The sequence below is a fragment of the Mercurialis annua genome, linkage group LG1-X (assembly GCF_937616625.2).
Source record: "Mercurialis annua linkage group LG1-X, ddMerAnnu1.2, whole genome shotgun sequence".
In the NCBI taxonomy this organism is placed as follows: Eukaryota; Viridiplantae; Streptophyta; class Magnoliopsida; order Malpighiales; family Euphorbiaceae; genus Mercurialis; species Mercurialis annua.
In genome coordinates, this window is record NC_065570.1 from 1,235,461 (window position 1) to 1,305,748 (window position 70,288).

Sequence of the window (70,288 nt, forward strand, 5' to 3'; positions counted from 1 at the left end):
TATAAGAGTCTATCGAATAAAAATTAAATTTTTAAAAAGGACTAAATAAATAAAAATTTAAAAGTATATATAGGGATGTTTTGTCATTTTTTATATGGAAATTGTTAATCACCAGCAACAACCGAGTCACACGCTCACAATATCGGTCTACAAAATAACTCATTCGATAAAACTAAATAGTTTCTCAAATAAAAATTGAATAGTGATGAACCTATAATAAACTTTGAAAAGGGAATTGGTTAAATAGAAAAATAAATAAATAAGCCTTTTGATATTCCGTTTCAAATTGATAGACAGTTTAGGACAAACACAAGTATTAAGAAATTTAGTAAATATACGTAAAATGAGTAATTCTATGACAATATACTACACTTGCCCTTATTTAATGCAGCATTGACTTTGTCTCTTAGTTGTTTTTGCTCTATTTTAAATGTAATATACCATAATTAATGAAGGTTCATATGTAGTTTGATCATTTAAATAATAACGACTGTCTATAATTTGAAATAAAAAAAAATTAAAATAATACTATCAATTTGGGACGGAAGGAGTATGATTAATTAGTCTCCTAGTACTTTGCACTGTTTTGATGATAAAAAAAGGTTAATTGGTCATATATATTATGACTTTGTATTGTCCAAAGCTATCATCCGATGCTATTTTAATCTTTAAAACCGCTAAAACAAAATTGTTTTGCGGGAAAAAAAAGCACATAGATATCATAAAATGCCAAATGTTGAAATCGCTTAAAACGCGAAAAATGTGAATTTTATATGCAAATAATATTTAATTTTATTTAAATTAATAAATTTTATCAAAACCATGAATATTTGTCCTCTAAAAAAATTCAATACAAAATGTATGTTTTTATTTCATCAATCAATGTTCTGCATCAAATTAACGAATCTGATGTTGGACCATTTTTATTGATTTTTCAAACGTTAATAACTATTATGTCTCGATTCTTGTTGTAATATAATCTTCACTTTATATATTCCCCTTTTAGTTCAGATGATCGACGTAAAAAACTTTCTTTTAAAAGGGTATGTATAATAATTTGGTGGTCGCAATGATGTCTCTGCATAGATGTAAATGAAAAAGAAAGTGTATTAATTTTAATTAAGTCAAACTTATAATAAGACATCATTTATTCTGGTACAGTTTATGGAGAAATTATTAGGTAAACTTGGTGTATTACGTCATCCGTGAATTGAGTCAATCACGTTATTAAAATGATGTCAGTTTTGTAATTTTATGTGTTATTTTTTTACACTTTTTAATAGTGATATTATAATAATGATCATTTCATTTTAATGACGTGTTATAATATGATTGACTTAATGTACCAATGACGTGGTAGACTCCCACTTTTATATCTTCCTCTAGCTTAAAATTTTCAATACTTTTTATCAAAAAAAAAATTCAATACTTTCTCCGTTTTAAAATAGCAAGTCATTTAAAAAAAATATTTAGTTAAATTAATTAAATTACTTTTTTATTTGTTTTTTTAATTGTATCTTTTTATAATTATTAGGATATGTAGATAACATGTTAATGATTAATTTTTTTATTTGTGTATTTCATATCAAATAAAATATGCCAATTATATTAATTTATATTGGTACTGAAAAATAATTTTTTTATTGAACTTAATTTATTTAGGAATAACTGAATGCTAAATAAGACATTTAATTTTTAAATGTTAATTAAAAATATATGGTTGCCTATAACTTAAAAACTTTTTTCTCTATTGTATGTCATGGTAGATTATTTCTCTTTTTTTACTTATTTTTTTTTTCTTCAGAAACAATATATGTTTCTATAAATTAATTAATGAACAAAGGATCAATTTACCCCCTCAATTTGGCACGAAATATCAAATTAGTCATTTTGGACGATTTTAGGTCAAACTAACCCGCAACTTAACAAAACCGGATCATTTTAACCCACAACTTAGCAAAATCGATCAATTTCACTCTCCTGACACAAAAAAGGAGAGTGAGTTTTCTAATTAAAAAATTAAATTTTAACTAATCCTAATTAACACTAATTAAAATTATAAATTAAACACTAATTTAAAAAATTAACCCTTCTTCTTCCCTTCCACCTTCCACCCCTGCCGCCATCCACAGCCGGCCGCCGTCCACCCTTCCACCTTCCAGATCTGAAGAGGAGCAGATCTGCTCTCTGAGGAGCAGATCTGCTCCATCAAAACGTGGAGCAGAGCTCCTTTGAAAACGAGGAGCTCTGCTCCTATGAAACGAGGAGCTCTTCTCCTCGTTTTCCGGTGAGGAGCAACTCCTCACCGAGAAAACGAGGAGGAGCAGCTCCTCTGAAAACGAGGAGCTCTGCTCCTCGTTTTTTCCGGGGAGGAGCTGCTGCTCCTCGCCGGAAAAACGAGGAGCAGCAGCTCCTCTGAAAACGAGGAGCTCTGCTCCTCGTTTTTGTCGGCGAGGAGCTGCTGCTCCTCGCCGGCAAAACGAGGAGCAGCAGCTCCTCTGAAAACGAGGAGCTCTGCTCCTCGTTTTTTCCAGTGAGGACCTGCTGCTCCTCGCCGGAAAAACGAGGAGCCTGCTCCTCAGTTTTCCGGCAGCAGAAATTGGGTAGAAAAAAAGTAAAAAAGAGTCCCTGAATTTTAGTTTATAAAAAAAATTGATTTTTGAAATTTTGAATTATAGTGGGCAAAATTAAAATTTGAAGATGAAAAAGTAGAATGTATGTATATTACTCACCTTTGTTTGATATATTTTTTAACTTATGATTTCTTTTTATTCTAATTCAGATTAATAATTCAGTTCGGTTTTTGTTCAAATGTAATTAGGGATGCAAATGAACCAAGCAGCTCGTGAGCAGCTCAGTGTTCGGCTCGGTAAGAGTTCGGCTCGTGTACGTTTGTATTTCAAACGAACCGAGTTCGAGCTTGAATTTATATTCGTTAATTTAAACGAACCGAATATAAACATATTGCTGTTCGGCTGGTTTACGTTCACGTACTGCTCGATTAGTTGATCGTGAACGAGCTCGAATAAGAATTCTTGAACAAGTTCGTGGACAAGCTCGTTTAGAAATTCGATTAGGTGTTCGCGTTCTATTTAAATTAATTTATATAAATGTATTTTAAAGTTTTAAAATTACATGATTTAACAAAATCACGTAGTTTTGATATGAGAACCTTAAAACCTAATATCTTCGGACAATTAGTTGTTTTATTTGTCTTTAGAATTTTATGTTGCTTATATTTTTATTTATTTTATTTGGATAATCTTTTATTGGATTTGTCGGTTGTACTTTACTATGTGTTTGGAAAATTATTGTTAGGCATTGTTTTTTATAATTTATTTAGCTCGTATGTGTATTCGTTTAACGGCTAAACGAACCGAACTCGTTTTCGTTCGTTTAGCCGCTAAACGAACGAGTTCACGAACGGGCTCATAAACGAGCTCGTTTAGTACTTATCGAGCGCGTTCGCAAGCTTGTTTGTGAGCGAGCTCGTTTAGTACTTATCGAGCTCGTTCTCCAGCTTGTTTGTGAGCTCGTTTGTTTAGCGGTTAAACGAACGAACACGAACTGAACATGAACACTATAAAATATAAACGAACCGAACACGAACACCTCGTTTAAAGTTCGAACGAATATAAACCGAACATGAACACTTTGTTCGCCAAACGAGGCGAACATGTACATTACAGAACTCGACTCAGCTCGGTTGATTTACACCCCTAACGTTATTTTAATTTGCCCAAATGGTAATAAATCGTGGTAGTTTCTCATTAACTCCCCATTTGTTGTAAAAAATAAAATCGGTACCATATAAAGCATTCACATCCACCTAATGAATTAGATATTTTTAAATAACTCCATCCACTAATTAACCTTATTAATTGGCTGAGCACCTAAAATCCATGTTCGCAATCATTAACCAACTATATAGTTAAAATTATCAGATCATTTAACCCTCAAAATTATATATAAATGATATTATCTTTGATATATTTATGAAGCTTCACAAACTATATTGGCTTGTCACTTGGATGGAAATGTTGGTCAAATATCCAGCAGTTTTATTGTAATATATACCTTATATTATTATTGTATTTTTTATGTTTCTTGAATTTATATGTTTTTGATTAAATTTATCATAAAATTACTATATTATTAGTTTTTATTTCACTTAATTTTTAATAAATATTTTTTATATTTATGATCTTTTATGGACAGAATCCTAGAAAACACCATTATTTTAATTAATTAAACGATGGTGTTTCATGCTCAAAAGGACCACGTAAATACAAATTAAATAGTCAAAAAATAATTTAATTGTAAAATATATATTAAAGATATAGTAAGTATGCAGCCGTTTAAAATTTGAGGCAAGTGCTTTATTACCTATAAAATATTTATCCAGCTCTAATTAAAATTACGCTGAATATAAAAAAATTAAAATTGTCATTGTTAAAAACACCTCATTTACATATACCAAAGAATAAAAAAAGATGCTATTTGGAGGTGAGCTTGGGCCTCGTAGTTAATTGGGCTTTACGTCTACTGGATCTTGTAATCATTTCCATGAGTCCTTTTTTTTTTATAAATGCTTCATAAATCTTTAAAACTGTGATGGTGTTTATTTATTCAACTTAATTCACCTTTGACATCCTTCTTTAATTTTAACATTTAGCTCAATTAATGTTTTATCTTTTCTTTAAATGATAGGTGCTGTTAGGCCGTTTAAATTTATTTTTTATTTTAATTCTGTTAATTCTATTAGTATTATTTTAATTATTATATATGAATTTATAATTTATTTTAGAACAAATTATTTTAAGTCTCCCATATATATTATAATTCACACTTTAATCCCTCCTATTTAAAAATCAAACAATATTGCTCCTTATTTTTATTTCCGTCAACAATTTAATCTATCCGTCTATTTTTGGTGCTAGTCAAGTGTGTTAAAAAATTTGAGGGTAAATTAATTTTTCAAACATGAGAGACGAAATCGTTAACAAAAATAAAAGTGGGAGATCACATCATTTTTTTGGAATTAATTTTTGTAATTTAATCTGTTGACTTGGTTGACTAAACTAAAATTGGACGGAAAAGATTAAATAGTTGACGGAAATAAAAATAAGAGACTATATCGTTTGATTTTCAAACTGAAGGACAAAAGTGTGAATTATGACATAAGTGGAAGGCCTCACAATTATTTACTCTTTAATTTACACAAATGCCACTCATTATATAAAAATAAAACTAACTGTTTTTTCAAATAAATTACTAATTTAAAATTAATATTACTTTCTCCGTTCCGATAGAGTTGTCTACTTCATTTAGCAATTTATTTGAATCAAATAATTTTTTAAATTGTCTTTAAAACAAATTTATTAAAATATCATGAATTCTGTCGGTTATCTCACAAGTCAAATCTTAATCTAAGTAAAAGCCATTTCATTTATGTATATCTACTTTTAGACAAAATGTATTTATCATCTACCCACAACTAGCTCATTTGTTAAATATACTATAATTCCAAAAATTTATCAGTTTGATCCGTCATTTTTCGAATGTTGTAAATATATTTATGGTTAGATTATAGTTGACGTGCTGCACGTTATATATACCTAGTAAGCTCAATTTTGTACATGTACATATATACTATAGCTCTAAGCGGATCGTAGATATATTCAATAAAAGTTGAAATAAAAATCAATCAAACCGACAATTTTTAAAAGATGAAATTAGAGAAAAATATTTGATAGAAAAATTAGAGATATCGTATACACTTCACAATTATTTCTATAACAAAATAGTAGGTAAAATCGAATTCAAATACAAAAACACAACAGACAAAGTAATAATTTGCATACATTAAATTCAATAGGAAAATCATTTTCAACTATTTAAGTTATTACTCGCTTATGTTGAAACAAAAGCTCCTCCTTATAATTGCTTCGTTAAATTACAAATACATAGAGGCGAAACTGTATGTACCCACCAATTTGCCGCAGGTGGATTATTTGAGTAATATTTATTTTGTTACTAATAAATGAGACAAAAACATAAGTCTGAATGAATGACACAAATATATTTTTAGATCTATCTATTCAGCATCGATGATTATAACTCATTTGAAATATGCATATCATGATAAATGAGCTATAGCTCAAATAGTATAAGCGCTGGACAGCAAATCGCTAGGTCGTGGGTTCGATTTCTCCCACAAACGCTTCCCCTCTCCAAATTATCAAAAAATAATATGCATACCATGAATTGGCCTACCATTTTTTTCAGTGTTATTAAATATAGGCTTAATTACCAAAAAAAACCCACCTTTTAGCCCTTTCTCAGTTGCACCCTGACGTTACAATTTTATCAGCTGCACCCTAATTTGCACCTTTCGATTTCAATTCCACCCTCAAAATTAAATTGGACTCTCTTTCACTCGGATTCATAAAAACCCTTATAAAGTACTCGTTTGAACTTTTTTCCACACAAAAAGTTAAAAATTGATGACTTATTTTAACTTTTTCCAGATGGAGAAGAGATCAATTTAGTAGTTAAGGGTGAAATTGAAAACCAAAGGTGCGAATAAGGGTGCAACTGATAAAATTGCAACGTCAGAGTGCATTTGAAAAGGAGATAAAAGGTGGGAAGTTTTTTGGTGATTAAGCCTTAAATATACATATGTTCGTACTTTACAAATGACATGAAACAATGTTATACAATATAGGAGCATCCATAATGGTGCTCTTTATTTTAAAGAGCATCTTTAAATAAATAAAGAGCATAATCAATGATAAAGAGTGGAAATTTTATTTGTATCCGATGAACTCTTTAAATCTACTATTCTTTTTATTATTTATTTTTTTTAATTTTATTATTATCACTTTTTATCTTTCTTTGTCATTTGTCTATTATTGTTTTTTATCTGCATATGCATTTTTATTTCTGGATGAATTTTGCTTCATAATCCGTCACTCTATTTAGCCAAGTAGTTTCATCAGCTGATCCATAAATAGAAGTAGACATTTCTAATTAGCCTAGAATAATAACAAAACACTTGTTTAAGGTTTGATGGCAACTTTTCTCGAAGAATAAAACAAAACAACAAAAGGTTCAGTAATCTAATTTTTTCACAGTAATTGAATTGTGGCCATTTATTGTGCAGAAATTAGATATTAGACCCAGAAAAAATCTGCAGTGAAACAATGCTTGGAACATTATTGGCTATCGAAAATGAGACTGAGAAAAAAATCAGGGCTTTAAAAAATGACCTAGCATCAAATAATATTGCTCTTGCAAAAAGTATTTATGACCACAATATAAATACTGACTATATTTTTAAATATCCACACCATCATCAAATTACTTGAGGTAAAAAGAAACAATCTGAATGAAGATTGCTTTCTTTTCTTATTTTTTCTAAGAAAAGAAAAAGAAAAAAAATGGCTGAGTAGAAATTTGTTTTAACAGAAATGAGAAAAAAGTGGAGATAGAGGTGAAAGTGATAAGTCACGTTGTAATTTTAACAAATAAAGAGTTGGTTTGGCTCTCTACATGTGGAGAGCCAAACAAACTCTCTATTTTTATTTTTAAAAGTAGAGAATCCATTAGACCAATTTTTAGTAATTTTACTCGTTATAATAAAGAATTCTGGATTATAAAGAGCCCATTGTAGATGCTCTAAGTAGGATAACTTTTAACAAGGAGCAATTGTTGTCGATGAATAAATTGATTTTGTCTTTTAGATTTTTTAATATTATGATAGAAAGTTATAAATTAATTATTCATAAAAAAAAGTTATAAATTAATTGTAGAAAATGAAAAAAAAAGGTGCAAGTATGCAGCAGTGACTAAAATGATAGGTAATTGCATTTGTAGGCCTAAAATTAATTTTCTGGATCTAAATTATTGGACAAGTAATAAATTAATGAGCTTCAATGTATGAAAATGACTGCAATCGTTAGATATGGAATAGAGTATCGTCCAAAAGAAAACTACCAATTCTTAAAATGAGACAAAAAAAATTACTAACTTTTGGCCATCCGATTTTTAAGGCTTCACCCTGATTAATCCGAATTCGACCTGCGTCGCGCACCTGGCATGGTGGGTGAGTTTGCCAGCAAGAATTTTCTGCATTCACAACGCTCGAAATTGAGACTTTGTTTAAGCGATATCAATCCGCTTACCACTTGGACTAACATCATTAGAAAAAAAAATTCCTAATTCGTAATAATTTTATAATTCTTAAATTGAGACAATTTTTAGACGGTTGACTTTTATAGATGGTAGTTCAAGCCAAGGTTTTCGACTGCAAATTTGGACAAGCCTACCATAAAATTATGTATGACAGAGAAATTTTTAGGTAGACTCAGTCCACCACGTCATCTATAGACTAAGCCTATCACATTATGACACGTCATTAAAATAATGGCAATATCGTAATTTACTATTTAAAAGTGTAAATAAGTAATAAACAAAATTACGATAGTGCCATTATTTTAATGACGTGTCATAACATGATAGGCTAGTATACGGATGACGTGGTAGACCGAGTCTACCTAAGAATCTCTCATGTATGACAATATTAAACTCCAACCCCGCCATAAAATAGCAGATTTTTCCGAATTCGGGACCGGGCGAACTTGAGACAAAAAATTATTGTCTAGGTCCGGATCAACTAATTATAAGGGTGTATAGAGCAACTCGAAATTAAGTAAGAATGGATTCAAAAAATAAATAAATTAAATGTACTTCAAATTTGAACTACTCGAATTATCGAATTGAATTTAAGCATTAATATATTTGGTTCAGTAAGCTCACGAGCACGATCAAACTTTAATTAATTTAAATTTTTACCTTTTAAAACTATATAGATGTACACTAATATTTTTACTCTTATATTAAAATTAAAATTATAAATAATTATATCAATAATCAAAATCAAGATCTCATATCAATTACTTTATTGAGTTTAAGCTCATACTCAAACTCTTAAAATAAAACTCAATCGAGTCCGAATCGAGTGTTTGTGAGCTTAATACATTAGATTGGCTCTAAATTTTAATACAAATTCAAAATCTGGTCTTGGATTTACAAAATGACTCGGCCTTTTCTGCTACAACAAACAGAGAAATCTCACAATTAGTAAGAATTGTAGCTTCCATTTTAAACAAATTTAACAAGCTCGCTTTCCCATGCAACGTAGAATCTGTAGTAAAATTCAAAACCCCAAGAACAACAAAATCATGCAAGAAATTCGCATCTTCGAACAACAAATTGGCAAAAATAGTAACAGAACTATTTACATCGTACTTCTTTCGAGCACGAACTGTATCCGCAACAATCGGAGCTTCCCCGATCACCTTGTCTCTATAATTCACAAACACCGTACTATTACCGTACTTAAATCCTCCGTAATTTCTGTTATCGATCGTAATTCCGAAACCAAACGTCACGTTAAGAAATAGTTGTGGCCATTCTGCTTTAAAATTTTCCAATGTTACGGATCGTGTAAGAATTTTAGGTTCTTTAGGTTTAAAGATTGTGAAGTAGAGAATTACTAAAACTATTGCTGTTATGAGTATGAGAATAAATGTGACGAGGCAACATATTTTTAGGTTACGGTATGATTTTTTTTTGGTTTCGTAATTGGGTTCGGCTCGATCCATAATTGGATGATTGTGAGAACTGAGAAATGTGTTGGTTTAGGTTTGAGAAATTGTGGTGTGTATAATTATATAGTTATGTGTGGAGATTATTCCAATGTAGGTGTGATTGAAACAATTAGTTTTTTGATATGGGAGATGAAAGCAATGGAAGAAGATTTTGATTAAATAATTTAAGGACGGTTATACTTTTAGTTCAAATATTTGTTCATTATTTGTTTGATTTATTTTAGATTAAATTATATGTCGTTTCTCAAAAACAATTACAGCATCCTCTTTAAATAATTATTCAATATTCGGAAATCTCTAATATTTAAGAACTGGAATGGAATGACCGTATCTCGAATTTTGATGTAAAGTGATTTTATATATCTATAATTATAACTAAATTTAAATAAAGAATTTTTAAAATAACTTTACAATTTTATCTGTTAATTTTATAAATTAAAATTTAATTTTAAAAAATTCAGATATATTTTATAAATAAATAAATTAATTAAAGAGTAATTAATAGATTTTTACAACTTGCAACAGATATATGGATTTGTAAGGCCCAATTACAAAAAGTAATACAGCTACCAGAGCATCTTCCAGAGGAGGCTGCACTGACCTAAATAAGGCCCATCAGTTCATAGAAGCCCAAATAGTTAATATGGATCTTCTCCAGATTTAGAGAAATTTGCAGAAAATACTCCGTTTTTCAAAATATTTGTAAAAATACTCCGTTTTTTGAAAAATTATTTGTCTACCTTTTTTTTTCGAAAAAATTATTTTTTTACTCCGAAATTTATTTTTTTACTCTGAAAAAATTTGTAAAAATACTCCGTTTTTTTAAAACTGTTTGCAACTGTATTATAAACGGTTTCAAAGATGTCAAAGTTTTTTAAAAATACTCTGTTATAAACCATTTGAAACTCTATTAGAAACTGTATTTGAAACCGTTTGAAACTCTATTTTTATGAAACCGTTATAAACCGTTTGAAACTCTATTAGAAACTCTATTTGAAACCGTTTGAAACTCTATTAGAAACTCTATTTGAAACGTTTTTATAAAACAGTTTCAAATTGTGTTTTTTGAAACTGTATTTGAAACCGTTTGAAACTCTATTTTTATGAAACCGTTATAAACCGTTTGAAACTCTATTATAAATTGTATTTGAAACCGTTTGAAACTGTGGAGTAAAAAAATAAATATTTATTTTTTTTAGGTACACTTATAAACTTTCAGTTTTTGAGGTAAATTTACAAATATTTTAATTTTTTAGGTATTCTCCTAATTAGCCCCCAGATTTAACTTCAAAAGCTTTAGATATTTGAAATTTCATTTTTATTTATTTTGATATGCAAGTCTTCATAACTTTTTTATAATTAAAAATTTATCTATACTGAATGTATTATTTTCTGACGATAGAATTTAAACTGTGGAAGCAATGTTATGTTCCAACTAATAAAAAATATCCTCTCAATAAATATATTAAAACAATAATAATAACTAATGAACTATAACTCAAACAGTATAAACATTGAACTTACAGTTGAAAATACGATGTGGCCCCTTAATATCCAAAATAGTTATTGAATCCAATTTCGTTTAATTTGCAAAAATTTCAACTAACACAAAGATTGAGTTTGTTACAGAATTAGAAACAACAAAAGAATACCCCCTCCTTGACTAATAGTTTTGTTTCTTCATTTTCAAATTTGCCCCCTTTAAATAACTTAATTTCTTTCCTTGCATATATAAATGAATAATTACACTCTTTCACCATTTCCTGAAGTCATGCTCAAAATCCTATACTTACATTTTCGGTTTCATGAAATCCTGAGAAATTGCAGAACGCTCTCATAGACTCGGTTTAGCTAAGAATTTTTCAAAGCTATAATCATGTTCTTACAGAAGTTCCAGACTTGTAAGATTGTGTTGAGTCATGAGGTAATTTTAATACCAGAGATGATCTCGATGAGGAAGAAAATGATGTCGATTTCTTTTTTCTCTTAGGTTTTTTGGGAATGTTAGGAGGATCATTTGACGATGTGATAAGATTATCCAATGAAGTGGTTGACATTGGTCCACTTCCACTAGAGAGATCGAAATCTGTTGCAAGAACATAAAAATAATTAATTAAAAATAGTGTTAAAATGTATTAATGGGTCATGTTCGTGTCAATCAAATTTGTTGACACGATCAAGGTTTTTATAAATACGGTCTATTTAATAATCGTGTCAATAAAAATATGACATAAAAATTAAATGCATATATGTTTCAACTCATTTAATCGAGTGGACCGGTTATGATCATAGCACAACTCATTAACTAATTTATTAGAAATGGGTTTAATATATACCGTATCAACATGATTAATTTAAGGATTAATTGTAAATTAAATCACGAACTTTAACGTAATTTGCAATTACAATATCAACTTTGAAACTTGGGAATGTCAGTCACCAGTTTTTATTGTTTGGCAAATCAGAACATCAAACTAAAAAAAAACATGAACATTATAATACATAGCCACGTGTTGTTGCATGATTGGTCGGTGTTCTAATTTTTCAAAAAATGAAAGTTGATGATTGATATTGTCAAGTTTCAAAATTCATATTGTAATTGCAAATTACAGTAAAATTTGTGATTTAATGTGCAATTAACCCTTAATTTAATTTAACTATAAATAATTTGAATATAAATAATGTTAACATGATATGTTTAATTTATTTATCTAAATTGGATTGAATCTGCACGACACAAGATAACACATTTTTAAACTGTTGTTTGAGTTGAATGAGTTCGAATGTCGAACATGACATATTTTAACACATATTTAACCTCAACTATAATCCGTTATTTTTTGAGTTAGATGAGTCATGTTCGGGTGAACCATGATCCATTTCTACACTCCTATAAAATAGGAAGAAAGTAATTTGTAATAAGGCTAAATCCATTTTAGGGCCCCTAAACTATACTGTTTTGATTCATCAGTTGCTCAATTTCTATTTGGCGTCTTCAGGTCTTTAAACTTTCGTTTTTTAGTTCATTAGGTCCTTTAGGCCTTTAAACAGATATCCATTTAAGGACTAAATGAACCAAAAAATTCAGATTTAGGGACTCAATAAAAAAACAAAAAGTTAGGGATCCAATTAATAAAATAATAAAAATTTAGAAATTTAAAATAGTGAAATTGAAGTTGAGATACCTAATGAATCAAAATCATATAGATTTGGCCTTGTAATAATTATATATGCTGAGATGGGTATCAAAATAGGAAGAAATCAAATTGTAGCAGCTTGCAAAATTTTGGTTTTACAATAAGGTCAGAAATTAGAGATTCCCTCGTGACACAAGAGCCAAAATATGTGTGTTTTGAAGCAAACAAACTCATAAATTTGTTGTTGAATAAATTAAAATTGAATTGCCTAGCAATCTGACATGCACGTCTCCATTGTTGTCTCATTATGCAATGCTCCACATGGTCTCTATGACATTCAATTCCCAATAATATTGTTACTATATATGTTCCCATTATATTTCTCTCGATCCATTAAAACAAATGTTTGTTGCTACAATACATGTAAGACTCGCATAATATTAGGGATATTGTACTATATTTTATTTTATTTTATTTTATAGTAATATATAGTTGAACCGAAATAAATTTATCAATGCGGTTTAATAATTTAATTTGGTCTGGTTTTTGAATATTCCGACATAAGGTATGCTAAAACGACTTTTTCGATTGGAGGAATAAATATAGAATATGAATAATAATGGTTACCTTGAGAGGACCATGGGGAGAAATTAGTAAGAGAATTGGAGTCTCTTGAATTAGCAAATGTTGTTGAGGAGAAATCAGGAGGTGTTTTGAATTCATTCATCTGCAAATAATAATACACAATCAAAATCAATCAAAATATATATTTAAAGATGTTATATTACTATTAGAAAATAGCAAATTACTGATGAAAAAATATTAATTTATCAACGGATTTCAGCCTTTTACCGACAAAAAGCTTATTCAGCGACGGATTTCAGTCGCTTACCAACAGAAAAATTCGTTGTTAAAAATATATGATTTAATAATAGACATACCCAACTGGGTGCAGTACCAGAATTGCCATCCCACCCAATATGTGCCACATGCTTCACATCTGTTGGAAACCCAATTTCCAATTCCCTCTCTTTAACCACTGCCACAAAATAAATCAATTTAAATCAATCAAAATCATATTTTATTTTTCATATCAAATAGAATAGTTTTTTGTTGAAAAGTTGAACTTACCAAAAATTTGAGAGATGAACTTGAAGCCTTTATATATCCCTTTAATTTTGGTAGCCATTTGGAAAAATTAAACTAATTAAAAGACAATGACCCAAACAAGGAGATCGGAAAATAAAAATAAAAAACCTAAACAAACGTTGAGTGGAGAAATGATTATTTTCCCTGCAAGAAATTGAGAAAAAATGTAGTTAGATATTAGATTGTGAACTGAAGTCCATAATATTTAACACCAGAAAGACAAAATAAAAGATATGTAGCACGGATGCACGACACATACGGACACCGCGAAACAATATTATTTTGAAATTTTTATGTAAAAAATAAAATTTTGCATCCGAAACATTTTCAAAACGGAATAGAATGAATGTCGCGTGCTGCCTAGAATATGTGTTAATATTAAGAAATTAACGTAGATAAAAAAAAGGAAAAAATGTAGAAAAGTAACCTGTAATTAAGGAAGGAGATGCAATGAAATGGGAGGTTGATTCAAGAAAGAAACAATCTCTTGTATTTTCTTCTCATCCAAACAATATTGTTGGAAGGCTCTATTTACCATGTTAATTTCTTCAGCCAGTCTTGAATTAGTATACTGTAAGCATACACATAGTATTAAAACAAGGAGAATTAATGGGGTTTAGTAGGATTAATATGTGAAAAATGATCAGAAGATTAGGAGAGTTCTGTGAAGAAGAAAGAAAAGAAGTTGGGTAGGCATGAACATGGGAAAATATATATTAGAAAAGTGTAATGAAAGTGGTTGAAATAGGATTAAGTAGGTAAATAATGTGAGAATATGGAGACTTTATTTGTGGTTCGGATCTCAGGTTCTTTTATTTTTGGAATAATTGCATCTATAATATCTAGTATATTTTTCAGATATATTTGAGTTAAATTTTTTTATTAATTTTTTGAATTAGTACTATTTTAGTATAGTGTTTTTAACTAGTTTTATCAGAATCATAATTTGGATTCATGTGATAATTACAGCTTCTATAAGATATAATTGTCCTTTTAATTAATGATAAAATAACAAAGAAAGTATTAAAAATGTTTATTTTAGAGCCTTTTTTGTGGTGCTCTATATATTAAAAGCATCTTTTAGAAAATAAGAATCGTATGTAAATAAAATTTTAATTTAATTATAACAATTTATTAAATTTATAATTTTATATTGACTTAATAAATATTAATAAAAAGAATTTAATTACTTTTACTTATTATTATTTGTTGACAAATAAAAAACAATATTATTTTAAAAAAATCTATATATTTTGAAAAAGTGATGTCGTTTTTAAGTGGCTTTCTATGATTACACTATTTGTTTACAAAAGTAAAAATTACTTTGAATGAATACTTATTATTTTTATCTAATGATTAAATGAAAAAATATACTATTTAAATTGAAATAATTGTAGAATTCGTTTATTTCTATTTTTTTAATTATCCAGATATGAAGGGAAAAGGAGAAAAATCAATGAATATAGAGGGAAATTAAGTTAAAAAAAAAAGAGAAATAAAATAATGCTATATAATATATATAAAAAGCCAAAATAAAGTAGTAAAAATCAAAAAGTATGTTCGATTTAAATTAAAACTTTTATTTTTTATATTTGAACTGTTTTTTATTTTATAAAATATGATATTTGAAATAAAAAAATATCAATAGAGATTCTTTTAGTCATTTAACTTATGAACAAGAATAATTGATTAAAAAATATACTAAATAATTTCTAGTTATTTAAATTACCATAAAAATAGCCTAGATATTAAATTGATAGAGACAAAGGAGTTTAGATATAATAGGTATAATTATTTATTTTCTATTAAAGAAATTGAAAAATTAATCATCCACCTCTCCTAAAAGATGGGATATAAAGAAGATTAGATTGAGTTTGAGAGTAGAGAGAGACAAGAGATTAATTATTTATGTCGCTGCAATGTTTGTAGAGTTGGCTGTATTTGACTTGCGGTTGCTTGATTTTTTTTTTTCCGAAGGTTGCTCGAGTTGAGTATCCACCAACCAATAAACTCTCTATAATCTATAATATCAAAAATTAATTTAATAGTTAGATTAATTAATTTCAAATTCTGAAAATAAAAATATACTTAACATAATTGAAATTTACTATAAATTTTAATACACCAATAAAAAGTTAATAAATTGTTTATGAAATCTAAAAAATTAACGTTGTTAAAATGTCAAATATTTTTGATTTTTTATAAATTTATCTCAAATTTATAATAGCATCATAATTTTATTCATATTTTTTAAAAATTAGATTAATACAATACTCATTTATATATATATATATATATATATATATATATATATATATATATATATATATATTGAGCTTCAATATTTTTCAATGATTTTACTGTTGTATCTAATTATTTTAGATTATTAATTAAAAAAATGCAATTCTGAATTACAAACTTTAAATTTTCCGAAATTTTAAATAAAAATTAAAAAGTTTTTTTTTTTAACACCAGCAAACCAATCTAAAAGTATATTGAACTTTTAGAATTTTGCTATGTAACAAACTAACAATACTAAAAAGAAATCCACTATTTAGAATATTCATTTTTTAAAGTAGACAATCAACCACAAAGAGTTTTTATTTCAGAACAATTAACAAATGAACAATAATTTTAAACAAAACTCTAATTTTTTTTTTATCTATTTTTGCCCTAAACTATGTAACTGAAGCTCGTGAAATTTCATCTTAAGGAATGTAAACATTAAGTGCCTGACCTGATAATGTTAGTTATGAAATGTTCATAACATTTCATAACTGTCAAATATATTTTGTTGATATTTCGTGCCACCCACATGAAGAAATTTTCATACATTATTTTATTAAATTTGATGTACTTGTAGCTATTTTTGAGATTCTGATTTGATTAATTGTATGCTTCTGCCCTTTCATTCGGGTGTATGAGTATATATTGTCAACCTCTATTAATTTATTAATTATATAAATTAAAATTCCACTTGTAATGGTCTCATATTACTGAAAATTGTATGCTTCTCTGGCAAAATCTGCCAAATTGATGACATTTGTACAAATATTTGCAATGGTTGGAGCCACGATTTTGTAGAAGATGTTTCTTTCAAGGAAGCAAAATCTTTATAATTAAGTTAAGTAACCATTTAAAATTAAGACTACTCACCTTAATACCATGTTTATCTTTTCTTTTTATGGTAATTAAATCAAGATCTTGATTTTTTTTTTTTTTGCTTTTTTTGTTAAATTTTCCATTTTCCCACTTATTTATTATATTTTTGGTATGATTTTGGTTTATAGGATGTGGTTAGAGTATTAATGATTAGATCTAAGCATCTTATGTTATGATATCAACAAAAGTAATTTAATCAAAGTATAATGTTAATATTGACTCAGATTATCTATATATTTATCCTTTTAGTAATTCTAATTAATTTTATTAATCATTATTTAATTTGAAATTTGTATTTTGATTATAACTAAGTTTGTCCAATAAAAGACACATATTGAATAGTTGTCTACTTGTCTAAGTGTCGTCCACCTAATTATATCAAGAAATCAATATCACATAAGTAAAGTTATACTCAATTAATTTAATGGAACAATAAACTTGGGTACAATTGATTTTTTTAATAAGATCATAATTAATAAATTTTGAGTTTGAAATTGGCATAATTTAGAGAAAAAATATTGAGGCCTAGTATAGCTGGAAGAATATAAAACTAATGAAATAATATATTTGTTGCAACAAATAAGAAGTCAATGATGATTTAGTAATATAAAGTGAGAATTGCATACATCATCACATGAAAAATAAAAATTAAATTGAACGACTAAAAGAAAATATAATATTAAATTTTAGCAACTACTCAGAAATTAAGTCATGAGTGTCATAGAATATATTGCAATGATTATTAGATAACATTTGCATCAATTACAATTTCCTAATTCTAATTACCCCTCAATATATATAGATGTACAAAAAAAAATTCCTTTCTCAATTTAAAAGTAGAAAAGAGAAATATATTAATTAAAATGTATAGCCAGCATTTAAAAAACCAAATTTTTAAATATTTGTAATTTTAAACAAATATTTTTATATTATTTTACAATTTTAATAAATAATTTCTTTTGTCAGCCATAGTCATCTATATTCAACTGCATCACCACGGTCCTTGAAAACTCCTTTCATTGCCGGCTGGAATAGAATTTGAAAGATCGCTTAACAGCCTCAAGATCCGAACTAGCTATCATATCACAGTTTTAGAACGAGGCATCCAAGTTTTCATTATGGGCGGACCTATTTTTCAAGTATAAAATTTTGTCTTAATAAAGTTGTCCACTTCGCCTTTATCACACAGTTTAAGAAAACATAATTATTGTTATGAAACTTATAAATTTTTTTCTATTTTTTTTGTTATACTCTTATTTAATGTAGGGTCCACTTTCAATTTACTTTATTAGAGGAATTTAAATAGAGATAAAATAGGAAGATTGGTTTTGAAAATTGTTACTTTTTGAAAGTGGACAAGAATTTTGGGGGAAAAGAATTTCAAGTGGACAACTCTATTAGGACGGAGGGAGTATATGAATCAAATGATTTAATTATTTTTAAAATCCAAAATAAAATTGAACCAAAAATATATGATAATTTTATATTATATTAAATTTTTATATATTTTAAAATATTACGAGCTTATTAAAAACTGTGTATCAAATATGGAAAACGTATTTGAATCTTTTTTTCATTCCAATTTCTTTTTTAAATGGATACAATTGACTGAAATTGACAAATATGTAAAATTAATAATGTAAAAGTCTCAAATATATCCAAGTTAATTTTAAATATTCAATTGATCATAATTAGGAAGGATTTAGCCATTGGCTTTATTTGTCCAGTTTTGTGTTAGTTTTCAAATTAAGTAGATCATCTAATAAGATGGATTAAAAATTTATTAATTATTAAAATTGTTAATTTATTAAATATTACATAAAACATAATATTAAAATTGGTTTTCTAATATTTCATTAATTATTAAAATTATTAATTTATTAAATATTACTCCCTCCGTCCCGTTTAAGAAGTCCCATATTCCATTTTTGAATGTCCCATTTAAAAAGTCCCATTACTATTTTTAGAATATTTTTCCATTGAATACCCTATTTTACCCTTATTTTAGTCATCTTGAAAGAGTTCTATGAAAAATTCCACTATCATTAATAGAGGCAAAACATGAAAAAACATGAAAAGACAAGAATAATTAATGTTTTCTTAATCTGTGTGTAAAGTCAAATGGGACTTCTAAAATGGGACGGAGGGAGTACTTATTAGACAGACGATTGTATTAGAGTTAATTGACAGAAAGAATTTTAATGTCATTTAATTACATTGGAATCCAACCAAAAAGATCATTTCTTGTCTAGTAATGATCCTGCAATAACTTGATAACAAAGATATGCCAAAAGCTCATCAATAATACACAGTTTTTAGTTGCTTTTGGTCAATTTATTTTTCTTTTTAACCATTTTCTATAGTATTTCAGCACAACAATGTAAGCAAATACATATCTGAGGTTGAAAAAGAATACAATTCAGGGAAATATAATATTTATTCATCAAATTAATAACGTCATAATGAATAAATTAGCCATAATTGAGGCGAAAAATATCATTGTGCACAAACAGTCCTCCTTGTAGCGCAGGAATCAAATGAAACATCTGCAACAATAACAACATTACAATCATTTTCCACTATATCTTAATGCCACCTCATGCAATAAAAAGGGAGTAAGAAAAAAATTAAAAAAAATCCAACACAAAACAATTAAAGTTGCTACGAAAAATAAGTGAATAAAATAGTTTTTAAGATGTGATAAATTCAGCCGGATAAATATCTAAGAACATGGTATATTTAGATTTATGATATTAAATAGAAGAGGATTAAAATAAAACAAATGTGAAAAATATAAAAATAAATATTGAAGTTTTGGAGAAATTTGATGAAAATGTTATATTTTGGATAATTTGATCTCTTGACTGAAGTTTAGAAGCCAGATGACCATTTCTCCAATAGTTTTGATCCATGACGCTCCCAAATAAATGATAAAAGGTGCAAATTAATAATAATAAGAAAAAAAAAGCAAAATCTGAGTATGTAGGTGATCTAAGTAATAAATTTCAAGGACTTAAATTTATATTCTCCCGTAAATTAAAATTTCACTGGATACCATCTTCTGTTCATACACGTAAGGAGAGGGTTGAGCATATAACCTGACTAAATCTTAAAGGATGATCCTCTCCGCCCAATTGGAGGCTGCCGCTGACAAAGATTAGTATGCCACCAGTAAAAGACGACGGCTGTGTATCAATGGTGCTAACGACATGCTTGCATTGTTCAAACGGCAAGTTGTTTAGCTTACCGGATATATCATCGACCCCTAATATCTTCTGACCTTCAAAAGTAAGCATCGAGCTAGGCTGATAAAGCCCGGCAAGAGAAGAACGGTCGTTATCAAAGAGATGATAGTAATGGTTCACAAACGCGCTACCGATTGTTTCGACCTGTTCTTCCATATTGTCTTCTTAGTTCAGTATTCAAGTTCTCTCCTTCTCCACCACCAGCCCATGGTATTATATAGAACCTTACTTTTACAAAAGCATGACCATCATATCCTTGTACTATAAGGATATAGAAGTTGTTCAATTAAAAAGGGAAAGGGCAGTAGTGTAAAAGAAATTGAGAATCAGAACTGCTGTATTACAACGCAAAGTTGAGTTAAAGATGTTAGAAAAACAAAAAGGGATTGTTGGTGTCAGGCTTGAAGGTATCAATCAGATTTTACATCTATGGTGCTTTTTTGGCCGTCCACGTTAACTTTCTGAGTCAGATTTTTGTAAATTGTCAAGTATTTCTAACTTGGCCGAAGCCGAAAGCATGGAATATATGCTAAAATTTGATGCTATACTGTACTTATTTCCTTCCGAAGAAGGTATGCGATGACTCCTCTTGTGTTAATAATCTATTAAATAACCATTGTCCTGACTTGCAAGTTTTCAGAATTTTATGGGGCGAGATGTACGAGGAATTCGCAACAATGTACGAGGCTAACTAAAAGTCTCGAGTTGTCAGCAACATCTATAAGATAGAACAAGTTCAGCCTCACCAGGTATTTAGTGAGTGTTCTGGATGGGCATTACGCTCTAATTTCATACAATTTGATTTGCAATACCATAACCTAACATGTTATAAGAAATAAGAAAAGCTTATAGCAAAAGACCTTTTTGCCATAAAGGCATTACCGTAAGAGGCTTTACGCATCCATAAACTCTCTAATGTATAATAATCATTTCACTTCAGGTCTCGATCGTGGTCATATACTTATATGATGGAAGGGTGTCAATCAAGCTTCCTACTGGTGACAATTTCTCTATCACTAAGTTTACATAAGAGGGCAGGTTTACTAGAAGATAACAGAATCAGTACAAAAGATGAAATAAAATTCAAAACGGGACAATAAGGACCAAAAACACAGATTTTGAGTAAGGCATCGTCGAGTAATTGACATATGGGAAATTCATGATAAATTAATCTAATTCTTCTACCAAATCATATCCTAGATCAACAGGTAGCCGCATAAAGTGAGCCAAAGTTAGGAACAAAATGCATTTGATGATTACCAACAATGGACTTTCATCTATTAGATATCCGATAGGTTCCAACACAGTATTATACTTTCCCTACATAAGAGCTAGAAAGCATGGCTAGATTCTGGAATAATATACTCCAATGAACATCTTATAAATTTAAGACTTATTATATCATGTTCCCAATCCAATGAAACCCCAAATTTTACCATGGCATTCCGGCTTTAATCAACATTCCCATAACTATTTTACAGTTAAAAGTAAATCTACCAAGTGTAACTAATCCTTGCACAGTTTCATTGTCTGATCTGCATCCCTGCATTTCAGTCCCCAAAGTGTGACAGACAAAGTAATTCTTATGGTAAGTAACCGGTACAGGATAGAAAATGTCCAGTGTCGGCCACTGCCAACTTAACAACTCTAGGAGGAATTCAAAGAACCAGATTCATAAGTGCCTAAAAACTTTCTCCATGCATTCACAAAACAACATGCACGAAGTAGCTACTAGTAGGAGGAAACCATTCATAAAATCCGTAAGCATGCAAACGACTTCTTCATGCTATCAATTTAGTAATGTTAAAGTTCACTACTATCAAATCATCAGAAAACTAAGCATATTTCACATTTCCAGCTAAAACACAAAATGCTTCAAATGTAAGCATTTGTTTAGCAGAAAACATACTGAACCTGAAATACAGCTATGCTAAACAAAAGTTTAACAATAAAACAACAAAGTCTTACACCAATAAAGTTTCACTAAAGCAAAAATGTCACCTCTTTCACTTCATGAAAATCACCCATCCTCGCCTCACTTCCAACTCGAAGGCCAGAAAGTATGAACTCCATAACCAGTCTTCCAATTATCCAAGAAAATAACCTTATTAACCGCCCAAAATGAAACCACAAGCGAAACGACCATAACCAATCTCTGAACAGTCACATTCTTAGCCAAAACAAGCACATGAGTCATAAACGCCAACAACAACCCAACAACGGTATACAAAAATCCAACAGCAAACCCTTCCGCTCCAAGCTGCATACCCGACCCTTGATAAAAGAAAACCAACTTATTCGGATCATTCCTATCCGCCAAAAACATCGGCATTTTCCGAATAATATTATGCATAGCACCCGAAACACTAAAGAAATACACAAACACAGCGCCACACAACCAAATTCTCCAATCATGAAGCAATGTCTGACCAGTCAACAACTTCTTGATCATAAACGGAGTCCAAATCAACAACACAAGAATCAAAAAAGCTAACTGATTCTTCGAAATAGGCGGCGGCCGATGAATCGGGCCGACGCTCAATTTCGCTTTCGACTGGATAAAATCCGACATGGATTCCGCCATCCGCGAAAAATCCCCCTGATCCATAGCTTCGGAATCTTTAGGGTTTTTGACATTAGGGTTAATTAAACGGATATGAGGCAGTGAGTTAACGCCGAATAAATTAAACGAAGACTGCGATTCTTTAAATTCAATGTCGCAGAAGAATAGTTTACCGTAACCCGCGGCGGATTTGTCGGGATTGTTCGTGATGAATGACGTGGCGAGAATTGAAAATTCTTGGTAGAGGTCAGTGAGGTGGAGCTCGGCTTTGTCGTGGAGCTGCTTGGCGTCGAAGAACACGAGGAGGGAGTATGGTCGGGGGGTTTTGGTTGAGGTTATGAAACGGGAGATTGTGTGGTCGTTTAGGTGGATTACTCCTGAGCTGGACTGTGATTGGAGGGTTAGGAGTTCGTTTACGAGCTCTTCCGGGTCGGATATTGAGGTTGAGAGGGAGATGAGGAGGGTAATGAGAGTTGTTAAGAGGATGGATCGGGTCGGGTTTGATGAGATCGCCATTGTTAGTGGTTGCTAGTTTCAGGAGGAGGAGGGCGTGAACTATGAAGTCGTTAGAAATTGAAGACTTTTTGAGTTTCTTGAGTTTTCGTGGTGTAACCAATTACAAATTGACATGTAAGCACTGCATTGAGTACTATTTGATGCAATCAGTCAAAACGACAGAGTTTTACTAGCAGCATGGGCATTTGTGGAGAAATATTGAAGTTTGCGAAATCTGACACATCAGCAAAGTTAAAATATCCATAATACCTTAAAAAGTTAAAACATACAAAATACCCCTAGAACTATTAAAATTTTAATTAAAAACACTGAAAAAACCCAAAAATGTAGTCAATTAGCTATCCTCAAATGGAGTGATTAGTAGTAGAAAGTTAGCAAAGTTAAAATATCCAAAATACCTTAAAAAGTTAAAACATACAAAATACCCCTAGAACTATTAAAATTTTAATTAAAAAAACTGAAAAAACCCAAAAACGTAGTCAATTAGCTATCCACAAATCGAGTGATTAGTAGTAGAAAGTTTAAATCGAAACGCAACGCCGTCAATTTTTTTTTTCAAATGACAGCCGCAAAACAAAAACAGCATTAGGGATATTTAAGTCCATAAGTGCCGTAAATGAGCGCCTAAAATCCAGGAATTTACTAATCGTTTTTGAAAGTCAGGAGATTTACTGATAGGTTTGCTAAAATTCAGAGTTTATGGAGGATTATTAGCCTCTTTTCGGTAAATAAGAGGATATGTGAACAATGTGGCACATGTTTTGAGTAGACTCTTGTTCTATGTGGAATCTGTAGTAATTGTTTGATCATTTTCATGTATTCTTTACAAATGCCTCTATGTTTAGCAGAAAACATAACGAACTTGAAGTCCAGCTATGCTAAACAAACGTTCAACATTAAAACAACAAAATCTTGCACCAAAAATGTTTTACTAAAGCAAAAATTGTCACCTCTTTTACTTCATGAATATCACCCATCATCGTCTCAGTTCCAACTCGAAGGCCAAAAAGTATGAACGCCATAGCCAGTCTTCCAATTATCCAAGAAAATAACCTCATTAACAGCCCAAAACGAAAACACAAGCGAAACAACCATAACCAATCTCTGAACAGTCACATTCTTAGCCAAAACAAGCACATGAGTCATAAACGCCAATAACAACCCAACAACGGTATACAAAAACCCGATAGCAAACCCTTCCGCTCCAAGCTGCATCCCCGAGCCTTGATAAAAGAAAATCAACTTATTCGGATCATTCCTATCCCCCAAAAACATCGGCATTTTCCGAATAATATTAAACATAGCACCCGAAACACTAAAAAAGTACACAAACACAGCGCCACACAACCAAATTTTCCAATCCTGAAGCAATGTCTGACCAGTCGACAACTTCTTAATCATAAACGGAATCCAAATCAACAACACAACAATCAGAAAAGCATACTGATTCTTCGAAATAGGCGGCGGCCGATGTATCGGGCCGACGCTCAATTTCGCCCTCGACAGGATAAAATCCGAAATGGATTCCGCCATCCTGGAGAGATCTCCCTGATCCATAGCTTCAGAATCTTTAGGATTTTTAACATTAGGATTAACTAAACGGAGAAGGGGCAGTGAATCAACGCCGAATAAAATAAACGAAGATTGCGAATCTTTAAATTCAATGTCGCAGAAGAATAATTTACCGTACGATGCGGATGAGTTGTCAGGATGGTTCGTGATGAATGACGTGGCGAGAATTTTAAATTCATAGTAGAGTTCGGCGAGGTGGAGCTCGGCTTTGTCGTGGTGCTCCTTGGCGTCGAAGAATACGAGGAGGGAGTATGGTCGGGGGGTTTTTGTTGAGACTATAAAACGGGAGACTGTTTGGTCGTTTAGGTGGATTATTCCGGCGGTGGACTGTGATTGGAGGGTTAGGAGTTCGGTTAGGAGCTTTTCCGGGTCGGATACTGAGGTTGAGAGGGAGATGATGAGGGAAATGAGGGTGGTTAGGAGGATGAGACGGGTCGGGTTTGGAGAAATCGCCATTGTTGGTGGTTGTTAGTTTCAGGAGGAGGTGGTTATGAAGTCGTTGGAACCAATGGAAAATTGACATGTAAGCACTGCATTTTAGTACTTCTTTGATGCTATTAGACCAAAACGACGGAGTTTTAGTTACAGTATGTTGAATTTTTCTTGCATAGAATAGATGTCAATTGATCTATGAAACTAGTGTTTTGTAGCAAATTGGTTTTGGTTTTAACTGTTTATTACTACACTTGTGGATAGCTAATTGACTACAATATTTATTCATATGTTTAAGATAATTCAATAAATACAATACAATCTACTTTTCAAATTTTTAATGTACTAAATATTTTACAATTATTTAAAAATGAGGGAGCGGGTATCCCCTTCTCCGGCAAAATGGCTAAAGATAGATGTTGACGTAATGGTGTTTCACGAGAAGCATGAAATGGGGGGTTGCGTATGCAGTTAGAAATGATCAAGCCATGCTAATTCAAGATAGAACATCAACGTACACCAAGTCCTATTCACCTGGAAGTGCCAACATTATGGCATTCCGAGAAACTTTAAACTGGTTAAAGTGTAGCACGATCATAGTAATTGAATTCGATGTTTTGGAAGTTGTATCTGATATTAGACAGCCTCTTGAGTCTGGTATCGACATCTTCATTGATAATTGTATTTTGCTATCTAAACAGTTTAGTAATTATTTTAATTATCTAAGATGATTTACGCACAGTCGAAACATATTTTTACGTAAGCATCCCATTTTATAACAGGTCTGCATGAACAGTTCAATCTCTAAATTAATAATGGAATGAGGCCCTTTCAACTGTTAGAAAATGTCTCCTCATATAAAATTTATATTGTTATTTGCCCCCTTATACAATAATTAGTCACTAATTCTATCATTTTCATGTGTTCCTTACAAATGAAACAGCTTGTGATAAGAACTAATAGACATCAATTTTCTCTAAGAAAAATGTAATAGAAGTATATAACATGGCATGAGAATTGCATCTAAGATACAAAATTTGCGATTTCAGCTATTGATTGAATTCCGATATCAATCTTTTGTATGTTTGTTTATCAGGTTTAAGACCCATATTCAACATTTCATCATGAAGCTTCATTGCCTTCCTCAGTTCTTTTGCACGGCAGAGTCCACGGATTATAATTCCGAAACCTGAACTGTCTGCTAATTCGAGTCCTTTCATATAATCAAACACTCTAATGGAATCTTCAACCCTGCCTCCCTTAACTAAACAATCAAGGAGTAGATTATATGTTGTTATATCCATTCTGCCTTGCAATTTCTCCAACTTGTTATTCAATTCAAGTGCTTTATCAATCTGCCTGTTGCTGCAATAATGCCTGATTAGCGCGCAACAGCATGCAGAATCCGGCAATAAGCCTCTCTCTAGAACCACATTCAACAGCTCCTCCGCTTCTCTCCATCTTCGTTTATTACACAGAGACGAGATAAATTTAGATAAACTAGATGTACAAGGATTAAATCCTTTTTTTACTATATCCATAAGTATATCATATCCCTCTGCATATGGATCTTCCTCGAGCAAACGATTTACGAAAGCAATATAAGCACTATTCTTAATCAAAATACGCTTTTCCAATATCACTCGGTAAAGACCAATAGCTTCATCCAGCGTTTGTTCTTTAGAAAACGCTCTAAGCATACACCCATAAGTCGCATCTTTCAATCCTATTTTCTCATCCAAACCTCTCTTGTAAAACATTTTCGCAGCATTCGTCTTCCCCAAATCACAAAGCTTCTGGACAATCAAATCACAATCGAATAAATCGTTCTTCGGAAGCAATCCCCTCTCTATCATCACTCCCATTACTCTCTCAATCATTTCGACATTTCCGTGTCTACAAGCTCCATCGAGTAAGGAGCTAAAAGTACTAAAACCCGGCTCAATTTTTCTACTTTCCATCTCATTTAACCGATGAAACGCAGCATCAAACTCCCCCTTTTTACTATAACAATTAACAACCGCATTATACATAACTGAATTACAAATACCCATCTCAAGCAACTTAACAATTCTCTCAAAGTTCTCATCTTTACTAAGAATACTCGCAACCAAGGACCAAGTAACCTTATCTAAACAAACCCCAACTCGAATCATGGAACTATATAAACACCAAGCTAATTTAATCTCATTTTCTCTTAACAAAACATCAAGAAGTTTATTACAAGCATGAACACAAGGAGTTAAACCAATAATTCTCATTTTTTTAAACACTTCTAAACCCTCCAGAAATAAACCCTTGAGTGCATAAAATTCAAGAACAAAGCTTAAAGTTTTACCTCTACAAACTTGAACCATGGAGTCAAGAATTATATTTGGAGGGTGAGATTGAACTACAGAATCCAAGATTGTCTTTGCGGGTTGAGAAAGATCCGACCCGAGAGCGAGGTTGATGACATAGCATTGGAGTTTGAGGTCTGGGTTGAGTTTGAGATTGGTGACTGCCCAGTTGAAGAAGCTGAGAGAAGTTTGAGGGTGTGTTTGGGTTTTGTGGAGAATTTGAAGGAGGAGAAGTGGAGTTAGTTTTGAGGAGAGGTTGAGATTTTGGACAAGAGGGATCCAGTTTTTTCTTTGTAAGAGAAGTGATGAGATTTGGGAAACTAGTTGGTTTTGTTTGATTTGGTTTCTCCAGTTGAGTTTCGAAGTTGCAGTTGAGAATGTTCTGTGCAGAAGCATGGCAATGGCCTGAGGAAAATAACAAAATTGTAATGTGAAGAGAAGTTGTGGAGTTTTGTACGGAACTAGGAAACGACGACATTTTCTGGTATGAAATGGAATGTCGTTGGATTGATACGACGTCGTTGTAGAAAGTATTGACAAAAAAATGACAGCTGTGGGATTTGAACCCACGCCCTTTCGGACCAGAGCCTAAATCTGGCGCCTTAGACCACTCGGCCAAACTGTCGTATGAGTTTAATGGTACTTATTAAATCTAATGTAAAGAAAAGTTAGAACCGACATAAACTGCTGTTTCATGTGACTGATGCTTGCTTGCATGTGACTAATGAACCAGTAATAGTTTGTGTATATACCAGTTGTTTATTGTTGCACATGTAATGATGCTCACCAATTTTCACTAAAAGAGTTTAATCTTTCAGTAAATGTTCAATCTCATCTGTTAATTTGTGATTCAGGAATCAGGATGAAGTAATTTACTTTCAACTATCTTGATAAGTTAAAAACGATATTTTTAATTTTCAAGCCAATTGACAATAAAATCCTCTATGTTTAGATCAATTAAAAACCCCGGGTCATTTCGGTTGGTAAACTTATTCGTTTTATTCTTAATTGAACTAAAAATAGAAACTATTATCGCTAGTAAAATGTTACTGATAGTCATAAATTTAAAGACCGGATTGAAATTGGCTCTTCGATCTTAAACCAGTTATGGTCAATATTCAATAGGGTAAAGTAGCTATTTTTTTTCTTTGAATTATATCCACAAACCATGTAAAACCATAAGTGCAATGTAATAATTCGTAATGAAACATTGAATTCAAACAATCACAATCAACCCATTTACTAAGCTTCACTATAATGCAAATTGTGTAGGACCTTTTGTTTCATCAATAGTACGTAGTTAACTGGCAAATAATGGAAGTGGACCTCAATTTTTTTACTAATCAAGCGGCTATTAATTAATAGCTCTCCATCAAAACTAGATTTTATGATCAAGAAACTGTACAATCAACTGTTTTGCATTTAATAGAAGATCAAAAACTTGTTTATTTCTTGGCGATTGTGATTAGCATGTCGGTCTTGTTATTACCAAGAAAGTTGGCTCTTATTCCTCCTAGTAAAAGCTACTTTAAATCAAACATTTTAAAAGTCCGAAAAGTTATATAAATTACGTTTACCACATCGTATTTAAACTGTAACACATAACTAAAGGCTATTTTAACATAAAATATGCTGCATTATTGCAAACTAAAGTTGTGTAATCCAAGAACTTTGTGTAGAGGTGGTCATGGGCCCGGTCATCCCGTAAACCGGTCCGGAATCGGCCCGGTCAAACCCGGCCCGGAACCGGTCAAACCCAGAACTGGACTAAAACCGGCCCGGAACCGTACAAAGGGCGGTTCCATATTTATTAAATCGTGAACCGGCGGTTCCGGGTCGGAACCGGCAGTTTAAAGATCGAACCGGTTAATAAAAAAATATATATTGTATACTAAAAATATATATTATATCTTTATCATATAAGATATTTACTTTTGCAATAAAATATATGTTATATTTGTGTTTTAGTTAAAGTTTTGGTTAATATTTTGATTTTTTTAAAAAAATTATTTTCTTATAATACTATCTCTGTGAGTTATTTTATTGTTAAATTATATTTTTTAGTAATTAAATTTTAATTTTGTTTTAATTTTTTTTTCTAAACCGTCCTAAACCGGAACCGTCCGGTTTCGAACTGTCATGGAACCGTCTTTTAGGCGGTTCCGGGCCGGTTCCACTTTTTCTTGAACCGTGACCCGGCGGTTCCGAACTGGAACCGCCGGGTTATGAACCGTGGCCACCTTATATGCTCAAATCAAATTTCACAACATATCATATGGACCCATCTATATTTTATTTACATTCTGTATACCCATTGGATTGCAGCCTGGCTTTACCTCATTCCTCTATGATTTATTTCATCAAATTCCTAAAATATCCATTTCTCAAATCCAAATCTATAATTCATTCTCTTCATCAGCTACCTTTTATGGGTAAATTTGTACATGTAATCATAACTAAATAATTTAAAAATGCCTACTTAAATTCCAGTTCTACCCTTCTTCATTTTTAAATTGCACACTGCATTTCATCTTGAATAAGACTGAAAAAAGCTCATTTCAAAAAACTTGGGAGCTAAAAAAATGGAGAGAAGAGTTTCTAAAATGACACATTTTCTCTTCATTACAGCTCTAATGGCGGCGAGTTTTTGCATATCATCAGAAGCAGCTGTTTCTAAAGGATCATTTGAAGATAACTTCAGTATAATGTGGTCTGAGAATCACTTCAAAACATCTGAAGATGGACAGATCTGGTACCTCTCTCTGGACAACGACACAGGTATATACTTCATTCAATCAACGTGTCTCGTTTCAGAAACATGTCAGACACAAAACTTCATTTTTTATATAGAAAACTTTAAAATAAAACTATTTCGCCGTTTTCATATCCTAGTGTCCCGCTTTTTCATGTCCGCGCTACCTGGATCAAGATTTGTTCTAATTATTTTTGTTGGTTAAATTAGGTTGTGGATTCAAAACAAAGCAAAGATACAGATTTGGTTGGTTTAGTATGAAGCTGAAATTAGTTGGAGGTGACTCAGCTGGTGTAGTCACAGCTTATTATGTAAATATTTCTTGAATCTTACTAATTTATATACTTCATTAATGGTGATTATATAGTATGATATATTTTTGAAATGATGAGATAATTAAATGAAATGAAATGCAGATGTGTACAGAGAATGGAGCTGGACCGACGAGGGATGAGTTAGATTTTGAGTTCTTGGGGAACAGAACAGGGGAACCTTATTTGATACAGACCAATATTTACAAGAATGGAACCGGTAACCGTGAGATGAGACACATGCTTTGGTTCGATCCTACTGAGGATTTTCATACATATTCAATCTTGTGGAATAATCATCACATTGTGTAAGTTTTCTCAGTCTCAGATTTAATTATTTAAACTTGTAGTAGTGATAATTAAAAGGCTTAATTCCTTAAAAAAAACCCACCTTGTACTTTTTTTTCGTTTATACCCTGACCTTGTAAAAACACCATTTGTACCCAGTTTTTTGTTTTTATGTTTCATCCCTAACCAAAAGCATTAAATTGTACTCTTTTCATTTGGAAAAGAGTTCAAAACATACTTTTTTCTATTTTAAAAAATACAAATAAATCCTTAAACTTAAAAAATAATCAAATACATCCAAATAATTAATTAATTTTTTTAATTTTATAAAATAATAAAAAAATTAAAAAAAATTATTATTATTTTTAATTTTTTGTCGGAAATATTTTTAAATACAATTAAAAAATTTAAAAAAAGTCGAAAATATTTTTTAAAAAAATTATTATTTTTTTTAATTTTTTTTAAGATGGTATTTTTGTATTATTAATAACATTAATATCTAATTAGTATATAAGTTAAAAATGAAGGATTGTTTTAAACTCTTTTTCAAATGAAAAGAGTACAATTTAATGTTTTTGGGTAGAGATGAAACATAAAAACTCAAAATTGGGTACAAATGGTGTTTTTACAAGGTCAGGGTATAAACGAAAAAAAATACAAGGTGGGGTGTTTTTAAGGAATTAAGCCTAATTAAAATATGAGAGAAGGGTGGTTTTTGGTCCGTAAACTTGTGTAGCGTAATCAAATAGATTTAATTAGATCAATTAAAGTTAAATACATCCAAAAAAATATTAAATTTAGATCAAATAAGTTTAAATCTAGATAGAATGATAAAAAGAACTCGAGCTAAGGGTCATTTCAATTCTTGAATTTGTGGACCAGATTCATATAAATTAAACTAAGCTTATTATGACAATTTAGTCCTTTTTTTATAAATACAATTTAATCCTTAACTTCCGAAAAGACCAATCAAATCCATACTCTTGTGTTTTTAAGAGTGTACTGACGCGTTATAGAAACACGTTACTGAATTTCATTGATCATGTTTTAGAATTACAGACTAAAATATTAAAATAGAATAATTTTGATTTTTCTGAAGTTGGTGTATAAGTTCAAGGACCATGTTGATCATTTGTTCAAAACTATACGTTTGATTTGAATTTTTATCTTTTAGTTTTAAGTCTATTTTGCTTTCAAAAAGGTTCATTATATATCTGAACTTGGTAAAAAATTAGTTAAAGCTAAGTTTAGGACTTTGGAAAATAAACACCATAAACTGGATATTTTAACTTGTTTTGTCCTTTCAGCTCCAAATTATACAATAATTTTTACCACATCAGCTCCAATATGTATAAATTACTCTTATCATTTTTGACACCATATCTAAAGGGTAAAACAAGTTAAAATGCCAAACTCGTAGTGTTTTTTTTCTAAATCCATAAATTCGTTCTTAATTGATCTTTTATGTTAAATTCAGGGAGCAAAATGAATATTTGTTAATTTAGCTTTTATAAATAAAAGTGGACATAATTGATGTTATAAACTTATAATAGAAATTTATTGACAAAATGATATTGCTGACACATATTTTGCACCCAAAAACAGGTATTTTATAGACAAAGTACCAATAAGAGTATTCAAAAACAATGGCAAAGAAAACAATTTCTTCCCAAATGAGAAGCCAATGTATCTATTCTCAAGCATTTGGAATGCAGATGATTGGGCCACAAGAGGTGGATTAGAGAAAACAAATTGGAAAAAAGCTCCATTTGTGTCATCATACAAGGATTTTAGTGTGGATGGGTGCCAATGGGAAGACCCATACCCAGCTTGTGTATCCACTACAACAAAGAATTGGTGGGATCAAAGTGATGCTTGGCACCTTTCTGATTCCCAAAAATTGGACTATGCTTGGGTTCAGAGAAATCTTGTTATTTATGATTATTGTAAAGATACTGAAAGGTTCCCAACTTTGCCTGTGGAATGCTCATTGAGCCCATGGGAATGACTAGGATGGGATTAATTTCTTAATTTTTTAATTCATGATTGTAATTCTTTTTTATATCTTAAGATGAGTGTATAATGTTTATTTCCCCCATATTTGAATTGCATTACTATTGGATATCTTTTTAGTTTATGGAATTTTTTCACCTTAAATTTATTTTGAACAAAGTGTCAACGCGCCTTTAGAATTTATGATACGGAATTATTTAACTAATTTATACTTTTTTGAATAACTAACCCCAAAACTCTTCATTTGTGGGTCACATTACCCGATAAATTATATTTTTATTGCAAAAAATAGGTTTAGGATAAGTTTATCGCAACAATTATGGAACTCTCTAATTTATTTTTCGCATCCTTCACTTTCGATTTGTATTTTACGCGTTTTAAAAATATAATTATGGGATAATTTAATCTAAAAATGAAGAGTTTTGGATTATTTGCTCAAAAAAGTATAAATGAGTTCAATAACTTGTGTTGACCCTCTTTGTTCAATTTCTTTTTCCTTCCACTTTATTCCAAAAACAGGGAGTACCTGATATAATGATAGAGGCAAGAACACTTTTCGGTTATAATCGAATTGAAATGAGTTTTCTGAATATATAACATTCATAAAATAAAATGAAAACTTTGTGCTAACAATTTTAAAATTTAAAACTCTAAAAGAGAAATATACTATCCATTCTATATTAATATTTAAAACTTATCATTTATTTAATTTAATTTAGTATTAAAAATTTATTTTATGTATAAAAATAAACTTATTTACTAAATTTCTTTTGTCCTAATTAAATTATGAAAAAAAATTAAAAAAATATATATAATTATAATTATTAAAAATGTTATAAAATTAACTTCCACACCATTGAATTTTAATTTAATTTAGTTTAATTTGATATATGCTCTTGAGTGATGATTTTACTAGTATTTTTTTAGAGAAAAAATAGTATCCTTTTTATAAAACTGAGGGATTTTAATTGAACTTTACCTTTCTCCTTTAGGAAAAGGAAGAGAAAAGCGACCCACCGACACAGCCCTAGGCAGAAATTATATAATTAGAGTGAGGATATATTAGTCAATTAGCGGTAAAAGAAAACTACAAAAAAAAAAAATCCCTCTCTTGAACCAAAGAACTCAAATTAGGGTTTTCAATTTCGCGAGAAGGACAACAATCCAACATCAACAATGGTGTGCGACAAGTGTAAGTTTCTTTAATTCTGTTATTAAATTGTATTGCCTTTAATTAACCAAACAATTAATTAATTAATTGTTTAAAACCTTTTCTAAATCGCTTCTGATTTATCTTTTGTGATTAATTGAACTAAATAAGATTAATTTTTCAAATTACAGGTGAAAAGAAGTTATCCAAGGTAATTGTGCCAGATAAATGGAAGGAAGGAGCCAGTAATACCACCGAAGGCGGTGGCCGGAAGATTAACGAGAACAAGCTCCTGTCTAAGAAAAGCAGGTGCTATATTTTATTTAATTTGTTATTTAATTGTTAAATAGTTGTTTTAGTTAGATATATTACGATGTTGTGATCTTCGAGAAGCAGTTAAATTTCACATTATGCTATTTGATTTGATTTAGTGAAACTAGAGAGTAATTAAGCTAAGAGATGAAACGTAATCAGATACGGCGTCTGAAGTTTATGGTGTTGATCTCGTATATTATTAGTGTTTTTTCTGGTAATAAATTTTGCATTCGTGAAGCTGATCGTGTGAATCTTATCATATTTGTATGAATTTTCCTTAGGTGGACTCCGTATGGAAAGACCAAGTGCATGATTTGTAAACAGCAGGTTCATCAAGATGGGAAGTACTGTCACACCTGTGCTTATACGAAAGGTATTTTTAATTGATGTGCTGCTAATTATTATTTCTGATTGGGGTTCTTGCAGTGTAATTGTGGTTTTGCTTTAGATTTTGACGTTTGTTGTGAATTTTTCAGGTGTTTGTGCAATGTGTGGGAAGCAAGTACTCGACACGAAGTTATACAAACAAAGTAATGTGTAATGTTGTCTTAGATTCGCGGATTCTCGACTTCGACTGTCATTCAAGCACAATTAACCAGTAGCATTAGCTTGAGAATACGGAATGGAGACTGTAAAGATAATTAATGGTTGTGGATTCTACTAGCATGGGTCGATGGTTTCTTTCTTTTTGATGTAGTCGTTACCTTTATGTACATTGATAATTTTTAGGCTAAATGTGCCTTCCCCGTCTGTTAGTAGAGCCTGTTGTATTTTGTGTGCAGCTGCTTCGTTCTTCCTGGAAGTGCATGTTTTTATCCACAAACTAATCCTTATTTTCTGAAGGTGATACTTATTTAATAGAATTCCTGTTATTGGTTTGAACCATCTTCATTCATTAGTGACACAGTTCTTATTTAATCAACTTCCAAGGTGTATTTTTTTCATTAAAGTCAAAAACAGAATCCTAAAATTGGAGATTTACAGTACATAGATAGTAAAATAATGTCAATGGCATTGCTCAGCTTGATCGTGGCCAGCACGGCAACACAAAATCATGATGCTCATTGTCAGTCTTCATTATAGATAAAGGACATCCGTAAAGCGATATCATAATCACCCGACGGAAATTTAATCATTAAGTTGTGATAAATTTTTGGCTATGGAGATTGCATATGTGAATGACTTTCTTGTTGCCTGCATGGCTAGTAATCTTATTTACAACTTAAACAAGCTGCTAACCATTATCTTTCTCTCAGAATTGAACAAAAATAGAACCTTTAGCATTAGCTCAGTATCTGTTCGATGTAAATTTGATACGAACTAAAATTGCAGATAGTAGCTTATTTGCAACAATTTTATAATACAATATATTAATAATCCAAGCTGATAAAAAAGATTCATTGTACAACTTGGTAGAAAATCACTTGTATGTCTAACAGTATGATACAAAATTACAAAGACAAAGCAACAGCTTTGAAAACAATTTACAATAGAGAAACAACAAAGGTTCATAATATATGAATGTATTAATACTTCAATATAGCATCAGCATCAGTCACGCACAGGTAAGTTCTGTCGCTGTTGCTCAGAATCCATGAATCTTGATGTGCTCTTTCTTTACTACACCTGCCTGTTTGCAATCCAATATAGCAGAACGATGCTTAGAGAACCTGAAAACCGGTATACAGAAGTATGAAAAACGCACAACGCTAAAGTTAAAATACCTGAATGAGGAAGGTGGAAACGTTCTTCCTTTGATCACCTTGCAGCTGAATTACCTGATTTATACAACAATTTGTTGCATTACAAGCCCACAAATGGCAACAGCACGAAGAATGACGTAAAAGAAAAACCTGTCCGAGTTCTGGATCTTGGACGACAGTACCATTGCAGCAAAACTCTTTCTTAAGGTCCTTGAGAATCTTGTTATAGCTAAACTCTTTCATTAAACCTTGGACGGTTGTCAGGCTCTTTCTACCATTTCTCTGTTGCGTGCGTATGTGCACATATTCCTTGGAACCAGCTCCTGAATCTGCAGCATTTGCCTCAGCGAATGGATCTGACAAAAACATTAAAACACACGCAGAGAAGGATAGTCATGAGCTTGTCTCTTATAGCAATAGGACCCAGATGCTAGGGTTATAAATCGTGAAGAAAGGGCATATACCAAAGGCAGCAGGAATTTGGATGTCGAGTTCAGACATGAACCTCGGTTCTGATCGTTTGAGTCGAAGTAACAAGTATCTCGCCTGTTTCTAGAAAACATATTATTAGCACAAACCAATTTGATAAAAGAACATAATAATGACCTTCATATGACTTGTAAATGGCAATCTACGCCATAATGAATCAAAATCACACATGATAATTCACATACTATGTTCTACATGCTCATTTCTGACCCAACCATGATTTGTCTATCAATAAAATAAGTAATATCAAAAATTACAGCATCCGATTCACCATTTTTTGCTACATAAATTAAGGTTCATTATATATCATGTTTTTTTCTGAAAGACAAGAAAATATTACTTGATGGCTGGCCAATCTGTATTTCCGATTTATCCTACAAAATACGGTTTTGAACCATTTGCATATCACACACAAACACGACAAAAAAAACATAAAAAGATAAGAAATTACCCGATTTCTAAAGAGATGCGTGAGAGGATTAAGCAATTATAAAAAGAAGAGAATAATTAGAGAGAAATGGAGTAGATAACAGAAAGAAAAAAAATTAAAAAGTGAAGATGGCCCTTTGTCTATTTTTATAATGTAGATAAATTCTCTTCGCCACAGATAAGTCCGGCCTTCCTCACCTAACGCAATTTTAAAATCAAGCTTATAGGTCGATCTTTCATTGCTTATAAGTTGCATTATATAAAGATCGTTAGAAATTTTACCCACTTTCATGGTTTCTCTTAGATTTTGCCATCAGATTTTCCCTATATTCTTCTCCAATATGATTTTGGCATGGGTTATATAATGGAAAACATAATACTTTATAAATAAACCAAATTTTAGAACAGAAAAATACTTCTTTAGAAAATGAAAAACATTATTCACAGGCCTAAACAAAGGCCAGACACACATTACAATTACCAAGTAAAGACGCCCATTAGGCTCTCACAGAAACTAAAAAACAAACACATCTTAAAGATTAAAAACCACAATCAGATCAATTCCCGCATTCAGAATCCACCACGCAGACGAAGAACAAGGTGAAGAGTTGACTCCTTTTGGATATTATAATCCGCCAAAGTCCTCCCATCTTCAAGCTGCTTCCCGGCGAAAATCAACCGCTGCTGATCAGGAGGAATCCCCTCCTTATCCTGAATCTTCGCCTTCACATTATCAATCGTATCACTGCTCTCCACCTCCAAAGTAATCGTCTTCCCGGTCAGAGTCTTCACAAAAATCTGCATACCACCGCGGAGACGGAGCACAAGGTGAAGGGTAGACTCCTTCTGAATGTTATAATCAGCCAAAGTCCGGCCGTCTTCCAGCTGCTTCCCGGCGAAGATCAACCTCTGCTGATCCGGTGGGATCCCTTCCTTGTCTTGGATTTTCGCCTTAACATTGTCAATAGTGTCACTGCTCTCTACCTCCAAGGTGATGGTTTTTCCTGTCAAGGTCTTGACGAAGATTTGCATGCCACCACGAAGACGGAGCACAAGGTGGAGGGTCGACTCCTTCTGGATGTTATAGTCAGCCAAAGTCCGGCCATCTTCAAGCTGTTTCCCGGCGAAGATCAACCTCTGCTGATCTGGTGGGATACCTTCCTTGTCCTGGATTTTTGCCTTCACGTTATCGATTGTGTCGCTGCTCTCTACCTCCAAGGTGATGGTTTTTCCGGTCAAGGTTTTCACGAAGATTTGCATTCCACCGCGAAGACGGAGGACAAGGTGGAGGGTGGACTCCTTCTGGATGTTATAATCAGCCAAAGTGCGGCCGTCCTCGAGTTGTTTCCCGGCAAAGATGAGACGCTGCTGATCAGGTGGGATTCCCTCCTTATCTTGAATCTTTGCCTTGACGTTATCAATTGTGTCACTGCTCTCAACTTCGAGAGTGATCGTCTTTCCGGTCAGGGTCTTGACAAAGATTTGCATGCCTCCTCGGAGTCGGAGAACAAGGTGGAGAGTTGATTCTTTTTGGATGTTGTAGTCGGCTAAAGTTCGGCCGTCTTCCAGTTGTTTTCCGGCGAAGATGAGACGTTGTTGGTCCGGTGGAATTCCTTCCTTGTCTTGAATTTTGGCTTTGACGTTGTCAATGGTGTCGCTGCTCTCGACTTCGAGAGTGATTGTCTTTCCGGTGAGGGTCTTAACGAAGATCTGCATCTGCAAGTCAAGAAAATCAAACCCTAATTAGCAAATCAAGAATTGAAACTAAACTACAAAAAAAATTGAATCTTTGAAACAGAATTAAACTATAAAAATACAATCGTAAATCAAAAAAATCACAAACCCTAATTTAGCAAATTAAGAACTGGTATTAAAATTAATACACCAAAATTGAGATCTTTGAAACAAAATTTAACTATAAAAATCCAATCTTTAGAAACCCTAAAGATAATCAAGATTGAATTACAATCTTGAAAAGATCTAACAATTTAAGAACTTAAAAACCCCAAATTTAACAATTAAAGAACTTGAAAAAACCCCTAATTTAACAATTACAGACCCTGAGAAACCCCTAATTACACAATTAAAGAACTTGCAAAACACTAATCTGACAATTAAAGAGCTTGAAAACCCCTAATTTAATAATTAAAGAGCTTGAAAAACCATAAATTACCTTGAATCGGTTTTCGAAGGCAATAAACGAGAGAAAAGATTGAGAATTGGAATCTGATAAACAGAGATGGAATGAGAAATTAAAGAGGTTTAGGGTTTAATTTATAGAAGAGGAGAATCCGAATGCCTTGCGGTGAAGAAGAAAACCAGGCAATGGGGGATCGGACACGTGTACTAATGACGTGTCATGCGCTACTTGACACGGAAAAGTATAAAGATAGAGTCAAGTTGCCGTTTGGAATCCGAAGTTAACGCCGTGTTGGGGAGCGGTTTGTATAGGACCCTATTTGTTGACTGTGTTCAGGCTGACAAGATATAACGTCGTTAATAAAGTAACGGACACTGATTGAGGATTTTTTTTTCAGTGCTTTCTAGAACTTTATGGCTAAATTTATTACTATCCGAATGTACATAATAAAAAATTATTTAAATTTAAATGTTTTACTGAGGATTAAATAAAGAAAATTATGGCTAAATTAAATTTAATATTTGATTTTAATTAATAAAATATAAAGTTTTGAATTTTAAAAATGAATTTTATTGTAGAATAATTTTTAAATTAAATATATTTATAAAAATTAAAAATTTTGATCGTAATTGATAAAAGATTCAAAAATTTGAATTTAAAAAAAATGATTTGATCTTATAAAAATGATTAATTTTAATCTTTTTGTTTAAAGTGTGCTATTTTTTAGAGGTAATATTTTTTTTATAATTCTTTTAATTTTATAAAAAAATATGATTTATATACATATATATTTTATTTTATTAATTTTAGTCATATAAAAGTTCAATTAAAGCTATGCCTAAATTAATTATATCTGGAAAATTGTGCTGAAATTATTCTAAATTGCAAGTGGCAAGGTTAGGTTTTGTAGGTGGTGGGGTTGCCAAAGAACAAAATTAAAAATGCCACGAGTTGGTAAGGCGTTTTTTTAATTTAAGTGAAGTTATGGATTTGAATCGTACTCATGTATGCAGCCGTTTAAAATTTAAGGTCATAGTTTTATCTTCTGCAAAAGACCTACCCAGCTCGAGCGGAGATTAGTTTAAATATGAAAAATTTAAAGGTATCTTTTTATAGTTGGAATTCGTTCAAGACAACTCATAATCAGATAAGAAAAACAAAATTAAAAAAAATATGGACTTCCAAATTCTAGTTCGCAAGTCTCTTTCCTTTTTAAAGAAGTATTGTTAATTTGTTGAACAGTTCCTTTCTAGAAACTTAATTATTTGTTCATTTCTTATAAAATAATTTAATGTATAAATTAAAATAATATGAAAATTAAAATTTTATCTCATTCCATTTGGTATTATCATACCGACTACATACTGTAGTTTGATTCTACCATAATACCATTCACTCCATAATCATACACAAAAAAATCGTAGTCCTAACACCAATAATATTAATATCATGATTCTTATAATAATTACAAATTGCATTTTTTGTTGCAATAAAAGCTAAAATTGGTAGCCAAACTTGTAATAAAAAAATGAACAAAGGGTCAACGCGCCCCCTAAACTCGTGACATGGGGTCATCTAGCCTAATTTATACTTTTTTAAGCAACTAACCCCAAAACTCTTCATTTTTGGGTCAAATAACCCATAATTTATATTTTTTGTTTCAAAAAATAGGTTTAGAATAATTATATCGCAATAATTAGAGAAGTATCTAATTAATTTTTTGCATCCCTCACCTCCGATTTGTATTTTACAGCATTTTAAAAATACAATTATTGGGTTATTTGACCCAAAAATGAAGAGTTTTAGGATTAGTTACTCAAAAAAGTATAAATTGGGTTAGATGACCCCGTGTCACAAGTTTAGGGGGCGCGTTGACCCTTTGTTTATAAAAAAATCTAAATTTAGCTATTATTGTAAGAAAAAAATAAAATTTATTATAAAAATTGAATGATTTGATTTAAATTGTAACAAGTCGTAAAGATTTGGCTTTTTCACCATTAAACCATCCTAATTCCAATGATACTTAGTCTTAATCTTTTACATAAATTGTAATTCTAATTGCAGTAATACTTAGCCATAATCTTTTACATAAATGGTAATCCTAATTCCAATAATACAAAGCCATGATTTCTTAATTAATCATTATACCCATAAATATACTACTATTACCAGTACCAATTCCATAATCTCTTGAAGATCTATCATTATCAAGAAAATGTTCGGAATTATCCAAACCATATTTTTCCTTGAGATCCTGCTTCACATTCTTGATTAACATAGCCTCATGTATTATGTTATATTCGCGAAATTGTCCGTACATCAGAATCTCAGACGAACGAAAAAGTCTGATAGAGTCATCTCCAATTTCGTAAAACTGCAGTGATCTTGTATTTTCCAATTCTCGTCCCTAAACCAGGTTTTGCATCTTTGTTGGAATATTAATACGTGTTCCAATTAGCGTTTTCAGATATAGAACTGTTGCTCCATCAGAACAATATTGAAATTCATATATAAATGTTGTTTTCATATAATATCCTGAAAGCCCTTCTCTGCCATGTAAATGCTTCAGAAATTAATAATGAATTATTCTAAAAATTTACAAATTCAAATAGTTTAACTGATTGGAAAATGTATAACTTACCACATAGAGATCGATTATGCTACCCTCTTTAATTTCATAATAATCTTTAAGGTAGACATAATTTTTCAATTCGATTCCATCAAAAACGAGTTGTTGCTTTTCTACCGGAACAAAAAGCATATCGGCGATTTTCAGTTTCATGTCGTGAAAATTTGCATTTTCTGAAAGCTCCAAATCATTTATTTCATTTTCGTAGTCTATGCGGACCATCATCTACAAAAATACATATAGATGGAAATATTATATAATAAAATTTATCTTGAATTAATAATAGTTCTATATATTCGAGTAGAGAATAAATTTTGTTGACTTCTACATTAATTAAATTTATATATGCAGAGAAGAAAACATATTTTCTTAAAAAGTGTGATCATGGATTAAGAATAATAATTTTTCAATGTTATTTGAATGTCATTTCTGGTCCAATAGAATAGGAGAAATTTTTAGACTCAGTCCACCACGTCATCCGTTGACTAATCCAATCACATTATGACACGTCATTAAAATAGTGGCACTATCTTAATTTTACTATTTAAATGTGTAAAAGAATAATAAACAAAATTACGATGGTACCACTATTTTAATAATATGTGCTAATATAATAGACTAGTTCATGTATGACGTGGTAGACTGAGTCTATCTAAGAATTTTTCGGCAGAATAAATGTGAAATTGACTGTTGGATTCTCATATACATTTGTTCTGTACTAAAAAGTTACCATGTGCAATACCAGCAAAATATGATGTTCTTTCAAAGATTTACCATCACAAAGGAATTAATTTTTACATTTTATTTTATCAAATCAATAAATTAATTTGCCTCAAGTAATTACTTTTTTGTCAGACATATTTAGTTCAGATGGAATTTGGGTTAAATACTTTTTAGATCACTGAACTATAACTTTTATACAAAACATTAAGAAATTATAAAAAGTTATAAAAGGATCACCAAACTATAGTTTTTTTATGAAATGGTTACTGAGCTATAAAAGATTGTAAAATGGTTACCGAACTATTGTTTTTCAACAAAAATGTTACCTTACTACACGTTTTTCCTTGTACACATCATAAGATGGTAAATCCTTTTGTAAAAAAAAAATATATTTTAATAACCATTTTGTAATTTTTTTAATTCAGTAACCATTTTATAAAAATACTATAGTTTGGTGACCTTAAAAATGTTTAAATTCATTAGAGTACAATATTATTTCAGAATTTGAGCTATAAAATTTTGAACAAGATTGTTTCAATCGTAATTTGTATATTATATTGATTTGGTAAAAAAAGTTGTGACTTGACTGTTCAAATCATGCATATTTGTTCATGTACTATATGGTTTAGCAAAAGAATTGTGAATTGTCAGTCCATAATGTGATGTCAATACATATGTGTTACAGTACTATAACTATACAATAACCAAAAATATTTACAATATTTTCATTTCTTTTCTTGAAATCAAATTATTCTTGAAATGAAATTATTTTTGGCCGACTGAATCAATTATTATTAGTAGTAGTAGTAGTATTACTCTGTATCATCTCAAAATTTAGGAGTCGTTTGGTTCGCCACAAAAGGGAGAATGAGAATGAAAATGGGAATGATTTCCATTGTTTATTTTTGTTTTGTCAAATTGTACTAGGAAATGGGAATGTGATTACCCCTTCAATGGGAATCACTCATTCCCCCCTTACTCCATGGGAATGGACTTTTGGGAATGAGAGTCAAAATTTTAAAAAATATTTTAATAATAAATAATAAATATATAATTATTAAAAAATTATTTTTAAATATTTATTTTAGAAAATATACTTAAAATAATAAAAAAACTTTTTTAATATTTTTTTTTAAAATAATTTTTTATTTTTTTAAATTTTTTTGAATTTTTCAAATAATTTTTTTAATTTTTTCGAAAATAATTTTTTAATTTTTGCAAAAATAATTTTTTCGAAAATAATATTTTTAATTTTTTTAAAATAATTTTATTTTTTATATAAAAAAATTATTTAAAAAAAATAAAAAAAATATTTTTAATAAATAATAAATAATTTTTTTATTAAACTTTACCCATTCTCATTCCTACACTAGTTTTGAACCAAACAAAAAATGAAAACAATCATTCCCATTCCCATTCCTTCTCATTCCGATTCGCATTTCAATTCCCATTCCCAACCTTGAACCAAACGGTCCCTTAGTATTACTTTGTATCATCTCTTCAAATTTGCCTTTTAGGGTCAATATTTATTGTCGGATTTGATCTGTGTTACAGCAAATGCTAATCATAATCAGTTCTGTTTATTGAATAATTAATAGAGTCTCAGCTTTGATTAAATAACCAAACCACATAACAAAGTGCATTTGATATGTATTCTGTAATGAACGAGAATTATAAATGCATTATTAATATATACCTACCCAATTGTTTCGAATTGGTTGCACATATCAATCCAATCACAAACCACTCACAACAATCGGTATTATAACTTCAAACATTAGTGTCAATGTTACAACAACTATCGTTTCACCGTGTAAGAGTTTTACATTCACTACTAAAATGCTGACAATGTCGTCTTTATGATACGTCGTTTCGTTTCCGACTATTCCTAAAACGACATTGTTTTTAACCATTCCGCATTTTTGTGCAACTATGTAAGCCAAGCTCTGTCAAATATCAGCAATACAAACCAATTAGATCTCAAATAATATAAACTTAGGTAGTGGGTTCTATTCTCCCACAAGCACTCTCCTTTTCGATTATCAACAAAATACCAGCAATACAATAGAGAAACTCAGAATGCTAAATCAAAATAAGACTAATTAAGCTGATTTAGTACACTAATTGAAAACAAATGAAGCAAATTACCCATAAAAATGAAATTGAAATGAATTAAGATCCACCAGTTACACTGCCATTAAAGATCTCAATAGTATCACCTTGATTAACATGGTGCCAACGAAACGACCGATCATCGTCCATTACATTCTGTTTATATATGAAAAAATACCCTTCTTGCGGCAGATGAAAATGCAGCCTCTGGTGCAACTTCTGAACCTCTTTTCGCAACTCCCCAACGTTATCCGACGGATTCATTTCCACCGGAATCTTCTTCCCACACTTGCTCAACACCAACAATTTCATCTTCCTCGTTCCTGCCCCCGTAGCCGCCCCACCTGATCCCGTCCCTGAACCCGCCGGGGATGGCTTTATAATCACATTAACCTCACTATTATCCAACAACTCGTACTCTTTTAACGTCCGATTATCCGATAATTCTCCATTGTTGAACTGCAGAATCAACCTGTTGGCCGCCACGGATTCCATTTCTTGAATCTTTTCTTTTAAACGTAAAACATTATCGTTTAATTCCATTTCTATCGGAACATGCACGTTCGAAGACGGGATTTTTACATTGATTTGAATTTTCTTGGTGGGTGATTCTTCAGTCTTGATTTTCTGATGAGTCTTTGAATTATCGGTATTGTCAGGGGTTATAACGAGTTGGATATGAGAGTTATTGAGGATACCGCAGTGTTCGATATCGCGTTCGTCTTGAAGAACTTGGCCGTTGAAAACTAGGGTTTGTTTGGTGATGGGTATGGACTGGTATTTTTGAATCTTTTCTTTGATTTCTAGGATTGTATCGAAGTAACCCAATTCAATGGAGAATGGTTTGGTTTTTTGGGTTTCAAAGAAAACATCCATTGAAGAAGATGGTGCAGTGTACGTGACTGGTACAGAAAAAGAAGAGAAGGGTTTTTGTGTGAGTGTGGAGTATTTGTAACTAATTCCAATATTTTCTAACTGTGAACCGATGTCAATGGTGATTGGTGACTGATGGATATTAGTAGGAGTGTGCGGAAATCGAACCGAACCGAAAATAGTACGTTCGGTTTATTTATTGTAAAATTTAAAATTTTGTTTGTTTGGTTTGGTTTCAATCTTAAAAAAAAAAAACAGAACTGCATTTATCAATCTAAAGAATAACATTATTTTTTATGTATTCAGATGATTAAAATGTACGATTACGGTATATTATAATTTAGTTTAGATTTGATTAATAAATTTAATATATATGATTTTTTTATCTTTAAAATAAAAAAATCAAGTTACTGTTATTTCCGTTTATTCTTATATTTTGGTTACACCAAAAACCAAACCGAACAAGATTTACTCTTAATTAGATTTAGTTTTATTTTCTTTAAAAATCGAATAATTTTTAAATTTACTGTTGAACCAACTGATGCACGCCCCTAGATATTATATATAACCGTTTCTATTTTCTTTTTTGGATACTCAAACTTTTTAAAAAGGAGATAAAATCTCTTTAAATACATAATCAGAAAAAAAAAGTTAAAGATTCATCCCTCCTGCTGCCCATTGAGAATGTGTTACCTATTTGTTATGAAATCTAAAAGTATCAGATAATCTTCTTCTTTTTTGCAGTAATTTATCTGGTTTCAGATTTCTTATCCTTTTTATTTAAATCTGGTTTTAATTACTGTTTTAAAAGAAAATTCCCCTCTTTTGACATTAGCATCTGAATCTACCCTCTGTTTTTACTTTTTAGCAAGTAAAACTTGCATCCTCATCAAAAGAAATCCATTTTATATTAGCCCTGCTGAAGTGAATTTGGTAAACTGCATTATTGATATCTGACTTTTATTTCATTTGATTTTGTTCTTTTTCGCTTTGGTTACTAAATACAAATTTTGAATTGATATAACTAGCAGTATAACGAGAGTGGTGACCGATTTATCATGAAGTCCTCCTTTTACGAAGAGTAATTTGCAGTTTAATTTCTCTGTCTTAATTAAATCTAAATCGAACCCATGAAAGATGCATTAAACCTTAAACCGAGCAGCAACCTTAGGTTAGCTTTCTAAAACAAGGAAAGCGGAGTTCTATTCTTTTTTTAAACAACGTGGGCGGACATAAATCACTCATTAGTCACTGATACTACAATTATACAAATTCGAGAGTCGACGATCCTCAGGAAGTGTAAAGCTGCACAGACCTAGGCCAAACTTGGCCATAAACATCCTTCTTGCTATATTGCCGGTCCCAAGACCATGGAACATCTGCAAGTAATATAAGAACAGTTCAGACAAAATGCAGCAAATGAAAAATACGAACCAAGAGAAAAACGAGCCTTCACCTTCCGATGAATATGGTTGAGGAGGTAGCTCGTAAGGCACTGGTAGCCGAACAACTTCAGATGACGGATCTACAGGTCCTCGCCACATCAATGTCACTAGTTGGGTTTTTACTGCTTCAAAATCTTCAGATAATCCACATTTATCCTGAAACTCGAACAAAGTTGGCTATTTTCTTCCTTGCATTATATGTTAACTGAAAACCTACTGAACAAACGAAAAAAATCAGATAACTATTTAAATGGCCATATGCAATTGCTACCTCTGATTTAACTCTCGGATTTGTGCACGAAAAGCTGTTTCCACGCTTTTTATAGAAAGATGGCAAGAAGAGCACCCCCAGCTGAGACGAATATGGAGACAGTAAAGCGAGGGGTCAATGCTTCCACAGGAGCAAATTGTAGGATAAAACTCAACTAGATTTGGAAAGCATATACATACCTCGTAGGAACGAATCATCAACTGAGAGTTATTCTTTTGCAAAGCCCCCCAGGCTGCTTTGCTTAGATTTGCTGAAGTTAGCAATAACCAACTGTATAGAAGATATAATATCAGGTTTAATAATAATCAAGATAGATCCGACTTCTTGAAGTAAATTTGGTTCTTTGTTATGCTTAAAAATATATAACAAGAAATCTTAAAAGATAAAATACCCATAGAAAGAAATTAAAATCCTCTGAAAGTGACACTTACGCAAGATTCTGACCATTATAGCGAGTAAATGTCTTTATATGTGGCATGGCACGGCTGAATAAAATGCAGAGAGTAAGGTTTAAACCCAGGCATGTGAGCTAGTGTATCTATAAAGAAGCACAAAATAATTTCTAAAACAAATTCCACCGATGCGTACCAGCGGCCAGTGTGGGTAGCCTTCCATTTCGACCAATACTTCTTTAAAAAATCTTTCTCCACGTTCTTTGATGGACTTGGAATGGCATTTCCAGCTGCATAACCCTGGATGAAAGAGTAAAATACAAAATCAGAAATCATTTCGTAGCAAGTACAAAGTTAAATGATGGTTGAACTATTCATCGTCGTCTCTTGTTTATTATAGAAGTTGATGAAAGCTAATACAAGGACCTAAATTCCTATCTAATCCTAAGAGCATCTCCAAGAATACATATTAAAGAACATCTTTTTATAATTGAAAGAATATTTTACATATAAATAATGAAAATGTAGTTTAAGTTCAATGGACTTTATAGTTTGCAACCTTTTATTTTTAATCTTTTCCATAAGCATTAAATAGTGTTACTTTATTTTCCCGCTTCATTTTTTTAACTTAATCTTCCTCCCATTCTTTTGTTAACCTACTTATAGTGGAAAAAGGCTCAAAGTAATGACCTGCTTGTTAGTACCTCTAAAGAGCATCTGACATTCTCCACAGTAGGCCATATTATTCTTGGCTCTCCAAGACCAAGAGGTGTTTTATCTTGTGTGAGTCCAGATGATAATGAGGTAGCCAGCTCACTCAACCACTTTGCGTCCAAAGAACCAAGGGAAGAGAACTGGAATAAAGTAAGAGTACAGCATGATTTAGCTAAAAAAGTTCTTAAAATGGTAATAACATCAGCAAAAATCGATAAAGAGAAAAGCATACGCAACGATATCAAATTTATAATCGTTCTTCCTTAAAAATGGGAAACTATATGAATGAAGATGATTCATTAGTCCATGTTACTACCTGCTCATCAACAACATTAAGCATGTCACCGGTAACAAAACCTAAGAGAATTCAATGTATCCATACATACCTGAAAAGCAAGAGGAGAATTTTTGAATTCCTTTGCAAAGATGCATTCCTCAAGAATAGTTCGTAATTTCATATGTCCCCACTTTTTCAGGTTGGCACCAGAATGATATCCAGGAACAGATGCAATTAATCTAACCTGAGAATTATGAAATCTTTCTCTAAGTAACCTCTTGAAAGCACACTAGAGGTTAGCATAGTATAGAAGAGAGGAGACTACTCTGAGCCCGAGAGATTAGCATATATTCACAAAGAAATACAACAAGAAGAAAGCAAAAACATACTGTTGCATTGCCATAATCAAACTTCTTGAAAAATGACGGGTTGATAGTGACATTGCCAAGTTCTGGTAACTTAACAGTGAATCCTGGCCACTATAAACATTCAATTAGAAGTAAAAGATTATCAGACAATAAATCTTTATGAAGAATTCCCCTTTCTTATTCCATCTTGCTCATACAAGTCGCATGCGGTAGTACCTTTAATGCATTGAGATAATCAATTAAGTCATTTTCAAAAGCACATCCTTTGGCTTGACTCTTTTCATCCTTCCATGGAAAATCTTGCATCCACAATCCTTGACTTTTGTTGTTCCAATCAACAAAAATCAAATTAGCTGTATGTATAATAATTCTCACTCCTCGTGGATAAATAAGAAACATTGCCTTAGAGTGATGTGTCCCGAATGAAATGGGCAGCGGGGGTTTATGAAGAATCCAATTTGCAGGCTTGCTTCTCTAGAAACAGTCAGAGCTAACAAAATCAGTATCCGGACTCACAAATGAATATTTAAAAGACACGCGAGTAAAGATTGGTACAAACAGTAGAGTCCAATGAAAACCTTCAAAAGTTCAAGTGAACCATCACCCTCCCCATGAAGGACCAAAACATGAGGCACTTTTGTAAGTATTGGACATGCTGCAATAAGAAGAGCAGCAAAAAGAAATATAAAGACCCTAAAAGCAACAATACCGAGCAACATAGAATCACCAATTAGCTCATTTATACCCGAAAAAAATGCATCAGCATATGCATATTACACTATATTATATGAAATAATTATCTTATACTTATTATTATAAATATGTAAATCTAATAAACAAAAATACTCACCAGAAATCAACCAAGGAATATCTACCATATAATTTGAAAGAACAGCAACTAGAATATCTCCCTACCAGACAAAACATTGATAAACAAATCAGCTATCAAAGAACAACATGAATTCAACAAAAATGCTAAAAAGAATCAAATTGTACACCTATCTTACCTGGATTACATCAGTTATAGAAACACAAGAAGTATTAGCCCAAGCTGGCAATTCCTTCACTTTCAAAAGCCGAAATGTTTGCGACAATTTATCATCATCAACATTAAATTTCCGAATCGCCTCCTCCGTATCTCTCAAACCATCACATTCCTCTTCAACCTATTAAACTAATGAACACATCACACACACATAAAATAAATAAAAAACTAATTTCTAACTTAAAACAGCATAACAAAATTGAATTAATTTAAACCTTATTCTTTTTCCGACTACCGGACGGCTTGCTTGCATCGTTGTGAAACTGTCTCTTATTAGGCGAATTAAATTTACTAACAAATTTAAAGAAATGGTGACCAGGTATTAACTCAATAACATCGCCGCTAATAATCGGAACTTTCTCACCAGCTCTCACCTTCTTCCTCTCGTCGCCGGATTTAACCACGACAGGATTGCTTCCTTCCTGAGAAGAAATTACTGATAATTCAGTTATTTAGTAGCGGAATTCAAATTAATTAAAGTATGATTAATTACCGGAGTTAGAAAGGCGGAGCCGTCGGCGGTGGCGGTGAGAGAGAGGTGGTTGCGGCTGAGTCTTTTATCGGGGACGGAAACGTGAGTGCGACCGATGGTGGTGGAGCCAGCGGCGAGGGGTATTTTTGGAATTGAAGTGTCTTCTTCTAAATTTAGTTTTAGTGGAATTAGATAACTGATCTTCTGTATCAAATTTATTAAACAAGTGAAAGTTTAATTAGAATTGGAACAAAAAAGGACTAAATTGCACAAAATTAAAAATAATAAGAATTTTTACACGCAAAGAACAGAAGATTTACCTGAGTATGAGACATTGATTGTAAAGTAACGGGAAAAGCTGCACCGATTCTTAATTTCTGAGTGAGCAAGACGACTGTAGTATACGGAACAGCTGCCCGCTGTTGCACCTGTTATACGATGTCGTTTCATCAGCAGCTGAAAACGATGCCGTTTAGAATTTCAATATTTCCTTTTTTTTTTGGAAGAATTTCTTCTCCTTTTTTAAGTCAAATTAGGGGTGCAAACGAGTTGGCCTATTTGTGAATTATCCGAAGCTTAAAATAAACTCGAACTCGAGCTCCAGCTCCAGCTACTCGAATTTCAAAATTTAAACTCATTCGAGTTTGAGCTTGTATAACACACTCAAATTCGAGTTTGAGTTTGAACTTGGTCTAACTCGGATTCGAGGTTGTTTAGAACTGGATTTGAGCATATTTGAACCAGATTTAATTTGATTTGACTATTTTAAATATAAGTCTAAATCTCATCCAAATTTGAATTTAATGTTATTATTCAATTTCAATCTCTATATTATATTTATGGAGGTTTGAGCATAATTTTTTGAATAAAAATTACAGTTCAATTGATTATCAACGTGTTCTTATAAAACAGTTTCAAACGATTTTTAAAAATTTAATTGTCTCTTAAGAAGTTTCTGAACAAAATTAAAACAATTTTAAAAGGTTACTAAAAGCACAGTTTGCAACAGTTTAAAAGTAAAGTTTTAAAGTTTTAACGGTTTTCAAAAAACAATTATAGTACGAATAAAAATATTAGGATAAGAGTGTAAAAGAAATAAAAATCAAAAAGTTTATTTTGCAAATAAAATTAGAAGTATAGTACTGTTTTATAAGGCTTAATGCCTTAGTAAAAACCCCGACCTTTCGTTCCCTTTTCAATTCTACCCTGACGTTGAAAAATTGTCAATTTTACCCATGTTTATATTTTTTCATTTCAATTGTACCCTAAAGCATAAAATTAACCTTTATTTATTTGACGAAAGTTCAATAATTTTTTTTTAAAATGGTCAATTTAATATAAAAATTTACTCTAAAGCAAAAAGGGTCAATTTAGAGAATTTTTGTCAATTAAAAAAAATCAATTTTATGCTTTTAGGGTACAATTGAAATGAAAAAAATGTAAAATAGGATAAAATTGACAGATTTGCAACGTCATGATAGGATTGAAAAGTGGATAAAAGATCAGGGTTTTTTAAGACATTAAACCGTTTTATAATTGTTTTTGCAAAAATAAATGTTTAAATTCGATCCAAGTAAGTTGGGTTTAAACGAGCCGGTGGGTACTCGGCCCATTGATGACAGTCTTTTCTTGTATAATTGTCAACATTAGTTCTGTGCATTTGGAAATCGTTGTAAAACCTCATTCAAAATCAGTACAAAACTTTTATAATTTGATGTTCACACAGATTTGTATCCATAAGGGGGAATATAAATCAAAATCTTTACCTATTTTTTTTAGTGGCTATGAGGTATTTTGAACAGATTCCAACTATAAAACGACACCTTTAAATCTTCTATATTCAAACTAGTTTACGTTTGAGCCGGATTGGTCCATTAAAGGAGGAAAAACTCTAACATCAAATTTTAAACAGTTGCATACATGAGTACGGTTCAACCCTTTAAAAGACCGTCTTACCAACTCATCTGTGTCTTAGGATTAATCTTGCTCCACCTTTGAACATCGTTTATTTCATTTATGGGTGGACAAAAGAACCGGTCAAACCGATTAACTAAATCGAAACTGTAAAGTCAAACCGGAAAATGTGGTTAACCGGTTCAAGAGTTAAGGTTTAGATTTAGATTTTTAATTTTTATAGTTACTGGTTTAGATTTAGATTTTGGATTTTTAAAAACCGCGGTTAACCGGTTTATAAATAATATATATTTTATAAACTATATATATACATACATTTTTAATAATTTATATAAAATACATTTGATAATCTGCACATATAAAAAATCTAAACACAAAAAAGTGTTTAAAAAATATTTTATTTTGAATTATAAAATATTTATCTAATTGAAATAGAAATATATAAGATTTATATTTTAATAATTAAATAGAATGGAAATTAAAGCTTAATTATTAGATTATATTTAAAATTTTATCTTTTTTGTTTCTAATTTTTTAATCGTTACATGGTTAAAAACCACAAAATCAAACCATTTTAAATAATTAATCGATTTAATGGTTAATCATTTAAAATTTTAGATTTATGTTTTTTAATTTTAAAATTAAGCCATACAACTATGGACCGGTTTATAAATACTCTCACAGACCGGTTAACCGTTCCATGCCCACCCCTAATTTCAGCCCATAAGATAATCATCAATCAATCTGTCTTCGTCACTCATTGATTAATCAATTTGTGTTTATAAACAAATACTTAAAAGGACCAAAAAGTATTAGAATTTAATCCGAGGGGCTTTATAATATTTAACTATTTTAGTTGTATTTTTTGATAAATAGTAACTGATGTTGTGCTTGTTTAATTGGTCTAATACATTAATCAATATAATGAAAATATCTAAAATCAATTGAGCATTGATCAAATGAAGTGAACATGACCAAATTTATTTTTTCAAGATTTAATCATTTAAAAATATATTAATTTAAATTTTTTTTATGGTCCAAACTTTTAAAATCATCATCTTTATTCCATTTTTATATTTTTAATTTTAATTGTAGCTATTTATTCATATTAGAGTAAAATAAATTTTAAATATGTCTTTAACATTTTCATCAACAAGAATTTCAAATATAAAGGGTATATTTAATTTTTTTTTCACTTTAATTTAAATAAAATGCTATAATTGAAACGAAAAAATTGGAAAATAGACTAAAAATTATATTTTTAAACTTTAGATTATAAACAAAAAAATCAAATAAAATATATGACTTTTTTCAATGATTTAGACTTATATCAAATGATAGGCTTTCTAAACAATATAAAACGTGCATGTATCAAAGTTGTAGACTTAGAAATAGAATCTTAGTTTTCTTTATACACGAATATTCCATTACTTGGTTATTAAAAAAAAAATTCCATTACTTTATTTCCAACTTTTATAAAATAAAACTTTAATCTATTTTTGTTCATGGTTTTGCAATGAATTATTATTTTCTCAATAAAATCTTGTATAATTAATATTCATGTTTTAAATATTGATTGAATAAGAAAAACCGTCTATGGTGACGTTTTTGATGACATTGCATGACTAAGGTAATTAGGAAGACCATTAAGTGATGATAATCATAAATTAATTAGTGGCTACTTAAAATGATCAATGACTAATGATGGTTATTGATGATAAGAAATGCATGGCAAGAAATAATATTGATGAATTTAACTTGGTTAATGATAATGATAATGAAATATTTGATATTGATATTCCATTCAATTAACTAGTCAAGGTAATCCTTGGTCAGTTGGTTGAACTCACATCTAGTGATTAATAGAGAATTTAGTAATTTATAAATAAAAATTCAATTAATTTTCTATAAGAAAAAATTAAAAAAATTGTCACTTCATCCATCATTCTCATAATTCATAAATAATAATTTATTAGAGTGTAAGATGATTGAACATAGCATCAAACAATTTTAAATTAATGCCACTGTAGTTAGATTCATACTGAGATGACTTAACAATTAAATGATTTTGAACTTGTTTTTAAAGATTAGAAATTAAACTACAAGATGAGATTAGACATGTTAAATAAGTGGAATGACAACTAATCCAAATTTAATTTAATTTGAGGGAAAAAAATATGTGACATCTAGCATAAGTTAATTGATTTGTGGTTTATCAATAATTAAAATTTTCTGATGATGCAAATGGAATCTGACAAGAATGAAGCCATAGAGATTACCTGCCATATCATCGGGACTGTTTATTTCATAAAATAATTGTGACATGTTATATTTATAATAAATCAATGCATATTTATGATAAAAAAATTATAATTATTTATTTTTTTATCATCAAATATTTCACATACTGATTTATTATATAAATAACATATGACGCTATGTTTGTTTTGTATAATTTTACAATCATTGGTACTCTGTGGAGCAATTTTAAAATAATTACGGAAGAATTCTTAATATCGGGCAACTTTAAAAATTTGTGGAATATTTATTATGTTAGCGGGTTCTATCCATTCTTACCATGCATGATTTGAAGTTGGGTGGAGCAAGATCACTAAATAAACAAAAATATGTTTCGCCAAAAAGATGTCGCTTCGGCATTAGTAATTTTAAAAATAAAAAGGTTGCGATGTTTTTCGGCCTTCAATTTTAGTTTTAAAATATGAACCCGCAACCCTAATCTAAAACAAACAACTATTTCGCAGAGCACAAAAAGCAAAACTAAATTCCACCTCTTCAACTTGATTCAAATTAATCGGAACAATAATTTTGAACATCGAGTGGTGCATGTAACCCGAAAAGAAGGGAAAAAAATCACAATTTTAAGATATTTTTGAGAATGAGAGATATTTTTTAGGAATTGCCGACTATACTGTTTGTGAATCCAGAAAAATGCAACTTTTGGAATTATATTTCAGTCGATTCTCTATTAATGGTGGTGTAGGAAAAGTAGTTAGCACATATTCAAATCAGCTTGTCCAAATCATTTCATCATCATTCTTGTCAACCACATGATATGTTTATGATGCATATTTCTTCTACTTTTCTATATCTTCTCATTCTTTATTTTACCCAATTTAAAAGTTGCTTAAAATAATATTTATATGTATAATCTAGGGGAGGCCACGGTTCTAATTTTAGAAATTTGAAGAATTTTAAAAAATTAAATTAAAATCAACAAATCTTTCTGTTTACCTTGAGTTAAATAGACAAGTTTAAATCGTGGGTTATAGTGTATTACCAAACTGAAACATATATAACATGTTTACCTTAAGTTAAATTATTAGACTCAAGTGGTGGGATTATAGTTTTTTTTTGGTATACATATCTTGGAGTTATTGCGAATTTTAAAATTGTAATTTTATATTTGATTATATTTAACAGAATTATAAACCAAACCAAGAATAAAGAACTATATTGAATCTTGAGGATTACAAGATTAACAATTAACAATAAACCTAAGCTCCTATTTATAGACAAATGAATAACCGTTTTACATATGAAAATGGGCATTGTTGCTGAGCTGTTGCTGAGCTGTATTACAGCTGTAATTGAGCTGTAAAGCAGCTGTATCCAGTTGGCTATTACAAGTCAGCAGCAGGAGAAGTATTGAGCACCAGAGGAAGTCTTAGAGAAGAGAGTAAAATCAGCAACTTCTTCGATATACTCTGTTACCCCCCCCTCAAGCTTATTACAGCTACTGCTGCATTGCTTCTGATAGTAAGCTCACAAGCTTCCTTCAACTTCAAGTAACAACAAACACATTTCTGTGTTTGTTCTCATCAGCAGCTGCAACACAAGATCCATATGCACAGCCTGGAATGAGCTATCATGAGCTGTCATTTGAAGAATCACACGGATTGATGAGCTGTCATTAGTCATGAGCTATGTGTGTGAGAGTTAGTTAGAGATAGCAGTTACTAATGTGCATTCTCTCCTTGTGTCTATAAAAGGAAGATTGAAATGCCATTAGCTTGTAATCTTGAAATTTTCTATAATCAATAAAGCTTCTTCTTTCTTTCTATTATGGTATCAGAGCTTGAAAAGCTCTCTGAGTTTTAATTTTCTCGAGAAACAAACAGGTATTCCTCTGTTTTTGATCTTTATTTTCTCATTAATCTGCTGCAATGGCAAATCATAGACCAGAAGAAACTCTTTCTAGTCCTTTCTTTCTTCATCCTAATGAAAATCCTGCGTTAATTCTTGTTTCTAATTTGCTTGATGGAAGCAATTATCATGCTTGGTTTAGAGCTATTAAAATGGCCTTAATCTCTAAGAATAAGTTCAAATTTGTTGATGGATCCATTAATGTACCTGATGTGAATGATCAAATCTATAATAGAAAGAAAGAAGAAGCTTTATTGATTATAGAAAATTTCAAGATTACAAGCTAATGGCATTTCAATCTTCCTTTTATAGACACAAGGAGAGAATGCACATTAGTAACTGCTATCTCTAACTAACTCTCACACACATAGCTCATGACTAATGACAGCTCATCAATCCGTGTGATTCTTCAAATGACAGCTCATGACAGCTCATTCCAGGCTGTGCATATGGATCTTGTGTTGCAGCTGCTGATGAGAACAAACACAGAAATGTGTTTGTTGTTACTTGAAGTTGAAGGAAGCTTGTGAGCTTACTATCAGAAGCAATGCAGCAGTAGCTGTAATACCCCCCCTCAAGCTGGATCATATACATCATATAGAGACAGCTTGGAAATGGCAGTATCAAAAGTTGCAGGAGGTAATGGCTTAGTAAAGCAATCTGCAACTTGATTGCTAGTAGAAACTGGAAGTAAGTGAATAAGACCTGAAGAAATCTTTTCTCTGACAATGTGACAATCTATCTCAATGTGTTTTGATCTCTCATGAAACACAGGATTGTGTGCTAGTTGAATGGCAGAATTACTATCACAGAAAATTTGAGCAGGAAGAGTGAAAATTTGATGCAAATCATGCAACAAATAAGATAACCACTGAATCTCACAGGTTAAGCTTGCCAATGCTCTGTATTCAGCCTCAGAGCTGGAACGAGAAACTGTGGTTTGCTTCTTTGCTTTCCATGAAACAAGAGATTTTCCAATGAAAACACAGAAACCAGAAACAGATTTTCTGGTATCAACACAAGAGGCCCAGTCTGAATCTGAAAAAGCTGTGAGTGTGATAGTAGTGGAAGAAGAGAAGAAAAGACCTTTGCCTGGAGCTCCTTTAATGTATTTAAGCACTCTATGAACAGCTTGCATATGAGCAGAAGTTGGACAATCCAGAAATTGTGACAACTGTTGAATGGCAAAAGACAAGTCTGGCCTTGTAGTACAAAGATATAACAATTTACCAATTAATCTTCTGTACTCTGTGTTATCTGATAAAAGATCATTATCATCCTTGCATAGCTTTTTAGAAGTAATCATTGGAGTAGGTGCTGGTTTACAATCTGTAAGACCAGTTTCATGCAAGAGATCAATGGCATATTTCCTTTGAGATAGATTAATACCAGAAGCTGTTCTTATGACTTCAAGACCTAGAAAATACTTCAATTTTCCAAGATCCTTGATACTGAATGCTTGATGCAGGAAGCTTTTTATGTTTGAAATAGCAGTAGCAGAATCACTTGCAATGATAACATCATCAACATAGATCAAAAGAGCAATAAATGAATCTGCAGTGTGCTTTATAAAAAGTGATGGATCAGCAGTAGAAACTGTGAAACCTTGAGAGATTAATGCCTTTGTCAGTTTATCATTCCATTGCCTACTAGCCTGTTTAAGACCATAAAGAGACTTCTGAAGTTTACATACCTTCTGTGAATGAGAAATGTTACTGAATCCAGGTGGCATTTTCATGTAAACATCTTCAAGTAAATCACCATGAAGGAATGCATTGTTAATATCCAACTGATGTAGTTGCCAGTTGTGAACAGCTGCTAATGCCAATAAAGTTCTTATAGTTGTCATTTTTGCCACTGGTGAAAATGTTTCAAGATAATCCAGGCCTTCCTGTTGATTATATCCTTTTGCCACCAATCTTGCTTTGTATCTCTCAATGGTCCCATCTGATCTGTATTTGATTCTATAGACCCATTTGCATCCAATAGCTTGCTTGTCATGAGGGAGATCAGTGATGGACCATGTTTGGTTAAGTTCAAGAGCCTGTATCTCAGCTTTCATAGCTTCCTGCTAGCATGGAATTTTGGCAGCTTCATTGTAAGTTGAAGGCTCAGAAGTTGAAGAAATGGATAAAGAGAAGTGTTTCTGAGATTCAGGAAGTTTGTTATAGGATACAAAAGATGTGATGGGATGAGGTGAAGTGGTGTGTTTAGTAGGTAAAACATAGTCTTTTAAGTAGGATGGCATTTGAGAAGTTCTGGTAGATTTTCTTAGAGTTGGAAAATCTGCTTCAGTGAATAAAGATGGTTCAGAAGTTGAGGTGGTGAGAGGGGTAGTATTTGAAGGTAAGGAAGATGAAGGAGTGAATAACTCACAACTGAGATCAGAAGTGGTTGGAATAGCAGGAGAAATGACTGCATTTTCAGAGAATGGAAAGGTGTTTTCATAATAGATCACATCCCTTGAAATGATAACCTGAGTGGTTTTCATGTCATACAAGATTGAACCCTTAGTATTAGGAGGATATCCTAAAAATACACACTTTGAAGCTCTGGGATCAAATTTTAACTTGTGAGTCAGCACATTGGAAGCAAAAGCAAGACAACCAAATACTTTTAGATGAGTATAGGTTGGATTCTTTTTGTAGAGCATTTGATAAGGGGTTTTTTCAGATATGACAGGAGAAGGAATCCTGTTTATGAGATAGACTGCATGAAGAACACAGTAACCCCAGAACTTCATAGGCAAATTGGACTGAAATTTCAATGCTCTTGAGACATTCAGTATGTGTTGATGCTTTCTCTCAACCACACTGTTTTGTTGTGGTGTGTAGACACAACTTGTTTGATGAACAATTCCATATCTATGATATAAATCAGAAAATGAAAACTCCAGTCCATTATCTGATCTCATTATCTTGATTGTAGTATCAAACTGGTTCTGCACATAAGTGATAAAATGCTGCATATGACTAACTCTCACACACATAGCTCATGACTAATGACAGCTCATCAATCCGTGTGATTCTTCAAATGACAGCTCATGACAGCTCATTCCAGGCTGTGCATATGGATCTTGTGTTGCAGCTGCTGATGAGAACAAACACAGAAATGTGTTTGTTGTTACTTGAAGTTGAAGGAAGCTTGTGAGCTTACTATCAGAAGCAATGCAGCAGTAGCTGTAATAAAGCTAGACATAGATATTTGATATGTCTAGCTTGGCAAGAAACCATTGAGAAGAGAGGAAAATCAGCAACTTCTTCGATATACTCTTGCCTCCGGTTTTAATAGAAATAAAGCTAGAATATGCAGCAGAAAACACAATGCAGCATCTTTGAAAATTTAGAATCCTTCAAATTTTCAATTTCTTTCCTCTAATCCCTAGCAGCCTTTACAAATGCAGCAAAAGAAAGGCAGGTTGCATATGAGCAGCAGGTTGCAAGATTCCTTTTCCTCAAAAACAATCTTTAGTGAAAATGAGAAATGATGGCTATGAAATAAAATTTCTGCATTGGCTCCAATAGAACAAATTACTCCAAACATTCCACCATTCAAGTCAGCAAATTAAGCTATATATCAAGAGCAGCCAGCATAATCCACAAGAGTATCAACCATTCCTTGAGAATTTTGAAATAAAGCAGTAACAATCTCCGGCAAAAGTAGTACGCCAATGAGTAATACCAACTCTTCTCGGTCACAGATAGAAGACAAAACCAACTTAACCAGTAATCCAAATCATTTAATTCAAATCACTTGCACCATCGATTACAGCTTCGGCAAGAGTAGTACGCCAATGAGCATGCACAATTTTTATTTATAAAAAAAAATAGATTTTTGTTGAGGAATTTTGTCAAACACATAATGTGCTTAACAAAATCTCTTTATTTCTCACAAAATTCGAAGAAGAGGGAACAAGGAGCAATAGAAAGTGAAAAAGAATTATTTGAGAAATTATAATCGGAAAAGAAAAAGAGATATTGATTTAAGTATCAGGAACTGTTCAAGAATACGATTCTCAAACATTAAACTGAATTTGATCAAAAACAAGGAACAGACGAATCAGATTCTTCACAATGATATGAACAGAATAAGAGATCACATGAAACTGAAATTTATAGTAATGAACCGAATATATCAAAAATAGATTGAATATATGAACTTCCTAATCTGAAATTTCAATCAGATATGAACAAAATCAGCAACAAATTTATAGAAATCGGTCGAAAAGAAACTTGAATTGATAGAAAAGAACCTAAATCTAAGAGTAATTGACAGTAAGGAATCAGATATGATAGCGAATAACTGATACTGAAAACTTGAAATTGAAACTCGAGACACTGATAGCAATGCTCGTAAACTGAAATTCAATCCGGATCGCTGGGACTGGACATCCAGATCGTTACAACGGACAATATACTGAAATCGATATCACAGAACTGCTGGGACTGGACATCCAGATCAGTTAACCGGAGAAGAAACTGAAATCGCGGCGGCAACACCGGTGGCAACGCCATCTCCCGGGCTCGGACCCGCTCTGATACCATAACAGAATTATAAACCAAACCAAGAACAAAGAACTATATTGAATCTTGAGGATTACAAGATTAACAATTAACAATAAACCTAAGCTTCTATTTATAGACAAATGAATAACCGTTTTACATATGAAAATGGGCATTGTTGCTGAGCTGTTGCTGAGCTGTATTACAGCTGTAATTGAGCTGTAAAGCAGCTGTATCCAGTTGGCTATTACAAGTCAGCAGCAGGAGAAGTATTGAGCGCCAGAGGAAGTCTTGTAGAAGAGAGGAAAATCAGCAACTTCTTCGATATACTCTGTTAATATTGATCCTGAATTAGATAAAGACAATTTAGTGTTTTTTGAACTTCAATTTCAAAATTCTTGATGAATTAAGGTTGTTGTTTGGAACGGAGCATAGTGAAAATATAATTTTTAAAGATGTAAATGGTATTCAAATATTGTCAACTTTTGAATTTTAGTCGATTGTTTATACCGTGGAAATTTTATTTTAACATTTTTGTTTGATTATTTCACTTTTTTCAAGAAATAATGAAATGTGGCGGTATAAAAATTTAAAGTTAAAATCTCCACAAATAATAAGAATAACAATGCATCTAACTATTCATAAGTAAATAACTTTTTTTTTTTGGCTTAATTACTTAAAAACCACTCACCTTGAACTTTTTTTTCGTTTATACCCTGACCTAGGAAAATATTCATTTATACCCTGACGTATACATTTATGTTTCACCTCTACCCCGAGGCACTAAATTAACCTCTTTTCATTAAGAAAAAAGTTTAAAATAGTTCTTCATTTTTAACCTAAGCTAATTAGAGTTTAATTAGAATTAAATTTTTGTTTAAATAAAAGACTATTTTAAGCTTTTTTTTAAATAAAAAGAGGTTAATTTAGTGACTTGGGGTAGAGGTGAAACATAAACACATACGTCAGGGTATAAATGAACTTTTTCCTAGGTCGGGGTATAAACGAATAAAATGTTCAAGGTGGGTGGTTTTTAAGTAATTAAGCCTTTTTTTTAGAGACATAAGTGAATAACTTTAGCTTTGCAAATTAATGATCTAGATTCAGTTAAAATAGACAGGGCATTTAAATGTTTTAAATAGTCGGCTTTCTGTCACTGGTCAGTCCAACATTTCAAATGTAGTATTAAAAATCGAATGTCAAAACTTTGTAAAGGTCTCAATCTTCATCTTTTTTTGCTCTCAGTTTCCAGTAGTTGGTTAAATATTGCAGTTCTTATAAATAATATCTGACATACATCACGTGGGCTGTTTATATTCGTTAGAGTTTACACATGCTTAAATTTTCAACATAGGTTAAATTTGCCCCTCGATGTTATCATAAAAGATCGTCGGAGCGAATTAGCGGTCTCCCCCACCGGTATTCGGTCTATCATTGTTTGTTCTTATTTCTTCAAGTCTCGTAAATCGGAACAGTCGGCAATAATTTATCAATAAGCAATAAAAGAGTCTTTCAACATAAGCAAATGGATTCTAGTTCCTTGATTTTTTTGATCATTTGCAGAGCGGTGGATTCCTAAAGGTCTCATAATTCAAATTTTTGTTTTACGGAAAATGGTTTTCCGAAATATAAACTACTTTTGTAATCTTTTTTAGTTGTTTGCATTATTTTTCAAGACTCTTTATCATCCAATTTTTTTGTGCCCGTGCTAATATATCAATCATTTAGTAAAAAATAAGGGCCATACTTGCGGCTTTAGATAAAAATATCTTTAAAATGAACGTTTTGGGTTGTTTTATTTTGTCATATACAATTGTCTAATAGTTTGTGCCGCATCTTCTCTAATTTGTATGCATTTCACCGATGGTTTTCTACCATTTTGGCCGAGAGGATAAAACTAACTAAAATGCTCAGATGATAATTTTTTTCAAACCCAAAATGCTCAGTTTACACCCTTAATCATCAAATCTTAACTTTATATTATATATACAAATTGATCCAAAATGGATAAACTATGAATTCTTTTTACATAAAATAAAACGAGTTAAATATTTTAATTATTTGTGTTAAGTTGGAGGGGCTGATATTAAACCTTGTTGGTTAAATTTCCTAACATGAAGAAGAGGTTGGAAATTAAATTAAGCAGCTACCCAGCAATCCACATGATAGTTAATAGTAGAATGGAATGGGGCTACGTGTTTAATTTGGTGAGCAAGTAGCCACGTGGCTATGGACATATAATAAAAAAAATTGAAAAAAAACATGGATTATTTGTATTAATCATAAAGGGTCCTATTTAATGATTGAATGCTGCGAAATTAAATACACACACTAATTTTCCAATCATCCATATACATCTATGACATGACCTCCTAACCTAATTAATACCCTTTCACGCTTGGAATTCATTTTCAAAGTGACATGTAAATCATTTTCATATAAATATAATAATCTTATAAAATTTCAAAAAATACATTTACACCTCAAATTCCAACCTTTTGTAATTTTTAATGATTTAAACGCAATATTTAATCTTTTTATATAAAAATCTTAATCTTTTATTTTTTGATATTCAACTGTCCAAAATTACTATCCAAAATTGTTTGATCAGTCATTAAAAATCGTCAAAATAACATTGCAAAAATAAAATAAATTTTGGTGCTAGAAAATGTCAATAAATGAAAGTTTGAGTATTTTTTGTCTAAATTTAATTAAATCACTACAAATTAAAAATTAAAATTTGTATACAAATAATACAAAATTAAAATTTGTATGCAAATAATTCAAAATTAAAATATATGGATTCATTTGTAATTAATTATTTTATAAAACTTATATGAGTCAGCACATAATTAATCTTATTATATTGTGCCTTTTCCATCCTAGGCATATCATGAATATAAATACAGGTTCATTCAATTTCAATTATATAACATTCATTGATACATCACCAACATATCATATCATAGGACAACAAATTCACATGTATACATAAATATATGTTGCTGAAGAAATTTCCTATTATTAAAATTTAGTCCTATTAAAATTGAAATTGTGATTCATAATCCTTTTTTATTTCTTATTCTGGGTTTCTAAAAATACATACAATCTGATGAACTCTTTCCTTGTTTGTTTCTTAATCTAGTTTTCTTTCTTATTCTATTTCTAGGTTTCTAGAAATTCATACAGTTTGGATAGATTTTTGGAGAATTAAAAAGATTTAACTTTTCAATACCTTTGAACCTAATTTTAAACATCCGTGACGTTAGGCCATTGTCTTTAACTTTTCAATACCTTTGAACCTAATTTTAAACATCCGTGACGTTAGGCCATTGTCTTGTAGTTTAATGTTTTATTAAAAAAATTAATTGGCATAAATGGAAAGTATCATTTGACATTAGGGGTGGTCGCGGTTCACAGTTTAACTTTTAATAAAATCAAAATTATAGTTCATACCGGTTTAAAAAATAAAATATTTTTCTAATGTTTAGTTTTTAAATGAGGTTAAGTTAAAAATAATCTTTAAGGTTAAGTTAAAAATAATCTTTAAGGTTAAGTGAAAATTAAACTTTAAAGTAAAATTAAATTTAAACTTTAAAATAAGTAGTTTTGAAGAGCTTTAAAATAAGTAATTAATTTTATTTAAAATATAAGTTATCTTAAATTTTGATAATTAATTTTGTATATATCACAAACATGATCATAGATTGATAATAATTAATTTTATATATATCATATACATGATCATAGCTTGATATAAGTACGAAATTTATGTTTGATATTAAAAAACATTACTAATTAATATATATATATATATATATATATATATATATATATAAACTATATTTTAATATAAAAAGAACAAATATATTGTTACTATATACAAATAACATTAAATTATTTATCATTAATTATATATATACATAGTACGTAGGATGTAATCATACACTATGTAAAAAATATAAATTTATAAGTGATGAATTTTGAGAAATTCTCATGAATTTTTAACTAATATATCAAAAACAAATGAATAATATCTTATTTATATGGTACTATAGATTAAAATTAAATAAATATCACTTTTTATATATTGTGGAATATATTAAAATAGATAGGATACATATATTCAATGACAGAGATAGAAATTTTGTACTAGGAGCTCTAACTCGCAATATATTTTGTATATGAGGAGATAAATTTAAAAAATAGAGAGAGTTAAATTATATTATAATATAATTTAATATTCTATATTAATTTAAACAATTATAAAAAATTGAGGGGGTCCAGGCCATTCCATGTCTCCCTCCTCCGTCATTTGATATATTGATTATTAATTTTATATGTATATTAAGTTATATTTTAAAAATTTGATTTCAAATCGATAGCCCCGATTTAGAATCAAAACCGGCAATCACAGTTTTAAAAAGTATTGAACCAAATTCAGAACTGGCTACTCTTCATTACAGACTAATTTTAGCTCAGATAGAGCTTTGACCGGTTATAATCCGATTCGAATTTGATCGGATTTTGAGCGGATTTCAGCCTGAAACCGGTCCGTGGCCACCGCTAGTAGGCATCAATATGGTGAGATATAATTTAATGGTAATAATGATTATAAGCTGGGTCAGTTGGAGGACCAAAAGTACCTATACTTTAGACAACTCAAGCGTTGGCCCATTCAATTGTAAACGTTCTGCTACCGTTGAGATATCACCACATGCTTTCTGCGTTCAATTCTGTGAACACATCCTAGCAAATTTATGCCACCCAATATTCCATATTCTTTTATAAGTTTTAAATATCAATATGACACTCATTGATACTAGTATTATTTTGGGTTTAAATCTTAAAATTACTGAACAAATTAACTTGATAATTTTGTCACAATCATGTGATAGTTAAGTCACGTACACAGACACTATAGCCATATCACACTCATATTTTTTGTTGATTGCGTTTAATGAAATTGAGCCTGAATTGAAAGAGTGATTTCATATTATAAGAAAACCTCAAATTCTCTTCTCAAATAAAAAAAAAACTCAAATTTAATTATATACAAAATAATATTAATATTAATAAGGCAAAAGGTACAAAAAAACCGTCCAAGTTTTCTCAAAAGTACAAGACAGCCCCTTAACTTTTTTTAGCTCAAAACAACCCTTCTTATTTCAAAATTGAACAAATAAACCCTCATGATTCTAAAGTCGAACAAAAAATTCCCTCCGTCCATAACTTTGACTAACAGACGTTAATGGGTGACGTGGCTCTAAGTAAAAATTTTCAAAAACACCCTTAGTTTTCAAAATACTTATCAAATTCACATTTCAAACTTTTTGTATCATTTCTCTCCCAAAAAAAGTTCAAAATTACTCTTATATAATATATTTACCAATTTTATAATTATAATTTTTTTTTTATCAATTCACCATCTTCTTTCTAATTAGCCTATTTTTTTTCAATCAATTTAAAATTATACTACTGTAACCCGACACTCCCGAAATAAATGACTGTCAGTCTAAGTAGCACGGAAACGGAAACGGGAAACAGAAACGATACGAAACGGACACGGGAAAACGAAAGTTTTTCAAAATGGAGGACACGAAACGTGGGGGAAACGTGTAAATAACAAAAATATAAGGATATATTTATAAAAATATTATCTAAATATTTATGATAATTAACAAAATAATTCATTCTAATATACTAAATATTTAAAATTTTATAAATATATAAAAAAATATAATATAATTCAACACAAATAAGTATATTTGATGGATTGTGAGCAATGCGAATGTAAAATTTATGGGTAACTAGTTAGATTTTTTTATTTGTGGGCAATAATTTTAATTTTTTTACAAATTATTAATTTTTACAATTTACGGAAACGGCCCGAAACGTTTCGTGCGGGTGTTCAAAAGTTTTCGGTTTCCGAAACGTTTCCGAAACGGGAAACGCAACTTTGTCGAAGTTTCCGTGCTTCGTAGCTGTCAGTCGAATCTGTTAACTGAAAACGTTTTTTATTTATTTTTCACGAATACAATATTTTTTTAATTTATTTTAATCGAAGACAACACCACCTATCTATTGTCAGAAAAAACTATCTAAAAATTAAGTAAAAATTTAAATAATTTAATTTTTTTTCCGATTCTGAAGACCCACATGTGGTGGCTGCTCATCTGAGTAGACCCACCAACGGTGGATCTGAAGAAACGGACCCACTGATGGTGGGTCAGTGGTTTTTCGAAGAAAAAAAACTTTTTATTTAATTTTTAGACGATTTTAAAGGTTAAAGTGTATTTAGATTTTTAATTTAAAATTTTAGAGGGTTTAATTTGGAAATTATTGAAAAAAGTTAATCCGGTATACCGCCGGTCATTTGTTTTGGGAGTGTCGAGTTACAGTGGTATAATTTTAAGTTGATTTTAAAAAAAAAATTAGATTAATTAGGAAGAAGAGGGTAAATTAATAAAAAAATTATAATTACAAAATTGGTAAATGTTTTAAAAATCAAGAGTATTTTTGAACATTTTTTTAGGGAGAAATGATACAAAAAGTTTGAAATATGAATTTGGTAAGTATTTTAAAAATTTAGGATGTTTTAGAACTTTTTTCCAAGTGCCACGTCACCCATTTAACGTATGTTAGTCAAAGTTATGGACGGAGGGGTTTTTTTGTTCAAAAAATAAACTTAAGGGGCTGTTTTGTGTTCAAAAAATATTTAAGGATTGTTTTGTACTTTTTGGATAAATTTAGAGGTTTTTTTTGTATTTTTTTGCCTATTAATAACCAATAGGTTGAAGCTTAGTAACATTAAAAGTTAATACTCAATTATTTTCAGTGTCGTGAACTTTTTAAATAAAAAGAATATAATCTCTCAAAAATCTTGAATTTATCAACTTTATTTATTTATAACACTTTTTTTAAAACGTTACTTTTAATCTGATTTCGATTAAAATATTTTAATTATAGCCAATGAGACATATTGATGTATAAAAAAATAATTTTTTTATATTAATAACTTAACATTTTTTCAATCGAAAAATACTTAACAAAATTAAATTATAACCGACAAAATCAAATGAGTTGGTCATAAATAAATGAAAAGAAAAGATATTTAAAAAATTGAACAAAAGAGTCTTAATGAAATTAAGTTAAATTAATATTTAAGAAAAAATGGATATTCAAAAGTTAAAAAGATCGAATAGTTTTTTTTGATAAATAAAATGATCGAATAGTTACGAGACTTGATCTGCAGTTGGAGTTTTTCCATTGAAACCGTTCCACACTAGTCCTATATTTTGAATCTTGATTTTTACATTGATCCGAACTAATTAATCTTAATTCGAGTCTTGATCTCCCTTTGGAATTGCTCCTTGCTTGTTTCCGACTTGGTCTTCTGAGTCTTTATTCTGAATCGTGATGTTGTTAATTATGTCGCGGTTTTAATTATTGGATTAAATAATATTTTAGGAGGTTCTCCTGAATTAAATTGTTATCACAAATTCTCTGCAACGTGATCCAACTGACGAAATGCTAGTAAACATAGGAACGAAGAAGCTTGATATCATGCCTAAGTTGACGGTCATGGCAGAAAATGTCGTGGAAACAAATAATATTTATTATTTAATAATAATTCTGCCTTCCTAAAAGAGAATAGAAAATTTATTGTAGGCAGAAGGCCACGTTGCCTAATTGATAAATTTGGTACAATCTATAAAAAAGAGGATTTTTGTTGTCCATGAAAAGGGACTACAGAAGATATTTAAATAATCGTAGAGGGGCAATATTGTTAAAATAAAATTAATAGGGGTATGATGTACTAAGAATTTAGGGCAAAATATCATAGAGCTATGATATACTGTCGTTTTAGTCACAAGCATTGCACATGCATTATTTTTTTCCCTAAGACAAATAATAAAGATCTTAGCATATTTTATGTGCTCAATTTGATGAAATTTCTCGTATCAATTCTAAAATTAGTTGCTATTTTTTCAGTTCAAATAGTATTAACAATATGCAGCAATTTATTAGATCGTGGGTTTGATTCCTCCCACAAACAGAATTATAAAAAAATAAAAAAAATAGTTGATATTCTTCTATTCATTATACATAGTAAAAATTATTTTTATCTAGACGGTATATACACGTATACAAATTCATCTAGTATAGAAATATTAATTTTATTATTAAAAACTGTAAATATGCAAGTGTTAATTGTTGAGCAAAGTAAAATAACACTTTTAACGAGATTCACGGCTAGATTCATTTTCTTTACGATTAATATTTTTTATCGTTATATGTATATTAAATTAGAGTTTAAATTTAAAAAATTATATATTTAAATTTTGTTATATGATTTTTATAATTGTAGTTCAGTACATTCAATGAATTCTAATTTTGAAAACAAAATTAACAGATAATTATCCATAATCTACCAATGAGCTGTAGCTCAAATGGTGTAAGCGCTAGGCAGCAAACTGGCAGATCGGGAGTTCTATTTCTTCCACAAGCGCTCTCCTTTCCAATTATAAAAAAAAAACTGTCCATAATTTGAAGTAAAAAAATACCCGTTAATTTGGAACGGAAAAAATAATAATCATTCGTCATCATACATTTTGATATTTATTCTATTCATTCAGATTGAAATTTAAATATAATGATCCTAATTTGTCAAATTAACCGAATAAAATTATCAAAAAAATATAACAAAATATCTTCAATTAAATTATAAATATATAAAACTATTTTCCCTAAAGAATTCAACATAAAATGGAATTTTAATAATGCAAAAATAAACTAAGAATTGAACGGATAGCAGTTGCACAAGTAGATTAGTAGTGTGGAGTTAAGATGCATGTGACTCTAAATGTTGCCACGTATGTGCCGACAGAGACTCAGCAGTTACAGTTATGCGATTGGAAAGGGTAGTAATCATGTGACTTGTTTCTCAGATTTCTTTTCAATTCAATCCTTAGATTTGAAGTTCAATTGGTGTAGATTGCACCAAG

General features: G+C 30.8%; 11 protein-coding genes and 1 non-coding gene across 16 annotated transcripts; 2 read left to right on the top strand and 10 right to left on the bottom strand.

Annotated features, from left to right (window-relative positions):
- Positions 1-11,225: 11,225 nt before the first annotated feature.
- LOC126665197 (CRIB domain-containing protein RIC10-like) lies at positions 11,226-14,705 on the bottom strand. The gene is made up of 5 exons (XM_050357923.2): positions 14,388-14,705; positions 13,943-14,104; positions 13,753-13,850; positions 13,439-13,538; positions 11,226-11,760 (listed from the first exon to the last, which is right to left on the bottom strand). Exons 2-5 carry the CDS (start codon positions 13,998-14,000, stop codon positions 11,549-11,551), a joined length of 468 nt encoding a protein of 155 aa, XP_050213880.1. The 5' UTR covers positions 14,001-14,104; positions 14,388-14,705; the 3' UTR covers positions 11,226-11,548.
- A 4,835-nt stretch (positions 14,706-19,540) lies between these two features.
- Positions 19,541-20,574, bottom strand: LOC126678649 (nuclear transport factor 2B). The gene is made up of 2 exons (XM_050373547.2): positions 20,221-20,574; positions 19,541-19,668 (listed from the first exon to the last, which is right to left on the bottom strand). The coding sequence occupies exons 1-2, from the start codon at positions 20,521-20,523 to the stop codon at positions 19,594-19,596; spliced, it is 378 nt and encodes a 125-aa protein (XP_050229504.1). The 5' UTR covers positions 20,524-20,574; the 3' UTR covers positions 19,541-19,593.
- Positions 20,575-22,119: 1,545 nt separating this feature from the next.
- Positions 22,120-23,569, bottom strand: LOC126664677 (probable dolichyl-diphosphooligosaccharide--protein glycosyltransferase subunit 3B). The gene has a single exon (XM_050357184.2). The coding sequence runs from the start codon at positions 23,444-23,446 to the stop codon at positions 22,403-22,405; it is 1,044 nt and encodes a 347-aa protein (XP_050213141.1). The 5' UTR covers positions 23,447-23,569; the 3' UTR covers positions 22,120-22,402.
- Positions 23,570-24,185: 616 nt separating this feature from the next.
- Positions 24,186-25,653, bottom strand: LOC126664678 (probable dolichyl-diphosphooligosaccharide--protein glycosyltransferase subunit 3B). The gene has a single exon (XM_050357185.2). It carries the CDS (start codon positions 25,472-25,474, stop codon positions 24,431-24,433), a length of 1,044 nt encoding a protein of 347 aa, XP_050213142.1. The 5' UTR covers positions 25,475-25,653; the 3' UTR covers positions 24,186-24,430.
- Positions 25,654-26,400: 747 nt separating this feature from the next.
- LOC126657230 (pentatricopeptide repeat-containing protein At4g21170) lies at positions 26,401-28,216 on the bottom strand. The gene has a single exon (XM_050351912.2). It carries the CDS (start codon positions 28,183-28,185, stop codon positions 26,500-26,502), a length of 1,686 nt encoding a protein of 561 aa, XP_050207869.1. The 5' UTR covers positions 28,186-28,216; the 3' UTR covers positions 26,401-26,499.
- A 118-nt stretch (positions 28,217-28,334) lies between these two features.
- TRNAL-UAG (transfer RNA leucine (anticodon UAG)) lies at positions 28,335-28,414 on the bottom strand. The gene has a single exon. It is a non-coding gene; the product is annotated as a tRNA-Leu (tRNA).
- Positions 28,415-30,308: 1,894 nt separating this feature from the next.
- On the top strand, positions 30,309-33,277 carry LOC126665793 (probable xyloglucan endotransglucosylase/hydrolase protein 8). Its single transcript, XM_050358708.2, has 4 exons — positions 30,309-30,567; positions 30,752-30,852; positions 30,958-31,160; positions 32,746-33,277. Exons 1-4 carry the CDS (start codon positions 30,372-30,374, stop codon positions 33,146-33,148), a joined length of 903 nt encoding a protein of 300 aa, XP_050214665.1. The 5' UTR covers positions 30,309-30,371; the 3' UTR covers positions 33,149-33,277.
- A 949-nt stretch (positions 33,278-34,226) lies between these two features.
- Positions 34,227-35,500, top strand: LOC126665797 (uncharacterized). Its single transcript, XM_050358714.2, has 4 exons — positions 34,227-34,345; positions 34,495-34,612; positions 34,900-34,991; positions 35,095-35,500. The coding sequence occupies exons 1-4, from the start codon at positions 34,330-34,332 to the stop codon at positions 35,157-35,159; spliced, it is 291 nt and encodes a 96-aa protein (XP_050214671.1). The 5' UTR covers positions 34,227-34,329; the 3' UTR covers positions 35,160-35,500.
- A 514-nt stretch (positions 35,501-36,014) lies between these two features.
- LOC126665795 (protein translation factor SUI1 homolog) lies at positions 36,015-37,493 on the bottom strand. Of its 3 annotated transcripts, XM_050358712.2 has the most exons (5): positions 37,262-37,493; positions 36,786-36,867; positions 36,472-36,677; positions 36,343-36,396; positions 36,015-36,248 (listed from the first exon to the last, which is right to left on the bottom strand). In XM_050358712.2, the coding sequence occupies exons 2-5, from the start codon at positions 36,820-36,822 to the stop codon at positions 36,204-36,206; spliced, it is 342 nt and encodes a 113-aa protein (XP_050214669.1). In that variant the 5' UTR covers positions 36,823-36,867; positions 37,262-37,493; the 3' UTR covers positions 36,015-36,203. The 3 variants fall into 3 exon arrangements, with proteins under 3 accessions (XP_050214669.1, XP_055961246.1, XP_055961247.1); XM_056105271.1 differs by having other exon boundaries at positions 36,343-36,677; XM_056105272.1 differs by having other exon boundaries at positions 36,343-36,677; positions 36,786-36,873.
- A 143-nt stretch (positions 37,494-37,636) lies between these two features.
- LOC126665792 (polyubiquitin) lies at positions 37,637-39,523 on the bottom strand. Its single transcript, XM_056105270.1, has 2 exons — positions 39,413-39,523; positions 37,637-38,955 (listed from the first exon to the last, which is right to left on the bottom strand). The coding sequence occupies exon 2, from the start codon at positions 38,953-38,955 to the stop codon at positions 37,810-37,812; it is 1,146 nt and encodes a 381-aa protein (XP_055961245.1). The 5' UTR covers positions 39,413-39,523; the 3' UTR covers positions 37,637-37,809.
- A 4,961-nt stretch (positions 39,524-44,484) lies between these two features.
- Positions 44,485-45,844, bottom strand: LOC126665794 (ubiquitin-like protein-NEDD8-like protein RUB3). Its single transcript, XM_056104404.1, has one exon. It carries the CDS (start codon positions 45,717-45,719, stop codon positions 44,904-44,906), a length of 816 nt encoding a protein of 271 aa, XP_055960379.1. The 5' UTR covers positions 45,720-45,844; the 3' UTR covers positions 44,485-44,903.
- Positions 45,845-46,858: 1,014 nt separating this feature from the next.
- LOC126666313 (tyrosyl-DNA phosphodiesterase 1) lies at positions 46,859-51,131 on the bottom strand. 3 transcript variants are annotated; one of them, XM_050359329.2, is made up of 16 exons: positions 51,021-51,131; positions 50,722-50,904; positions 50,444-50,650; positions 50,191-50,349; positions 50,034-50,094; positions 49,762-49,838; positions 49,400-49,657; positions 49,205-49,294; positions 48,925-49,059; positions 48,529-48,678; positions 48,021-48,124; positions 47,864-47,917; positions 47,612-47,702; positions 47,433-47,513; positions 47,173-47,338; positions 46,859-47,095 (listed from the first exon to the last, which is right to left on the bottom strand). In XM_050359329.2, the coding sequence occupies exons 1-16, from the start codon at positions 51,033-51,035 to the stop codon at positions 47,007-47,009; spliced, it is 1,920 nt and encodes a 639-aa protein (XP_050215286.1). In that variant the 5' UTR covers positions 51,036-51,131; the 3' UTR covers positions 46,859-47,006. The 3 variants fall into 3 exon arrangements, with proteins under 3 accessions (XP_050215286.1, XP_050215288.1, XP_050215287.1); XM_050359331.2 differs by having other exon boundaries at positions 47,173-47,317; positions 51,021-51,128; XM_050359330.2 differs by having other exon boundaries at positions 50,722-50,901; positions 51,021-51,123.
- Positions 51,132-70,288: the final 19,157 nt, after the last annotated feature.

Bases quoted from the DNA above. Each gene is read 5' to 3' on its own strand.
- LOC126665197 (XM_050357923.2), bottom strand. From the start codon at position 14,000: ATGGCTACCAAAATTAAAGGGATATATAAAGGCTTCAAGTTCATCTCT. The intron at 13,539-13,752 runs GTATGTCTATTA...TATTATTTGCAG, and splicing joins CTGGTACTGCACCCAGTTGG to ATGAATGAATTCAAAACACC. The intron at 11,761-13,438 runs GTAACCATTATT...TTCTTGCAACAG, and splicing joins CTCCCCATGGTCCTCTCAAG to ATTTCGATCTCTCTAGTGGA.
- LOC126678649 (XM_050373547.2), bottom strand. From the start codon at position 20,523: ATGGAAGAACAGGTCGAAACAATCGGTAGCGCGTTTGTGAACCATTAC. The intron at 19,669-20,220 runs GTTATATGCTCA...TTATTGTTGCAG, and splicing joins ATCCTTTAAGATTTAGTCAG to ATGTTTCATTTGATTCCTGC.
- LOC126664677 (XM_050357184.2), bottom strand. From the start codon at position 23,446: ATGGCGATCTCATCAAACCCGACCCGATCCATCCTCTTAACAACTCTC.
- LOC126664678 (XM_050357185.2), bottom strand. From the start codon at position 25,474: ATGGCGATTTCTCCAAACCCGACCCGTCTCATCCTCCTAACCACCCTC.
- LOC126657230 (XM_050351912.2), bottom strand. From the start codon at position 28,185: ATGCTTCTGCACAGAACATTCTCAACTGCAACTTCGAAACTCAACTGG.
- LOC126665793 (XM_050358708.2), top strand. From the start codon at position 30,372: ATGGAGAGAAGAGTTTCTAAAATGACACATTTTCTCTTCATTACAGCT. The intron at 30,853-30,957 runs GTAAATATTTCT...AATGAAATGCAG, and splicing joins GTGTAGTCACAGCTTATTAT to ATGTGTACAGAGAATGGAGC. The intron at 31,161-32,745 runs GTAAGTTTTCTC...ACCCAAAAACAG, and splicing joins TGGAATAATCATCACATTGT to GTATTTTATAGACAAAGTAC.
- LOC126665797 (XM_050358714.2), top strand. The intron at 34,613-34,899 runs GTGCTATATTTT...AATTTTCCTTAG, and splicing joins CTCCTGTCTAAGAAAAGCAG to GTGGACTCCGTATGGAAAGA. The intron at 34,992-35,094 runs GTATTTTTAATT...TGAATTTTTCAG, and splicing joins CACCTGTGCTTATACGAAAG to GTGTTTGTGCAATGTGTGGG.
- LOC126665795 (XM_056105271.1), bottom strand. From the start codon at position 36,822: ATGTCTGAACTCGACATCCAAATTCCTGCTGCCTTTG. The intron at 36,678-36,785 runs GTATATGCCCTT...TGTTTTTGTCAG, and splicing joins CCAAATTCCTGCTGCCTTTG to ATCCATTCGCTGAGGCAAAT. The intron at 36,249-36,342 runs GTATTTTAACTT...GATTGCAAACAG, and splicing joins TTTCCACCTTCCTCATTCAG to GCAGGTGTAGTAAAGAAAGA.
- LOC126665792 (XM_056105270.1), bottom strand. From the start codon at position 38,955: ATGCAGATCTTCGTTAAGACCCTCACCGGAAAGACAATCACTCTCGAA.
- LOC126665794 (XM_056104404.1), bottom strand. From the start codon at position 45,719: ATGGATGTTTTCTTTGAAACCCAAAAAACCAAACCATTCTCCATTGAA.
- LOC126666313 (XM_050359329.2), bottom strand. The intron at 48,679-48,924 runs GTATGTATGGAT...ACTTTATTCCAG, and splicing joins ATTCTCCTCTTGCTTTTCAG to TTCTCTTCCCTTGGTTCTTT. The intron at 47,918-48,020 runs GTACGCATCGGT...CATTTTATTCAG, and splicing joins GCTACCCACACTGGCCGCTG to CCGTGCCATGCCACATATAA.